Genomic DNA, 65507 nt, shown 5'->3' on the forward strand with positions numbered 1-65507 from the left:
AAAGACAACCTGTGAAGAATATACAGTAAAACCAATAATGGTTCAATTTGTGGGTTATATGATGTATTTTACTGTATTATTTTTTCCTCTGTAATGAGACAATTTCCTTTCGGGGTTATGAATTTTATACATTAATGACCACTGGTTTTAGAAAGAATTAAGAGACCACTTCAGTTTCTGAATCAGTTTCTCTGATTTTGCTATTTATAGGTTTATGTTTGAGTAAAATGAACATTGTTGTTTTATTCTATAAACTACAGACAACATTTCTTCCAAATTCCAAATAAAAATATTGTCATTTAAAGCATTTATTTACAGAAAATGAGAAATGGCTGAAATAACAAAAAAGATGCAGAGCTTTCAGACCTCAAATAATGCAAAGAAATCAGGTTCATATTCATAAAGTTCAGAAATCAATACTTGGTGGAATAACCCTGTTTTTTTTTATCTCAGTTTTCATGCATCTTGACATGTTTTTCTCCACCAATCTTACACACTGCTTTTAGATAACTTTGTCACTCCTGGTGTAAAAATTCAAGCAGTTCAGTTTGGTTTGATGGCTTGTGATCATCCATCTTCCTCTTGATTATATTCCAGAGGTTTTCAATTTGGTAAAAGAAACTTATCATTTTTAAGTGGTATCTTATTTTTTCAGAGCTGTATATCATACAAAAACAGACTAACACTACTGTTTGAGAAGTGAAATAAAGTTTCTGAGATTTACAGAAAGTTTGCAATAATTATTAAAACAAAATTAGGCATCAATATTTAGTAGATCCTCCTTTTGCAGAAATAAACTCTTCCTATAGCTTCCAATGAGACACTGGCTTCTCGCTGAAGATATTTTGGATAATTTGTTCACAAAACATCTCCAGTTGAATCAGGTTTGATGGTTTCCGAGCATGAACAGCTTGCTTTTAATCACATCACAGATTTTCTTTGAGAAAGCTTTTTGTATTCTTCCTCTAAACCATGATGTTGAATAATCATATAATAATAGTTTTCAGGTCATTTGAAAGTTGTGTTTTGAGGCTCCTATGTTGTCACTCTTCAGAGAAGATGCAAGAAGGAGGAAACCGTGCAATTGGCAACATTAACACTTTCTCGTAATTAGATTCACCTGTATATATAGTTCAAGGGTCAATGAGCTTACCGAACAAAGTTTGTGTCCTAATAATTAGTGCTAAAAATATTAAAATCAATAACACGACAAGGGTGTCCAAATTTATGCACCTGCCTAATTTAGTTTAAATAATTATTGCGCACTGTCTGTAAATCCTACAAATGTCTTTTTTGCTTCTCAAATAATATTGTATTCATCTGCTATATGATATATTTAACTGAAATTGCTGATCTGAACAACCAATGATTTATAAAGGGTAAATTATGATAATTATCAGGAGTGCACAAACTTTTTCATACCACTGTAGATGGGATAGGGGTGTGGATTTGTATGTCTATGAGAAAAAGTCAGCAGTTAGAGATGTGTGGTACTTTGCAATTTGGAATTGAATTGGTATTTAAAATAATGGTATATAATAATGTAAATAGAGAGCTTGTATTAATTTTCTAAATAAAAGAGAGCTTATGTGCTATTCTTTTTAAATCAGAATAGTGGGATCTAATAACAGAGTACAACACTGCTATCTAGTGATCGAGGTTTAAACACAATACAAAATGTCTACTGTCTGCCACCAATCATTACAATTAAACTAGTCATTACAATAGATACTGTACTTTTAAAAATCAATACAGTATTTCAAAACAAAATAAAGATATATTGTCCACACACACCACCCAAAAATATCCAGCCAGGATAGGTTAGAAACTGAACTGGGATGAAGGATTACAGGTTAAAATGTGTATCAACAGATGAGCTACAGACTTCTGGACAAACTGCGCCAGGGTAGACTCTGAGGAGCTTATAATAAAGTAGCCAGTTAGAGTCTAGTACAGTGTGTTAGTATGTACTGATCCAGTATTCCTGCAAATGCAAAATGAATTATTTTAACTAGCTTTCAATTATGAGGATGTACATGCATGCACAATATAACAAAAAAAACATATAGACTTATAGACTAGATTTGCAGTTAGAAATTTTTGAGATTTGTCCAGACCAATTTATTTTCTAAAATGAACACATACAAACAAATAAATGTACAATATAATCAATCTGTTAAAAAAAAGACAGATCAAATACAGCGAAAGTGTCCAACAGTAAATAGTCTGCCACAAAATACCCATTCTAGCTGCTTCAAACTGTAGGATATGTAGGGTTTGCTACAGAAAGTTCCAGATGATCGGAGTTTCTTCTCTTCCTCTGAGCTGCTCTGACCTGCATGTCCTTCGGAGCCAGCACTGGGAACTCCGGAGCCGTGCGGTCCACATGCATGCCCCTGTCACTGAAATATGACTGAAGAGCACTGAGGAACTGAAGAGAATACAAGAACACAAATAAAAACAAAATAAAATAAAATACATATGAAATATAATGGAGTACAAACAAACAGAATAAATAATATAGAACATAAAAGAATGAAAGAAATGGAATAGACAATAAATTAATATTTGTGCTTTTTGAGGGTTTAGTGTGTAAATTTGATTACTTTCTAAAAGCACTAAAAGTTCATTATGAATTACTACTACTGAGTTTTGCAAATATATATATATAAAAACACTATATTTGAGTTTAAAAGTCGCCTCACCAGGTCCCGGTTCTCTGCATTTTCTAGTGTCCAGATATTCCTAAAAAGAGGGTTGCCCAAGACCCCCACTGGAAATGAGACCACCCACAGCATGAACACAGCATGCACAGCGTTCTTCATCCTGAGGTTTTTGGGATTACTGTGAACGAAAAAAACAAAAAAACAATTAATTAATGTTCATGTAAATAAATTATATTACAGAAAAAAATAATCTGTAATAATCTAATGCAGTATTTACAATGCATTTCATCTCAAATTTGATTATATATTTTATAAGTTTTATAAGTTGAAATCACTTGGAGTCTTAACGAAATTAAATAAAATGCATACAGAGATCATAGAGATTACAGCCTACCTGATTCCTGCTGCCTCGAGCTCTACTGTATGTGAGGAAGCAGACAGGGCTTTTATAGAGCCTAGCAGGTGATGAGCAGTGAGCAGTGCTGAAGATGAGCTGTAGAATAAGAAGAGAACACACACACACACACACACACACACGTTTTTACACAACGTACAGTAAAATCCTACATTTATTTTCATACTGATACTATAGTCTGTTAGATGCACAACAGGATGCTCACGTCTTCCATATAAAAAATTTTGTGGGCAGTTTTCGAAACAGGGAAGCTAGTTTTGAACATAAAATAATTTTAAATGGAAAAGAATTTTAATTGGAATGTAATCATAGTCTACAACTAAGTGTAATCGCTGAAACTGTCCTTTGTTATTTTCCCCAAAATCCTCAATCTTTAGTCTTTATTCATCTTTAAAACAGCAAAATCTTTTAAATGTAAAGCAATAGTGCTCCTGAGTGGGGGGAGGGCAAACATTATAATAAATAAGTCATAATTGTGTATATACAGTGGTGTAAACAAGTGTTTGCCCCCTTCATGATTTCTTATTTTTTTTGCATGTTTGTCACTCAAATGTTTCATATCATTAAACAAAGTAATTCTTAGTCAGAGACAACACAGGTAAACACAAGATTTTAAATTAAGTTTTTTATTATTAAGTGAGAAAAAATTTCAAACTCACATGGCCCTAAGTGTTTGCCACTCCCAGTTAAAACATAACTGTGGTTTATCACACCTGAGTTTAATTTTTCTAGCCATACCCAGACCTGATTACTGCCACATCTGTTCTCAATCAAGAAATCACTCAAAGCTAGATATTATGCCAATATCTAAAGAAATTCAGGAACAAATGAGAAAGAAAGCCATTAAGATCTATCAAACTGGAAAAGGTTATTAAAAAAGTTCTGGTTTATAACCTGCCCTGTATTGCAGACATTCTGGTCCAAATTTTTTTATTGGCTTTCCAAGGTTTTTGAAATAAAACTGGACTTGGATCTGGTAATCATAACGTGTGGATGCTCTGCATTATTATTTACCTTACCTTATGCAGTACAACAAACGGTGATGTCTGATATGATTGTGGCTAAGAAGCTGCTCCTTTTAAATCGGAAATCGCCATCAGCTCCCTTGTTTAAACATTGGCTAGCTGAGATGCTCAATTTTGCTTCTATAGAGCGTTTGCGCAGTCGTGAACCAAGTAACTGTGGTGCTGCTAATAGCACTGATGCACGAGCTACTGCAAACATGGTGATATCAAAGCAACTTAGTCTTCATCTGTTCATTCACTTATCATCTAACTAAAGAAACACATAATTAGAAATGATGAGCTGGTGATATAAGGGTGAACACAAGAGATTCATCCACTCTGAAAAGTTACTGCCAGTGCTTAAAACTGACAGTGCTTAACAGATGACAGGGCCACTTCAGGGGGGTAATCAGATTTCATCTGGGGCTAATGCGCCTGTCACTCTGCCCTTAGAACTGCCTTAAAATGTGTATTTTGTGCTTTCTACAACATCCATGAATCCAACTGCAGAGAATATCTATTTTCCCTAGATTACATAATAACAACTCTAACAGAAAACTGCAGAAATTATAAAAACAATTCTAACAAAGCGTGTGTCCTGCTATGGAAGCCCATTTCCGCCACCTGAAGAAAAAAAAACGTCCTCAACTAAGTCATAATTATGAGATAGTAAGTCATAATTATGAGATAGTAAGTCATATTTATGAGATAAAAAGTCATAATTATGAGATACTAAGTCATAGTTATGAGATAGAAAGTCATAATTATGAGATACTAAGTCATAATTATGAGATAGAAAGTCATAATTATGAGATAGAAAGTCATAATTATGAGATGACTTTTTATCTCATAAATATGACTTACTATCTCATAATTATGACTTTTTTATCTCATAATTATGACTTACTATCTCATAATTATGACTTACTATCTCATAATTATGACTTACTATCCCATAATTATGACTTTTCTATCTCATAATTATGATTTAGTAGAGGACGTTTTTTTTTCTTCAGGTGGCGGAAATGGGCTTCCATAGTCCTGCACTCATTAATGCATAATATGTTTTCTAGTTTATATCATGTTATACATATCAGTCAAAAGCTTGAACCCCTTTTCAATGTTTTCTATATTTATTTGTTTAATTGATTTTGTTTACATTGTAGATTAATAATAAAGACATGAAAACCATTAAGCGAAACATATGAAATTACCTCCTCGGAAATTCCTACTTAGGAGGTTTGAAAAAAAAAAAAAAAAGTTTTTTTTCTCCAGTGAAGCCCACCATACATAACACACAGCACAGTCTGAAATAGAAGTCCAGTGTGTTATTAAATTAATCTCTTCTTTTTTTTGATATTGTGTGATTCCTCTAAAAGCACCAGTATTTCATGATTTGTGAATCCACGTCTGAAGTAGTTCTCAATACTTGTTTCCATTTGTCGTACCTGCTTCTGTCTCTGTACACTCTGTCTCAAAATAATGAGTATCTCAAAATAATGACTTACTCAATTTAAAAATATTGAGTTAGTATCTTAAAATAATGACTTACTTTCTCAAAATAATGAGATAGCAGTTTAATTAATAATAATAAAAAATATGCTGGATTATTTTTTTTTAGGTGGTGGGAATGGGCTTCCATATAATTACAACTTGACCTGTTCAAGTGTTTTTAGGAGTATCATTTTGTTTATACTTTTGGTCTATTATCATCTATCGTCTATTATGAAACTCGGGGCTTTTATCTAGTAAAAGTAAAAATCACTGGTAAATACGAGTTTGTGGTGGCGTTCATGTGCTCTCATCTCGTAAATAAGATATTTAAGACACGACTTGAAGGCAGCAAAAGTCTATACTACGTTTGTACTACAATTCCCAGAATTCCGTGGTCACGTTTCGCGTTTATCGTCCAATGAACAGCCGGCTTGCCTGTCACGTGACTGTTTTTCAGACTCAGTCAAAGGATCACGAGAGTGTTGTGCGGGAAGAAGTGAACTGACAGCGAGCGGAGCGGAGATACGCGTGGAAATGGTGAAACACCGGGGCTAGTTTACCGTTCAGAGCGCTTTACCGGGGAGAGGCGGCTGTACAGGCGGAGCGGAGCGGCGGCCGGGTAGGTCCTGGTCCTGGTCCTGACTGAGCTGAACGCAGCGGTGCAGGGGCAGCACTCGCTGCTCTGGAGGCTCGTTCTGCTGTATAGCGATTTTATAGCCCCTCACAGCTTCTCCAAACTCCTCCATTTTACACTAACAGAAAGGTCAACACCTCCACCCAGCTAAACCTGCTCGGCCATAACCTATAACCTACCTACTGCTACTAGTGCTGGAGTTCAGCGTGCTGCTGCTGCTGTAAACTTAGCCAGCAGGCTAGCTAACCTATAACTAACTAACCCAACTGAGCTTTGGCTGGACTTATCCAGGGATATGAGTCTTATTACCATCAGAAAAATCACCAACAGAACAGAATTAAAATAAACATTGAATTAATGTGAATTACTGGAACAGGTCAAAGTCTCATACAGACACATAATGGCAGTTTTATTTAGCTAGCATGTAGCTTTTCAATGTCACCTTAATTAAACTAGTTCTGTTCTCCTCAATATAGGAAAAACTCACATTAGCAATGACTTCATTACTTCTCTTTACCTGTCAGACCTCTAATTCTCTAACTCACCTTACTACTGAAACTGAGACTTCATGCTAAAGGTGGGTCAGCCAAACCTCTTCCTGTACAAGTTTTCCCCAGATTACTTACTGCTCTCTGGCTTCATTTGTAATTTCTCTACAGAAAAGACTTAATAGTTACAGAGTTATTGAAGTTTCTGTGTCGTTTTCTAGTTATTATTAGGACTGCAACTAATGATTATTTTGGTAGTCAACTAATCTGATGATGCTTTTTTCGATTAGTGAACGTTTATTTCTGCCATGTCCTCCATTTCTAAAAACAACAGAAAAACAGATAAACATGAGATTTAAATGGCATTTAAATGTCTGTATGTTGTTTAAACGTGGAATTTACTATTATTTAGTGAGTTTATTTGTAATCTGTTGAGTTTGAGCACTTTTGGAGACAGACTAAATTGAGTGTAAACTGTGTGAGTGAGACATAGACCCATCTCCCATTGCACTTCCGTCCCCAGCACTTTGTGCAATGCATTACTGTTACAAATTAACGATTAGTCGACAATTAAATTTGTAGTCGACATATTGAAATAATCAACGTTGTCGATTAAATCGACTAATTGTTGCAGCTTTAGTGATTATGATGAAAGTGTGAATGTACTGTGTGTAAGTGTGTAAATGCTGCAGTAGAGTGCAGTAACACAATCAGTTCCAGCAATACTGTATTACAGATAAATACTTTGTAAATTGACATTTTTTAAAACTGTTTCCAAAGCTCAGTTTATTTCCATTGCTATCGGCCAGTTGTAATCTGTTAAACAATGAATTGTTTGCTAAAACACCCCCTCTTTTTTTCTATTTCAAAACTTAAACTATTTTTAGTAGACACTGAACCCCCTGATTTTATCTGGCTCCACTCTCAGCTCAAATTTGAAAAAGGTAAAAAAAAAAAAAAAAAGGGAAGGATTAGTTGGGAGGGGCACTGGTTGATGTATGGGTTTAGAGGCAGGGCAGGAGGGAGAGCTGATTGGCTGAGCTGCCGCAGCAGCAGTGCGCCTCTGATAGCAGTGAGAGGGTTGGGTGTTAGCAGGGGGACGGTATTATTGATAGACTGATCTGCATATAGTGATGTGTCTGTTTACCAAAATACACAGACACATCATTCGTTCCAATAGGAGAGCTGAACCTGAGAGGGCGCTGCAGAAATTACCACAATAAAAGCATTTTTTAAAGGTTAGGAAATGTTTATAAAATTTAACATGACTGGTATGTTGACTGAACACAAAGAGCTTAAATTTTGGAAGAACTTAAATTAAACTTAAATCATATTTAATAGGTGGGTTATTGGTCTAGCTAAATTGGAGAGAAAATTGGGATTAAAAAAAATACTTATTCTGCTAAAAGTTGTGATAAAAATGGAATGGCTACAACATATGTCTGATCATAAAAGAACTGCTGAGGTAAATTTATGGCTTAAATTGCACTACTGAGGTACATTTATGAACTAAAATGGCATTGCTTTGGTAAATGTTTTATTTGAATGGCACCACTAAAGAAAAATCCTGATTAGAATAGCACTAATAAAGTACATTCCTAATTAGAATAGCCTAGCTGGTTTTTTTTTATTATATCTGCTGGGGTGTTGAAAACTAACTAGAGATATTTAATTTATTCAGTGCTGAAACACATGACAAAATGAATGAAACCCTGATCAGGATTAATCTCTTTTCTTTTTCTTTTTTTTTTAGCTTACCTGAGGAAAGGCGTGGTGGACAGCTGTTCAGGATGTCGATGTTCAGCACCGGTGTCCTGGTCCTCACGTCTCCTTTACACATCCTCCCTTTACGCCTTGCTCCTGTCCTGAGTTCTGCTGCCCAGATTGTTGAACGCACCCTTTATGTCCACCTCCACCCTGGCCTCAACCTGGGAACAGGCACACCGGCCCGGCCTGTCTTCATCCCTCCTGTGGTGGACCTACCCACCATCATCTCCCGCCTCTACAGTAATGCTGCCGATGTGTGCGGCCACCTGGATGTCAGGGTGCTGCTGACGCATTTCAGGGCGCAGCCAGGAATGCCTCAGACAGGGTCGTGTGCAGCCTCCAATCCCTTTCCCTCCCCGCAGATCCTGACCCACTCCCCAGAAGTGGTTTTGACAGATTTCGCTGTTCAGGACCCTGGCCAGTCCTCGCTGGTGAGTCAGTGCTTGCAGAAATACGCAGGCCACTGCTACGTCTGCACACCTGGCCTGTCTTCAGTCATCCTGCATCCACAGCTTGAGGAGGTGAAAAGTGAGGATGAGAAGCAGAAAGATACAGTCAGAGAAGAGCCTATAGAGACATATGGGGACGTTGTAGTGGGGGGAACCTTCGACCGGCTGCATGGTGCCCACAGGACCCTGTTGAATATTTGCAGTCTGCTGGCCAACAGGCGCTTTATGGTTGGGGTGTGTGACCAGGAACTCCTTAAAAGTAAGCTGAGAGCACTTACCTTTTTGATTTGATTGTTGATGGGGATGTCCTGATTCAATTCAGAATTGAAATATTGGATCAAAAATTCAGTTTTGATCCCAGTCCATTTATTTCCAAGTCCATTCTTTGTTGTATCCACGGCATTCAGTGTAGAGATGCACAGATCCAATATTGGGATCAGTAATCTGTCCCATTAATATAATAATATAATATATATATATATAATATATATAATATAATATAATAATTTGCTGGGTCAGGTATTGGATTACAGGGTTAATCCATGGAAATCATCCATTTACCGAAATTTTACCCAAAAACTGCTACATGGCAGTGTCCTAGGTTTCATATTGCAAGTTCAAAGTAGCCTACAGACATACACCATACACATCATTACAAACCCAAATCCTACCCTGTCACAGCCATTATGATGCCATCACCCTGTCAATAACTATCAGAGAGTAATCCAGTTCAGAAAAAAACATTGCAACTGAACTTCTCAGTTTAGGATTATTCTACAGATATTATACATGCATCATATCAAATAGACTTACCCTTTGTAACTAAGACACTATTGATATGTCATCAAATACCAGTTAGTAATGCAGCCCAGAACAAAACAATTTGAAATTCCATAGAAGCCTTCAAGTGACTGTACACTAATCTAAACATATTTCGTCCAGTCACCAGAGAGGAGAGTTCTCAGAAGGAAACTCGGTGTGTAACATTTACAATATAAAACTGCAGAAAAAGTATTATTTATACAAACATCTGATTAATATTGGCAGATATTCATTATGATTGAATGTGGGTCAAAAATACCTGATAAGGACATCCCTAATTCTTCAGGTTTTGTTTTTGTCCAAGGGCTTTATTTTTTTCATCTTTCTCTCTTTCCCACTGTGTAGATAAAGTGTTGAAGGAGCTGATTGAACCATACGGTCAGCGTGTGCAGAGGCTGCAGGAGTTTCTTAATGATGTCAAGCCCTCTCTCCAATATGAGATTGTTCCTCTGTCTGATCCCTTTGGCCCATCGGTCAGTGACCCTCAGCTGCAGTGCATTGTGGTCAGTGAGGAGACTAGAAGAGGTGGCGAGGCTGTTAACAGGAAACGAGTGGAAAATGTAAGCCTTAGGTTTTCAGTTTACTGTTGTTTTTTTGGTGCTGTTAGACATACAGATTTATCACTATATCATGTGTCTTTGCTAATGGCAAGTTTCTGCAAGCTTATTTAAAAATAAATAACAAAAAAAGAGAGAGAGCAAGGCACATGTACCCAGAGTTCTTGTATGTGATGCAATGGGAGCATAAAATAACACCTTGATACAGTGATACAACTGTGTATACTTCTGAAGAGGCTGTACCTTCAAATGTTTTAAATTTGAAAACAGATTTTAACAGGTTTTAAATCAGGAGAAATCAGTTTTCTTTAATGTTTTTTTTTAAATATTTGTATCATCTGCTGAATAAATCTATTTATTATATTTATAAGATATTTATTGTTAAGGAATAATACAATTCTTTAAGATTTTTATAGTAACTGTAGTTTTAATTCTTGTAGTTTTAATTCTTAATTGTTGATTTTAATTTGCCATAAATAGACTAAAGCAAAGTATTCCAAGTTTTTAGTTAACAGACGTGTCTAATGTGCACTTTTCTCCATCTGTAAATCTTCATTCAGTTTGTCTCTCTCGATAAACAGAAACTACCAAACTTATCCCATATCACATGGTATCTGTCACCTAACAGTTCAAGGCCATGGCATTAGGATAAATCTATTACTGTGCATACATCAAATAATACACATTTAAAATAAAGCATTTAAATAAAAAATTATATATATCTGGCCTTGCCTAAAGCTATTGGGAGGCATTTGACTCCTGCATTAAATATTGTACCCACTTTTTATGTTGTTTTTAAATTTAAGATCCAAATAAATTAGTTATTTTCTTGTAATGATGTAACAAAATAAAAGATAAAAGATGATAAACCCTGCACCTAACAGCTGAGCTGAATAAAGCTAGCGTTTGGCTAAAATGAGCTTTTGCCCTTTATGGTAATATGGACAGATTTTTTTCAGAATTTAAATTAAGTCTAAAATGCTTTCTTTTTGTACTCTTCTGGAGAGTCTGTGTGTGTAATGTTTTTAGTTAAAACACTGTTGCAGGCAGTTACAATGTTGCCCAAGCCGAGCTGCCTGGTACATGTAGGTTATGCAAACTTTTATTCTAAAAGTAAACAGCATGTGTGCATAAATGTGATAAGAACCTACTAAGTAGGAAGCTCAAACTACTTTTTGAAATGGGATAAAAGACCTTGCAGTGTGTGGGGAATTTATATGCTGAAACTGGCTGAGGATAAATAATTTTATAAATACAAAAACATCTGATATTGAACTATCATACAGTTATTACTTTGGTCATGCCATTACTTAACATTGAGGTTGGCTATTAGCTTTGGAATTTGTGTATTCCTGTTATTTCATTTATTTATTTATTATTAATAAATTATTATTTTAGTATTAAATAAAAATATATATTTTTCTTCAGGGTCTTCCAGAGTTGGTCCTGTATGAGATCCCACTGATTAAGGACATTCATCACACAGAGATAGAGGAGGAAAAAATCAGTTCCTCCAGCCTGCGCTCACGACTTCTGGGCACACTCCTCGTTCCTCCTACGGTACCGTCAGACCATTCTTTTCTTCATGCATCCATTGCTTACTCCCAGGTGGGGGAGGGGGGAGGCTCGGTAGGCTCCTCTGTGTGTAGTAAAGACCTGGTCCAATATGTTGTTTCCCCTGGTTGGAAAACAACGTGTTTAAAAAGTCCAGAAAACACACTCTTTGGGTCTGCATGGTTGAAATCTCCAGCCAGAATGAGAAAAGCTTCTGGGTGTGCTGTCTGCTGCTCACTGATGTACTGATACAGTTCATTCAGTGCTTCACTCCTCACGCTGTTGTTGGAGGTCGGAGGGATGTAAACAGCAGCGATCAGCACGGCGGAGAAATCTCTCGGTAGATAGAACGGACGGCAACATTATGGCTTTAAATTAAGGCTTTAATTACTGTTGGGTTTACTTTCCCCACAAAACTACAAAACATATGAAGTAATCAGATTTTATTAGCATAGGCTATAGTTACAGCTTATCTTGTATCATCATCACATTTAGGGAGTTTTATTGGCTTGTCCCAGTGTGCTTCTTTGGCGGTGCAGTTCTACACGGCGTTCCCCAGCGCCTTTAGTGGTGTGGCACTATGAGAAAAATGCATACCGGTTCTAAATTCCCCTACGGTATACCGTATGAACCGTTATAATGCCCAGCACTAGTATTAAATCATGACCTCTGTATCATGATGTGTATCGTGTCATCAAGTTCTTGCCAGTACATAGTCCTAATGATCATGGGTTTATATTCATCAAAACTATTAGCTGACTACATGAACAAAAGAATTTTGGAAGAAAGTTTGGTATCATGAGTTATGGTGAACCAAATTTATGGTAGACCAAAGTGTATTTGAAGCAGTTAAAGTGGGTCAAGAGCTCTTTAGTGACCCCCAAACACATTAAAGGTGGTTGTGGAAAGCATAAAATTTTCAACTTAGGTGCATCTCCACTGTGAGACATAATAAAAACAAAATCCGGAATTTAACTCTGTGTTACTGCTGCAAATAAGTATTTGAACACCTGTGAAAATCAGTGTTAGTATTTGGTACAGTAGCCTTTGTTTGTGATTACAGAGGTTAAATGTTTGCAGGTTTGCACACAGATCTTCTTCAGAACAGCCAGGTTTCTGGGCTGTCACTGAGAAACACAGAGTTTGAGCTCCCTCCAAAGATTTTCTATAGGGTTTAGGTCTGGAGACTGGCTAGGCCAGCCAAAAAGTTCTATTTTGGTCTCATCCATAGACTGTATAGCTGGACAGAGCATCGTCTCTCAAAAGTGAAGCCACCACAGGTCGGGCGCCCCCTGCTGTTCGGTTTCATAAAGCTGCGTAACCCCTCCCATCACTATAGGTTTCAATGGCAAAACAGACAACTTTCAATCACGTTTTTTTACCAATATACTGTAATTCTACCTCCCTTACTTAAATGCAGCAGCTAGTGTAACCTCTGCTTATATTGTCACATTTTTATATCCCCACAGAATTCGTTTTTAAAAACGTTATTCAGTTCTATTCAAAAAAGGTGTGGTTATTGTAAAAGGGCTGGTTATGGCGGGACCAATAACAGACCGTCAGCTCCTCTCCGCTCCACTCTGCAGTCTGTGACCGCGAGGCAGCCCTCAGGGGCGGGGTTATTTAAATGAGTAGGCTGTCTCTCCACAGTCTTTCTCCCTCCTCTGGTCTCTACTGCGCAGACTCGGGTATCAGGATCGGCAACATGGCGGAAGATTTTGGCTTCATTTTCATTGAATGAATGGAAACAGCAACACAGCGTCCATCTTTTTTACAGTCTCTGGTCTCATCTGACCACAGAACTTTCTCCCATGACTCCTCTGGATCATCCAAATGGTCAAGGGCAAACTTACAAGTTTGTACAAGCTGTACAAGTCCTCCCTTCAGGAGGTCAGCTCCTGCCTTACACGGAAAGCCCTCCGCCTGGTGGGAGATTCCACCCACCCACTACACAGCTTCTTTAGCCTGCTACCATTAGGGAGGAGACTGCGGAGCCTCGGGGCAAGGACCAGCAGACTGAGGGACAGCTCCATCCATCAGGCTGTGAGGATGCTGAACTCTCTTCCTGCTCTACCCCCCCCCCCCATCACAATCCTGCCCCCAGCACACACTCACTCACCATCCTGACCCCCCCCCCCCCCCCGCCACTACTGTTTATGCAGGTTCTGTTTATACTTGTACTGTCATCCCATCTTAATCACCCACCATCACTTGCACTATTGTCTTCTGACTTAAGTATGTATATTTGTGTATTGTACATATAGTGTCTCTCATTCTTTTTATTATATATATTATTTTCACCCCCCATCATTATTGCACTATTGTCTTCTGTCCCACATATGTCTATGTCTACTGTGTCCTTTTTGTATTGTACATATAGTGTCTCACATTCTTTTATATTACATATCTATTTCTGTACTTGCTGTAAAATTTGGGAAGGAAAGTAACGTAATATCAATTCTCTGTATGTCCTGTACATATGCAGTATTGACAAAACTTTATTTGACTTGACTTAAGATGGACCTGGACCTGTGCTGATTTAAGCAGGAGAACCTTCCGCGCCATGCATAACTTTAAACTGTTCAAAAACTTATTTGCAGCAATAACCCAGGGTGGTTAAATGCTTATTTTCCTCACTGTAATAGCTGTTGATCATACAGTACAAGTATTTTGTTTCTGTGTTAATTTTAAAATTGTTACAAATTTTAACCGTTCATTGTTAATGCCAAATCCTCATGTTCATGTCCAACAATTTGGTTTCTACTTGTAGAACCTAAAGCTGCATGTTTTTTTACTGGCATTTCAGACCTGTTAGTGTTCTCGTTCGATCTACTTCCTTCCATTTGCATAATTGCACTTCTCCGAACAAGGCTGGTTGTTGAAGATTGCAGGCTATTTTAAAAGTATTAAATTGGACACTTAAAGAACGTCCAGCTGCTGAACCGAGAGGACTGGTAATAATTGCAAGAGTAGCTTGCATCTATTTTTACGTGACAAAGAAGTGCAGAAGCTTTGTTAGTAGCATGACCCAAGGCTGCAGTTTGGAACACTATGCTATGAAGAGTGGGTTTAGAAGAGTGTCCTTCAGATGTTTTATCAGTATAAGTAGCGGTTCAACTGAATTCATGTAGGAAAAAGAAGCTCATTGTTACATTTCCATTTCATAGAATGTTTCATATCATTTAGCTGATCAAAATGGGATTGGAACCTGCAATTTGATTTGCTTTATGCGGTTTGTTATGCAAGATCTCAGCTATTCCTTTTGTGGTATATAATGGTTATAGGTTTTGTGTACTGTGTATTCTAAGAGAATGCTTGTTTAAAAAGCATGTCAGAAGCACTTCACACAGTTCTGAGTAAGAATGTAACGTCAGGTGATGTGCTGTTTTCCTCTTTCCAGCCTCGGCCTGGCCTCTCTCAGGTCCCATATGTGATTGGACTGACAGGGGGCAGTGGGAGTGGGAAGAGCTCTGTAGCACGAAGGATGGAAGCGCTGGGAGCTGTACGGATTGATGCAGATCAACTGGGCCATGAGACTTACCTACCCGGCCGTGCTGCCTACCACAAAATACTACAGCAATTTGGTACAGGTGAGGGGGAGCCTGGGAGGCCTGGAATAGAAAACAATAATATATAATACAATATTATATACCAAAATATATATACAAACATACATAACACTAAAGAGATGTCAGATATCAGTAAGTAAATAGTTTTAGTTTTTCTTAAATCCATTTAATTCAAAATGCCAAGTAGGCACTCCACAGAAGCACAAAGTTTATTTTTTCCTAAAAAACTTAAAGCATGCATCTTCTAACTCAAACAGCCTATCTTTCCAGTACCACAAACAGCATAGAAACACGGGTACTTTCAGGCTAAATGATCATTGAAGGAGATATTTGGTGTGAAATGGAGTTGGAATGTAGCAATGAGTAGCAATTTTTGCGGAATCACATTTCCATTCCCCCAGCATTTTAACATACAGGGCCATTAGCTGATGCTCCCCAACAGGCTTACAATGCTAGTGATATAGGGGCATTATGTTGCCCATGCAAAAAATAGCTATTTGTACATTGTTAACAAGCTTAAAGTAGCTCCACACTTGTAGAATTCAGAGGTTCCTGTCATTTAAAATGAGGCACTGATAACTTTTAAAGTGCAGGTAATTAAAAAAAAACAATGTTCATACACACAGTACCTTTAGGTAGACCTCCGGGCACCATCAACTTAAAATGAAATCAGTAAAGTCGACTGATGTGCACAAACGTATAATTAGGATGGGGGAATAGATTGCAAAATGTATTCATTAGAAATGCTTGAGTATTGATCTGTAGCCTGCTGCATTAGCATTAGCTGCTAACCGCACTAAGAACTAGCACTTTTGCCGCTCAGAGGTGAGTGTTATCAGCCTGTAGCCTGCTAGCACTTGCTGGAGCTGCATTAGCCGGTATCTCTTTTGCCGTTCGGAGGCTAGCATTTGTACTACACCCTGCTTGTTTACCACATTAAAACAAGCTACGTGGGACAAACCGTTAGCCGATAGCACTCTGGCTTACCCGAACATTTAGGGTTCCTCAGTGTAGCTCTGTCGCTAAGCGCTGCTAACCACGCAAAACATTTTTCAGCTGAGAAATCTGTGTAAATTAACATTCAGAGCTTTCTTTGAATGTTTTTTTTTCTTATAAAAATAAAGAATTACAGTTTTGTTTACTTAGGTGCCCCCAGCGAAGAGATCTGCTGAATTAAACATGGCGACGACCCTTACTAGTGCCGCATTGGCTTACAAACCAGTGAGACTTATGTATGAAAAAAGACCAGAAAATAGACGTTCCTTGATAGTGAGCCTTATAGTCTGTAAAACACGGTATTATTAAAATATTTTCAGCCACATTTGGAATTTATGCATTTCCATGCAATTTATATTGCAATCTGTTACCCTGTCCTACCTATTCATTCATTTTTTTACTCTTTTCACCCATTGATTAGGTCTGCTTTCTGGTGCTGGTAAAGTGTGGAAGAAAAAATTAGCTGCTTTAATAAGCCATACAGATTTGCTGAATTTATAAATTTTTGTTCATCTTTTTTTTAGGTGTGTGACTTAAATACACATAGTAAGAAAATGTCACTCTCGTGTGTTGTGTCTTGCGTGTTAGATATTTTGAATGAGGATGAGACCATTAACAGACGGGCTCTGGGGAGAAAAGTGTTTGGAAACAAGGTAATAAAACTTGCATTTAAAATACTGAAAAGAATTGTATGCTAGGTAGTTCTGATCATACTTAACGAGTATGTGTGTGTTTGTGTGTGTTTGTATGTATGTTTCCAGGAAAGATTAAAAGCCCTGACAGATATAGTGTGGCCTGAGATCGCTCTTCTGGTCAAAGAAAGAGTGCAGTGTGCTAAAGAAGAAGGTAAGAAATGCACTGTCTAATCTTGTTGAATAATATTTAATATTCTTCTCTGACTCTCACTCTCTTTCTCTCTAGGTAAAAGTGTGTGTGTGCTGGATGCAGCAGTTTTGTTAGAGGCTGAATGGACAGACATGGTACATGAGGTCTGGGTGGCCATTATACCAGAAGAAGAGGTAATGTAGCCATGCTTTCTTTTTTTTTTGCACTGAAGGTCACAAAAAAGCCCAATGTATATTAGACAGCACATTTAAATTAATAACACTGAACATTTTGTTGAACTTTTTTTTTTTTACAACACATTATATTTATTTAGAAAGCTACATTTGAGATTTGGGCTTGGTGCTGATCTGTGGTGGGTGATGGGGAAGGGCTGACGTTCAGAAACTTCCATCAGGGCATGGGACATGAGAGCCTGAGGGTCCAGCATCCCTCGGTATCGGGTCAGATAGGTGGGCAGTCAGTAACTCGGAGAAAAGCAGAGAGATGGAATTAGTTTTGACTGGATTTATTAAGAACAGACAAAATGCAACACTATCACAGCATGGCTAATGACTTCTGCAGATCTGAATAAAACAGCCTAACTAAAGGGAGAGAGCCAGAAGGTAACATAGACACGGAGGCTCCCTGAAACACTGGCATCCACCCACTCCACCGTCCACAAACCTGAGTGATTGTGTGCAGTGGGAGAACAACAGCACCAGTATCTCAGTTTCAATTCCCTGTATCCATGAACCACTGGATCTGTAGCCTTATCTAAAGGTAAAAACATTAATTACCAAAAGCTAAACTAAACAAGTACATTTTTAGTCTAGAGTCCTGAACATATTCAGGAAGATTATTCCAGAGTTATAAGAAGTGACACCTCTATACACAGAGCAAACTTCTTTAGGTAATCATGTGATACTTGAGGCTGATGAGTGTTTAAAAGAAAATAAAAAGCCAGCATTTTAAAATATGTAGACATAACTTGCTCATGATCACAAGCACTAATCTACAGCTCATACAATATAAAGTCATCCACAGAACTCACTACACTGGACAAAAGATGTGTAAAATGAGATTTACCAATTGTGAAAACTGCTCACACTGTACCCAGAACACCACAAATAATAACATCCACACTACCAATATCAGCTTATTAAATACATGCTTGAATATCACTATCCCTCTATCCCTGGAATTCTGTATACTGGGAGACATAACAGAAATCAGTACAACAAAACCAACGACCACTGCTCTACTCACAGGTCTAACCATCGCCAAGAAAACTATCCTCATCAACTCTAGAAATACCATCGCTCCGATCAATGGAAACATTTATTAACCGATGTGTATACATGGAAAAAAGATCTGCTTCTACCAAAAGTAAAATCACTGAATACAATTCAATCCGGACCCCTCATTAACTTCCTCCAACAGTAATCACCCCACAAAATCAACCTCACCATTAAAACAGATAAAGATCCAATACCCAACTCAACACAACAAATTATCTCCCTCTAAATGCGCACACACTCAAACTCACCAATACCTACAAAAAATAACACATCAAAGCAACATTTGGTTTTCTCTGTATTTATTAGTTCTCTCTACCATCATTTTTTTCTTTCTTCTATTAATTATTAAATTATCTCTACCAACATCTCTACTGTCATTTTTTTTTCCATTTTTTATTTTCTTGTTTCATCTCTAGTTTATTGTTTGTGTATGCCTTTTTTCCTCCCTAAATGAATAAGTAATAAAAATAGTCTTAAACACTGGGCTGGTTGTGGGCACTGGGCTTAAACATGGGGGCTGGTGGTCCAAGAAAATTGCAAAAAAAAAAAATATTTCTCAAACTATTATTAATTATGAGGTCACTGCTATTTAAAAATAACTTTGTGACTGGATTAGTATGCTAATGTTTTATTAACATATCAGAGTGGCATTAAATAGTTCTAAAATTACAATAATTTTACTCATCACAGAAACACTAAATTCTGCATTGAGAACCTACATGACGTGTTATTGTTTTTCTCTCCCTCAGGCTGTAAGGCGTATAGTGGAGCGTGATGGTACGAGTAAGGAGGATGCGGTAAAGAGGTTGCAGAGCCAGTGGTCTAATGCTAAGATGGTGGAGCAGGCTAATGTAGTTCTGTGTACACTGTGGGAGCCAGATATTACCCAGAGACAGGTACTCACCTGAACACTCAAACACTGCTCTCTGTTTGCAGATAATGAGATTTATGTTTTAATACAATGTATTGTGTGTGTGTGTGTTCTTCTACAGGTAGTAAAGGCGTGGAATTTTCTACAAGCGCGCATTCAACAGAAAAAAGAGGAATCTACACTGCCATCATGAGATAGCAGTTTTACACAGAAGCATACGCACACGCTGTACCGGTTAACCTTTGAAGCCTAACAGGCGATGTCTCAAGACTCCTGAGAATAATTTACAGGGTGTATCCCTGTGTTTTCGTTCACTTTAAAAAAGAACCTGTAGCCAAACGTATACGGCACTGACTGAGGGGGGTCTCTGTTTGGACAAGCAGAGTGGAAGGTTGTGTTCTACTAAACAAACTCAGCCAACTGTATTTAACGCAGGATTTTGACTGCATGGTTAAATTTTATTTTCTAGGCTGTGACTTGGTGTTGCTCAATGTAACACTAATTAAGAACTGCTAGGTTGAGGGTCTTGTACTAACACATTATTTGCAGAGGTAAACATATTGCCACATATTAAGTGCAGTACAGTGGCTGTGGGTGAACGTGTATATGGTTGCTTTATAGCCAGTCTGTCTGATTTCTAGTTTAACCCATACGAGCCCAGACCTTTTTCAGCATATTGATGCCAAATTCAAAATCGAATTAGATAAATTCAAGCAGCAGCTCATTAATATTTTTTTTTCTTATTGTGGCCACATGGCTTATATAACAACAGTATAATAACTTGTATTTTAACACTTCGTTCAGAACTACTTATATGACTCTTAAAACAGTTTAATTAAAGTGCTTGAATTGGTAAAATTGTTGAAATAGATCAGTAAAAGGAAATAATACACTTTTAAAAGGAGCTACTTTTAAATCTCCAGCACTAAACCAGCACCTTTACATAAATAAGGTCAGATGAACCATAACGTTCACAAACTGTTCTGTAATGATGCTCTCAGTATGTTTAATATGTGTCATTTCTGTACTGTAAGACACGTTATACAGCTTTTAAAGGTCTGTGACACATACGTCACTATGGGCTCTTTTGGGTTTCGCTTAGAACCAACATACACAATGGATACGTGTTTGACAATCTGTGGCATTGTCTGAGTTCAGAACTATTTTATTTTATTCATTTTTAAAGGTTCAGCTTTGAATTTCACTAAAAATGTGGGCCAGTTACTCATAACATTTAAGGAACTACACGTTGGTTCTTAGTTTTAAATCTTGATGTTACTCTACAGCCTTCAAATGCATTCATAAGAAATATGAACAAGAGACTAAAGACAAGGACTGATATCATTTGTCTATCATATCAAGTGTTTAAGATTATGGGCCTTACAGACTATTATTATTAGTATATGATTAAAAGATTTGCCCACTGAAAGACCTGTCATTTTCTTAGCAGCTTTGAATGTATTGCAAAGATATGGAGCAGATGCTTTTGTATATTAAAAGAAAATAGGTTATTTCAGACATCCCTTTTCCAATAACACAATATATAATACAAATATTCAGAAAAAAATAAAACATATGCTGTTTCAGAGCTTCTGTATATTTCATATAATTAACAGGAATTGATGGAAAAAACTTTATGCTATAATTTTTTTTTTACATGCTACAGTAATATTAAAATTCAACAAACTTTTTTCTGTAGAGAATGCGTCATTTCTTCGGTTAGTAAGTAATCTGACCAGGGGTGCCTAAACTTTTGCACATTCCGTGATCTGTGCAAGACGTGTTGCCTCGTGGCAGGACTACCAACTGGCATTTTTCCAACAGGGTAATGCTCACATACACACCACAAGGGTTTTCCAGGAATGCCCCATCCCTCCAGACTACTACACTTTCTTGATCTGCCCAGTCGCCAGCTTTATCACTAATCTAGCATTTATGGGAGCAGCTTGGATGCCAAATGTGCAGGACCTGCAGCCTCAACTGCAACAGCTTAAGGCAGATGTGTCACTGTGTCACAGGATTCCGTGTAGAACTTGTTTGACTTCTTACCCCCAACCAAATCTCATTTGCTAGAGTTGCTCAGCAGAGTCCTCGAGCCTCCTGGCTATTCTACAGTTCCCCCCTATAAACCAGTCCTCTAATGTTGAAATCACATTACATTCACACATATAAATGGTAAACTGATTTTGAGATATATATATATATATATATATATATATATATATATAAAATATTGTTAATATGTTTGTGTATTTAATTGTTTTAAAGCAAACTAATACTGAATACTGAATTTTTTTATATTTTATTATGGATTGACAGAATGTCGACTTGGTGCCATCTACAGGGCATAGTGGGCAGTGGGCATACTTTTTCCCAGCGCCCACTATGCCCAGTAGATGGCACCAAGTCGACATTCTGACAGTCCATAATAAAAGAATAAAGTATTAGTTTGCTTTAAAAACAGCATGTTTACCACAAAACAGGCACAACATGAAATTATAGTAAAACCAAAACACAGTATTAGTAAAAGCTTTTACAAGCTTTTTTTTTTTTTTTTTTTTTTTTTTTTACAAGCTTTTACAAGCCCCAGCCAATATACTGCAAGCTAAGCTTACAAAACCTGGGTCAGATACAATATATGTAAATTCTACCTCACTATAACCATCGTATATATCCACAAACACAACTGTAAAACAACAAAACCTGGACTTCAACTTTTTAAAGTAACATTATGAATATGAAGCTGCTAGACTATCTAAGCAAAACACCAGAGCAACAAAATAAGATGTTACTTACTTGTCCAACAAGAAGTCGGACAGATTAACATCATTTCTTTTTTTAGCTGTTTAGCGTCTCTTAGCTCACACCAACCAGTAAAAGAGCTTACTATATTTATTCCTGTCTGGTCTCTAGGCCGATTAGTAGTCTCTCTCTCTCTTTTGCTTTCTGGCTTTTAAAGACATCTTCGGTCTCTTTCCATCTTCTGCTATAGTGTCTGTATGTAGTTATAGCATCTGTAAAGAATTAACTGACCGGGTTTTTGTAGTCCTTGTAGAACTATTAAAACTACAGGTTGGAAAGCAGGTCGCAGTTCTGGAAAGTGGTGCGGTTCTCACGAGCATTGGCCGTGACTGCCTAGGAAAACTTACAGAGTCTGGTTTGAGCTCAGAGGAGCTCCGGCACAGACAGGAGAGAACCGCTATTCCTCCTATTACACCTCAATGCAGCGCTGCAGTGAGTTTGAAACTGTAATTTTACTACTTTAAAAAGTTCCTACCTTGTGTGCCTTTCACACTGAAAACACGCAGACTATAATCTGATATACTCACCTCTGAATGGCAAAAGAGCTAGTGCTTAGCGTGACTAGTAGTTAATGCTAATACTGCTGGAGAACTAAACTGAAACTCCTGTATAAAGCTGTACTTCAGCAGAGTGGCTTTACCGCTCCTTACAACCTGACTGTTAAAATTCATATGTAAGGTGCACTTATGCAAGCCACTTTAAATAGCCAAATACTCTGCTCAATGATTTGTAGTTTAGAGCAGGGTTATCCAGACTTTTTTTTTTTTTTTTAAGATTTTTCAAATTGATATTTCACTTCGTAATGTCTCTTAATATTATACTCCTTAATTACGCCAACTTATTCCTGACAAATTGAACACACTTCCCTCTGAAAAAAAAAAAAAATCCCAATGTGCCTAAAATTTTCTGCATTTGCTGTCCATTTTTCGTTTCTTTGGAGTTGCCATGTTTTCCCAAGAGCTAAGAAACATTAAAGTGGCAGTCTGTATTATTTTGTTTCTAAGTTGAAATCAGGAGCATTTCTGAGTTAAGAAGGAATAAAATAATGTGTTTAATGGTCCCAGTGTGCTGGAACGACCATCCCTGCTAAGCATAATATATTCATTTTAAAAACTAGGGTGTCTGGTTGCTTTTCGCGGGAGTTCTTATGGTCACATCTTTATGTACTTACGTCACATGTACAACCTCTGAAAGAGGATCCTGCTGTTTTGCTGCGAGCACTCTCGCTGCTTTTAGACTCTTTGGCCCATTTTCTGCACTACAACTGCACACTCTTGCTGCTTTTAGACACAGTTTCCTACAGTCTGTAGTTATAGAACTATGAAGTGCCCCTCTATGATCAGTTTGCATAATTTTTAGACAGTCATGACATATGGATATAAAATAAATGTTTAAATGGCAAGTATACACAGATTCACAGGTAACTCAATTGAGAGAAACATATTAAACTTTATTTATTTAAAATTGTACATAGTAATAATCTTACATAAACACAAAATCTGAAATGTTCACTTTAGTTTAGAGACTGATTTAGTTTAAATCAGTATGATATGAAAAATCTGTCTACAAAGTTCTGTGTAAAAAGAGGGAGCATCATACTTTATTTTAATTGATACACCACTGCTTCAGAAACATTCCATCTGTCCTCCAGTCTAATCTACCTGGCCACACTGAGTCTGGCGGAACACAGAGCCTGCCCCAGGTAGTTGGAAGCACGACACTCGTATATTCCAGAGTCCTCGGGCTGGATGTGAGCCAGTGTGAGGGTGCACAGGCCATCCTCCTTGTACTGTATCTGAACTCGCTCAGTTTCTTCCACTGGCTCGTCGTCTAGCAGCCACACTACCTCCGGGTCAGGGTAACCTGCAGGAAGAACAAGCATTTATTGCAGTCATATCACAGGTGCAAAAAAGTTTAAATGTAAATTATATTATATTATAGTCTGACATACTCTCAGTTGGGAGTCTCAGGTTTATGACTACTTAACTGTGTTAAGACCAAACACTACGTCTGCTTTTTTCAGGTATACTGTATATTGTATATAGCAAGCCAAAGCCCTGAGAGAGCACAATTGGCCTTGCTCTCTCTGGGTGGGTAGATGACACTTTTTCCTCACATCACTCTCCAAAGGGTGATGTCGAATCAGCACAAGGCATCTGTGAGCTGATGTATCAGATGCGGAGGAGGCATGTACTAGTCTTCACCCTCCTGGTGTTGGAGCAGCACTTGCAATGAGAGAGTCCTAATTAGAGATGGATCAGTGTTTTTGGGGCCGATTCCGATCGCCGATATTGGGCGGGGCCAAATGCCACATTAATGCCACATAGGTGCCAGGCAAACCTGGTAGAGATTCCCCTAATTACATCCACACCTAAGCAAACACTGGTAATTTATGCTGATAGTAAATAAACATGAGTGTTACTGACCAAAATAAACGCTTTTTAGGAGAGATATAAGTTGTGTGTAAATATTTATAAGACAATACCTGACAAAATCTGTTTTAATGACGTTAATAAACATCACTGTGACAGTCACAGTTTCACCGCAGCAAAGGACGAGGACGTGAATCCCTTATCTAACCAGCCTTTACTGATTTCTTCCCCCAATAACCTCCAATAGCATTCAATAGTCTTCAGTAGCCTTTAACTTGAAGCCACGGTGTGTCCTAAACTCCGTAGTTATAAACATCATGAGGTTAGCAGCGCGCTAACTGACCTGTTTATAATGTAATCCCAGCAGTGACTCTGCTCTAAACTGCTGCTGTTAGCTGCTTGGGCTGAAAGATAAACTGTAGAGAGCTGTATCATCCAGTTAGTGGGGTTAAAACCTTAATTTCCTACACAGATGAACTTAAAAAACTGTAAAAAACAAAAACAAAAAAAAAAAAAACGCTCCAGACTGGCTGAGCTGAGCCCTGTAGCCCGTGGCTGGGCTGTAGCTCTGACTGAGTAAAGACCATAGACTGTGTATAGCTGGACAGAGCATCGTCTCTCAAATGTAAAGCCACCTCAGGTCGGGCGCCCCCTGCTGTTCGGTTTCAGAAAGCTGTATAACCCCACCCATCCCCATAGGTTTCAATGGCAAAACAGACAACTTTCAATCACGTTTTTTTCCAATATACTGTAATTCTACTTCCTTTATTTAAATGCAGCAGCTAGTGTAACCTCTGCTTATATTGTCACATTTTTATATCCCCACAGAATTCGTTTTTTAAAACGTTCTTCAGCTCTATTCAAAAAAGCCGTGGTTATTGTAAAAGGGCTGCTTATGGGCGGGACCAATAACAGACCGTCAGCTCCGCTCTGCAGTCTGTGACCGCGAGGCAGCCCTCAGGGGCGGGGTTATTTAAATGAGTAGGCTGTCTCTCCACAGTCTTTCTCCCTCCTCTGGTCTCTACTGCGCAGACTCGGGTTTCAGGGTCGCCAACATGGCGGAAGATTTTGACTTCATTTTCACTGAATGAATGGGAATGGAGACACGACGTCCATCTTTTTTTACAGTCTCTGGTAAAGACAGCGGGGCTTGTGCTGCTGCTCCGACTAGTGGTTGGATGAGGAACTGCAGCTTCCTGTAACCAAGCAGTTTCACCAGTTTCATCCACACTCAGCTCTGATAAACTGCTTAACCCTAAACTCCTGAATCAGATCGGCTAAAATCAGAAGAATATCTGCCGATCGCCGATACCGTATTTTGGCTGAAAATCAGCCGATACCGATAAACTGCAGATCGATCGTTCCATCTCTAGTTATTTGGTTTATGTGTGTGTTTCAAGAATGAGGGCCCCTTGTTTATATTTTGCCTAGGGCCCCAAAATGGCTAGATCTGCCCCTGTATTAGAGTAGTTGTTGTATATTTGGCTCACTGTTGTACTACTGGTATATAGTGGTACCTACCTTCTATAGTGCAGGCCATATATACAGTGGCCCCACAGGGCTCTGTAAGGTCATGTAGAGTCTGGGGGAAACTGGGCTGACTCTTCAGCTGCTGCTCCAGAGATGCAACAGCCAACTCCGCCTCTTTTCCCAGAGCTGTGTCTGAAAAGAGAGGGCGGCGGGGGAGAGGGAGGGTATGACAGTACTAGTTAGGAAGATATAAAATATGGTGAAAACCACACATTACATATAGTGTAGTTATTCAGCTCAGTGTGTCCATCTGTCTGTTTTACCGTTCACAGAGCTGGTAGGACACTCCGAAGCGTCTGATCTGTGTGAGAGATGAGCCATCCTCTTCAGTGCCAGCACAGCTTTACCCGTTTTCTACAACATAAAAGAGAGGAATGCTGCATTAACCAAATTCAGTCTTCTGCTTCTTTCACGATAAACGTCTTGCACTCAATTAATACTTAAGATTAATACTTGCTAATTATTCATTATCTCTTAATAATGAATTTAACTTAATGAGTTTAGCATATATAAAAAAAGACTGCACATTTTTCACAAATCAAAAAATAAGCATATTACTAAATGTATTTACAATGTGACTAATAAACTATTCTCTATTTAAGATGCACTGCCTGGCCAATAATGAAATAAAAAAAAAGTTAAACACTGTTATATTTCATTCACTTTCACCGGTTTTGATGCTATTCTGCAATGTCACAAGATTTATTTCAATCCAGTGTTGCATTCATTTTTCACCAAGATCTTTCATTGATGATGGTAGAGTCTGACCACTGCACAAAGTCTTCTCCAGCACATCCCAAAGATTCTCAATGAGGTTAAGGTCTGGACTCTGTGGTGAACTCTCTCAATTCATGTGTGGAAATGATGATCTGATGCTCCCTGAATAACCCTTTCACAATTCCAGCCCCATGAATCCTGACATTACCATCTTGGAATATGATCGTGCCATCAGGGAAGAAAAATCCATGTATGGAATAATCTGATCTATATTCAGTATATTCAGGTAGTCAGCTGACTACATTCTTTCAGCACATACTGTTGCTGAACCTAGACCTGACCAACTGCAGCATCAACCCCACATCATTTACTTACTTAAATCCAGGTGGAGACTTTTTTGGCCAGAAAGTGTATTAATTGAACTGAACATAGTCAGGTCCAGAATGTCATTTCAATATTAAGCAGCACCGGACCCCCACAGATCTAGTTTATCTGAATGGCACACAGAATGCTCTTGAACACTGAAAAGTTCAGAACATGACAGTTTATATTTAGATGGGAAGTTTAACCAAGAACAAATAATGTACAAAAAAGTACCTGCCATCTCTGCCTGGCCAGGAAACGCTTTATCTTGTCCTTGTTCAGACTTTTTGTGACATGTCTAGTGGAAGCAGATGATGCCATCCATGCATGAGCCAAAGCCTGCTCACAGGACATCCTGGCTCTGTGTTCAAAAACAAAACAGATCCATTCATATGTGAATCTACTGATCCAGTATGTAATGGCATTCTGGAAAATTCTGAAATACTACAAGCATGACAGTGAAATATTTTTTTATTAATAATTAATATTGTTATTATTAACTTTTGAACTTCGTAGGACATACAAATAAAAAACAGCCTCTGTTTCAAAAGATTAAATATATTTATGCAAGTCACATTCTTTCCTTTACAACATGGGATGTCTTTTACAAGCCGAGTGTGACTGTAAATACTCTAAACCAGCAATAAGCAAATGCAAATGAATAAATAATAATAAAAAAACTGTGCAAAATCGTTGTTTGATGTAGAGTTTTAAGTATCTCCCAAAATGAGAGCCTAACTCTAGAAAATAACATTTCACCACTATTTAGTGATAACAAGGAGATTAAGGAACAGTAAACATCTTACAGATATTTGATTGGTTCCTGAGTTTTGAGCTTTCTGGGAAACTGTCTTTTATTTGATTTCTTACCCAGAATAAAAAAAACAGTAGTGTAGTGTTCAGTGAAGGCTTTATTACGTACCAGGCAGATGTTTGCTTCTTAATATTTCCATTCCACCTTAAATAGTGCTGTGGTAATGGATATGTACTAGCAATAGAGTGAAGCTGCTGGATAATTTAAGGTGGAATGTAATATTTTAATAAGAAACTGCCTAACAAGAAGCTTCAGCTTTGTACAGTGGTACTGTAAAAACAACATTTGAGCACAAAAAGTAAAACATCACAGTAGATAAAATAAGACTGCTTCGCATCTTGGCTTGACTGTGATGCCAAACTATGCCAGACAAACCTTTTCTCCTTTTTCAGCAACTTTTTAATAAAGTCTTTCGCTTCTTCTGTGATGTCATCAAACTCTGGAACAAACTCCCAGGATGCATCAGTGACGAGCGCCAGAGTCTCTGTATCATTATTGCCCTGAAACGGTGACTCCCCACTTAGTCTGAGAGAAAGAGACAGACAGACAGACAGCAACAAAGGGAGAGAGATAAGAGATACAAAGAGAGAGAGACAGATTGCAAAAAAAAGAGAAAGAGAGAGAGAGAGAGAAATTCAATGACAAGGCTATGCTACCTTGAAGTATTGTTATATGAAATAAAATAATGAGTAAAAAAATAAATTTTCCAATGACCAGTTTAAAAAGCGTGCCAAGGACAGCTGATAAATAACCTGAAAAAAAAATCATCCCAGGCTCAACGCAGTACTTACAGGATGTAGCAGATTACCCCAATACTCCACATGTCGGTTGCCAGATCCACAGCCTCGTAATTGATCACTTCTGGAGCCACAAACTCTGGTGTCCCATGCATCACCTTAAGAGGCTTTCCTGGTTCTGTGGAAATCACAAACTTTTAAGCTACAGAACCAGTGCACCTTACATAACTAAGTATATTGGACAGTGGTCTGCATGTTTGCCATGTGAAAACAAGCTATGTGGAATGAACCACAAGATATCGCCCTGACTTACCAGAACAATCAGGGTTCCTCAGTGTAGCTGCTAACCACGCTAAAATGTTGGAAATCTAAGCTTATTGCAAATAAACTGAAGTGCTTTACTCACCCAAGTACAGTTTTTTTTTTTTTTTTTAAAGAATGACTGAGTTTTGTGTACTTAGGCGACACCCTTGTTCCTTACTATTGTCGCTTAAAATGCACCTTATAATCTGGTGCCCCTTATAATTAGAACTTACACATATTTTAACATTTTATTTAGGTAGATCAGATTTTCAGTGCAGTGTCACTAAAAGCAATTACATTGTCATGGCACACAAGTTCAACTGTTACTCCTTAATGTGGGGCAGTAAGCCAATCAAAGCCATGGCAGTAAAGCACCATTAAGCTGGATGCATGTTGGAGCCATGTTGGAAGGAGATTCATGGTAAGTTCATAGTAAGTTAATTCTATTTTTATCTTTCAATGTTACTAAAGCCTGCTAGACTAGTTTAACAAGATGTCTCATATGACGTCACATCAATGTTAAAAGTCGGGGACGCAAAAATACCTGGTGAAAAAAATTAATCAGCGTGTTTGTGTCTGTAAATTAACTTCTTGTGAGCGCAAATGTGAAGCTCATGAGCAAAAAACGGGGAATTGTGTGCGCGCTGAACAGAATATCGCTCTCGAGCGCAATTTTTCTTCTCTCGGGTGTTTATTTTCCGCACAAAATTACAGTTCTCCTCGCGCACCATGCAAATGATCTGCAGCTTTTGTTTTTGCTCGAGCGAGGCTTTGGCACTCGAGTTTTGAAAGGGGTGGTTTTGACAGTTTGGGAGCGTGGTCAGGATCACCTCCCTCAGCGAATGCTAGACAAATGAAGGCCCAGCCCTTTCCTGTTTACAGGAAACCCGGAGATCTGAATCAGGTCCTTTTAATCTACACGGATGACCTAACTGAATTCATACAAAAAAAAAAATTCATTCAACTACCATTAACATTTTAAAATTGAAGCAGATGTAACATTGAAACTGTAGATGTGCACCAGCTCTGAAACTATGTCTGCACCAGCTAACAGCCTAAACAAGCCCTGAATAAGCCCTCCTATTATACAGCTGAAAAGCTTCCACACTCAACAGTTACTCACCCAGTTTTCTGGCCAGCCCAAAGTCAATGATCTTGATAAGAGTGCCTGTTGAGTTGATGCAGACTATGTTCTCTGGTTTGAGATCAAGGTGGACGATGTTTTTGCGATGAACGTACTGAACCCCTTCCAGAATCTGCCGCATGTACTGCATGCTGTTGGGCTCCGTATGCTCAAAGTTTTCATCCACGATGCGCTCGAACAGCTCACCACCAGCAACACTGCAGCACAGAGCATAACATGGTGTCAGCTGCAGTCATTCATCCTATGGCATTACATTTGGCAGACGCTTTTGTCCAAAGCGACTTACAATAGCCAAGTACAAAAGTAATAGAAGTTAAGATAAAACATTTTTTAGATAGGGCTTAAAGGAGGTCAAAAGGAAAAAAGGGATAGAGAAGTGAAGAGCTCTTTAGAGGTGTTAAGTGCTCTTTGAAGAGCTCTGTCTTCAGGAGTTTCTTAAAGATAGTGAGAGATTCTTCTGATCTGGTAGTGGAAGGTAGTTTGTTCCACCATTGGGGAACTCTGTATGAGAACAGTCTGGATTGCTTTGTGTGAATGTTTGTTTGGCAAAACGATTCGATGTTCATTGGAGGAGCGCAGCGGCCGGGAGGTAGCGTAAGCCTTCAGGAGCGAGTGCAGGTAGGAAGGAGCTGTTCTGTCATCACCTTGTAGGCGATTGTAAGAGCTTTGAATTTGATGCGAGCATCAACTGATAGCCAGTGGAGCTCAATGAGCAGCGGGGTGACATGTGCCCGTTTTGGTTGGTTGAAGACCAGACGTGCTGCTGCATTCTGGATCATTTGGAGTGGTTTTACTACACAGGCCGGGAGGCCAGTTAGCAGGGCATTGCAGTAGTCGAGGCGTGAGATGACGACTGCTTGTACCAGGAGTTGGGTGGCCTGTTGCATCAGAAACGGTCAAATTTTTCTGATGTTATAAAGCGCGAAGCGGCAGGATCGAGCAACTGAGGCTACATGGTGCGTGAAGGAGAGCTGGTCATCAACCATAACACCCAGGTTCCTAGCAACCTTTGTCGGTGAGAGAGAGAGAGAGAGAGAGTCGATGCTTATAGAGAGGTTGTGTTGAAAAGATGGTTTTGCTGGTATAACCAGAAGTTCAGTCTTTGAGAGATTTAATTGAAGGTTATGCTCCTTCATCCATGAGGATATGTCAGAGAGACACTGTGATATCCGTGCAGAAATTGAGTGATCTTCAGGTGAGAATGACAGGTATAGCTGGGTGTCATCAGCAAAGCAATGGTAGGAAAAGCCATGTGAGCGGATAACCTGACCAAGAGAGGCAGTGTATATTGAGAAGAGGAGGGGACCCAGTACCGAACCCTGGGGAACCCCAGTGGATAAGGAGTGGGCTGAGGACAGCTGTCTTTGCCACGACACCTTGAACAAGCGCCCAGTGAAGTATGATCTGAACCATGACAGCACATTGTCTGAGATCCCCATGTTTGAGAGTATAGTTAGGAGGAAGTCGTGGTTGACTGTGAAGGTGGCCGAGAGGTCCAGTAGAATGAGCACTGAGGACTGGTCTGCCAGTTTACACTAAAGTGATGGAGTTTTTTTTATCTCAAACTTCTGTGCCTATAGCTCTATTCTGATAGGATTAGTTTTACATAGGAGTGAAATATTACCCATTTGCAAACAATAAGAAACTCATAAAAAAATAAATGACTGAAATGGGAGCGACTACTCAATATATACTTTTACAAAATTGTGTTACATCTTACACGTGCATTATGAACATTTAGCTGTTAAGTTACACAAGGACATGCATCTGAACAGTCCTTTAGTTCATGTTCTGGATTTATGTGTTGTGTATAATAACACCTGAGGTCTGCTGCAGACCTGAGTGACCTGAGTTATGTGTGCAATACATGATGAAGCTACATAAAGTCCCAATCGATTATTATAAACTGAGGATAATTTTCCATAAAATTGAGTTATCCCGCCTAAATAGGGCTTAGGAAAACAAAACAGTAGTGAATCCAAACTCACCCTCATAAGTCTTGAAACATACAAAAAACAGCTAAATTCTAAGGGGTGAACAGAAGTTTAAAAAAAAAATCATAATTGATTTAAAAAAAGACAAACCACAAATATCAAAAAATGATTGATGAAAAGCAAGAAAAAAAATGTAGGTACTGGAAGCTACAAAAAGTAAGCTATATCACAGAATAACTATGCATCTGTCATTACAAGACGGCAGAAAATGTTTTTTCTTTTTGAAGTGAAGAAAAAAGGCAAAGGAAGTCCAATCATAACAGCAGCCTCTTCCTGCTTAGTGCTGTTGCTCTGCTACGTTTCTCCTCTCTCCTCTCTTTCACTTTAAAAACATTTAGCATAAATGCAAGAATAAAAATACAAACTCAACTCTTTTGGTTTTGCATCCATTTTTTATGAGCTGAATTCAAAGATCTTTTCATATGCACACTTTCTTAAATTTTGTTCACAATTGGGATAAATCCATGTTAGTGAGCATTTCTCCTTTGCTAAGATAAAATATCCACCAGTCACAGGTGTGCCATATCAATATGCTGATTAGACATAGTAATTATTACACAGGTGTATCTTGGGCTGGTCACAAGAAAAGGCCACTTTAAAATGTGCAGTTTTACAGTATTGTAAGATTCTGGGTGGTTCAGAAAACCAGTCAGTGTCTGGTGTGACCACCATTAGTCTCTCGCAGTGCAACACATCTTCACATAGAGTTGATCAGGTTGTTGATTGTGTCCTGTGGCATGTTGGTCCACTCCTCTTCATCGGCTGTGTGAAGCTGCTGGATACTGGCAGGAACTGGAACCCGTGGTCGTATTCATCGATCCAGAGCATCCCAAACCTGCTCAATGGGTGACATGTCCGGTGAGTATACTGGCCACGCAAGATCTAGGATGTTTTCAGCTTCCAGGAACTGGGTACAGATGCTTGCAGCATGGGGCAGTGCATCGTCATGCTGCAACATGAGGTTATAGTCATGGATAAATGACAACAGTGATCCTCAGGATCTCATCACAGTGTCTCTGTGTGTTAAAAAATCCATCTAAAAAGCTGTTCGTTGTCCATAACACACGCCTGCCCAGACCATTACACCACCTCCACCACGGGCCACTCCATTCACAACACTGACCTCAGCAAACTGCTCACCCACAAGAAAAAACGGGATTCCTCTGTATGGAAAACATCTCTCCATTGTGCTCACTCAAGTTGGTTACCAAGACAATCAGCACTCAGGTGGAGCCCCCAATGAGGACGGCTCATCTGTTCCTGACAGTTTCAGGCAGAAATTCTGTGGTTATGAAAGCAGATGTCTGGGTGGCTGGTCTTAGATGATCTTGGAGGTGATGATGCTGGATGTATAGGTCTTGAGCTGGCTTGGTTACACGTGGTCTGAGGCCGGTTGGTATATACTGCCAAATTTGGTTAGTGGTGGAGAAATGAACATTCAATTCACGGGCAACAGCTCTGGTGAACATTCCTGCAGTCAGCACGCCAATCATGCTCCCTCAAAACTTTCAAAATCTGTGCCATTGTGCTTTGTGACAAAACTGCACATTTTAGAGTGGACTTTTTTGTCACCAGCCCAAGATACACCTGTGTAATAATCACTGTGTCTAATCAGCATCTTAACACAGATTTAGACCCAATTGTGAACAAAATGTGTACATATGAAAAGTGTTGGAGTTCAGCTCATGAAAAATTTCAGCAAAACCAAAAGTGTGTCCTTTATGTGCACACATTTTACATGTATATTTTTTCCACATGGGACAATAGATCAGATTTAGGAATACTCACTATTCCATAATCAGTGCAATCTCGGAGCGGCTGTCGTAAGCCCCCAGACACTGCACCAGTTTAGGGTGGTGTAACTGCTTTAGCAGCTCGATCTCTTTCCGTGCTGCTTCTTTGTCTTTGGACAGGATGGCACGGTAGAACTTCCCAGCACACACTTTTCCAGTGTCTTTATGGGTCAGTCTGAACACCTGCCCAAACTTCCCTCTGTGTGTGGAGCAGACCAGAGATCAGCAGAGATTATTTTACCATCAAATTCAACCATCATACCTCCCACCTCTTCCCAGTATTAACACCATATATCATTAACATTGTGAAGAGACATTAAAATCAACTGACTACTATTCATTAATCATCATTAACAGTATTAGAATTTTTTCCCTTAATGTATTATGGTTCTTTGTTTCTTCAGTTCTTACTGGGCATTTTCACACCTGCATCAATTCAAAGAGTTGCCTGTCCAAGTGTTGTGCCGAATTATGCTTGCCTGCCAGAATTTAACTTCTTTCAGGTACACATGCATCATACAGCAGAACAAGTGTTACAGATTACCCTTGGATTTCTTTGATTTAATTACATTTCTGTTTATAATAAAGAGTAAACCTACAGGAGAGTTTCTAACCTTTTTACTGTGCTGATCGGTGCAAGACATATGAAATTCTGCAATTTTCAAAACAAACAAAAAAACACATAAGGGACTTACAGACTATAATAAACAAGTCTGGTCTGATGAGAAGTTTGAACTTTTAGCGATTAATTCTAAGCAGTATGTGTAGAGAAAAACAAGCACTGCTCATCACCTTCCCAATACAATACCAACAGTGAAACATGGTGGTGACAGCACCATGCTGGACATTAAACTCTTTCAGAGTGCTCTGGACTTCAGACTGTGCCAAAGTTTCAACTTCAAAGACAGTGATGAACAGAGCTAAAAAGTGGCGTCGGAAGAAATCTATGACCATTCTTGATTGATCCAGTCAGAGCCCTGACCTAAACCCAATTGAGCATCTCTAGAGAGACCGAAAAATGTCTGTCCACCAACATTCACCATCCAGCTTGACAGAACTGAAGAGAATCTTCAAGGAAATGGCAGAGGATCCCCAAACCCAGATGTAAAAAAAAAACTTGTTGCACGTTCCCAAGAACACTTATTGCTGTACTAGCTCAGAAGGGTGCTTCTACTCAATACTGAGCAGAGGGTCTAAATACTCATGACCATGTGATTTCAGATTTTCTTTAACAAATTTGCAAAAACGTATTGGAAAAAAAATTCTGTCAAGATGGGGTGTTGAGTGTATATTGATGAGAAATAAAAACACCTTTGATTTTAGCAAATAGCTGCAATGAAAGAATAAAAAGAAGTAAAGCGGTCTGAAAACATTCTGTACCCACTGTTCATTATTACCATTATCCCCTTTATTATTAAAAAATCTTTAATGTAGTACTAGACTTTGTGCTGAATAAATAGTCTGCCTGCCGAAATCAAATAAAAAAAAATTACAGTTAGGTACTCACACGCCTAATTTTTCATGAACGTTGTAGTGATCTTTGACCGTGTGTGTGGTGTCAGTGACAGCATCCACCACATATGACACAGGCTCAACAATCTCCTCTTGTGGATCTCCTGTGAAACAAATTAGATGGTAAATGAATATTTTATCACTTTGAATGATCCCTGCCAAGCCAAATTAACTCCAGTTTATGGCACAGCACATCTTCAGAGTTAATAGTTTATTAGAAACTTATCTAGCATTAAAAAAAAAAACCTTTGTCCCTACATTTTATATTCAGAAAATAAATAGAAAGTAGGGGTGTAACGGCACAGAGAACCTCGGTTCGGTACACTTTCGGTACGGTTGGTGGAAAAAATAAAGAGGCTGGTCATTCTGTATAGCCTTACCTTTATTAACTTTACAATAACAATAGAACTTATACCCATGTTTTGTTTTAAGGGATGTAATATTGTAAATGGGGCTTTTATTAAATGCTCGAAACCATGGTTCTCTCCTACTGTCAACAGCATTACTTTAACGGCATAAACTAATTTTTTTTTTTTTCCTAAGCATTTTACTGGATGTCTGAAATGCAGTTTAAGAAATGTCCCCTTCAGATTGTTAAAAATAAATTATATTACTGGTGTCGATCATTTAATCAGAGAGAGAGAGAGAGAGAGAGGGGGAGTGTGTGAGAGCACGCAAGCGAGAAAGACAGAGAGAGATTGCGAGTGAGCAAGAGAGAAAATAGAGAAAGAGAGAGAGCACGAGTAAGCAAGAGAGAGACAGACAGACAGAGAAAGGGAGAGAGAGCGCAAGTGAGCGCATGAGTAAGCAAAAAAGAGAGAAACGGAGACAGACAGACAGAGAGCGCGAGTGAGCAAGCGAGAGAGAGAGAGACAGAGAGAAAGACCGAAAGCGAGCGAGAGAGAACGAAAGACAGAGAAAGACCGCGAGCGAGAGACAAAGAGAAAGACCGCAAGCAAGCGAGAGAGAACAAAAGACAGAGAGAAAGACCGCAAGACCGAGCGAGCAGGAACGAGAGACCGAGAGAAAGACCGCAAGACCGAGCAAGAGAGAACGAGAGAGAGAGAGACAGACCGCAAGACCGAGAAAGAGAGAACAAGAGACAGAGAGAAAGACCGCAAGACAGAGCGAGAGAGAGTGAGACAGAGAGAAAGACCGCAAGACCGAGTGAACGAGAACAAGAGACAGAGAGAAAGACCGCAAGACCGAGCGAGAGAGAACGAGAGACAGAGAAAGACTGCAAGCGAGCGAAAGAGAACGAGAGACAGAGAGAAAGACCGCAAGCGAGCGAGAGAGAATGAGAGACAGAGAGAAAGACCGCAAGACCGAGCGAGAGAGAACGAGACAGAGAGAAAGACCGCAAGCGAGCAAGAGAGAACGAGAGACAGAGAGAAAGACTGCAAGCGAGCGAGAGAGACAGAGAGAAAGAGAGAAAGACCGCAAGCGAGCGAGAGAGAACGAAAGACAGAGAGAAAGACCGCGAGCGAGAGAGAATGAGAGAGAGAGAAAGACCGCAAGCGAGCGAGAGAGAACGAGAGACAGAGAGAAAGACTGCAAGCGAGCGAGAGAGACAGAGAGAAAGAGAGAAAGACCGCAAGCGAGCGAGAGAGAACGAGAGACAGAGAGAAAGACCGCGAGCGAGAGAGAATGAGAGAGAGAGAAAGACTGCAAGCGAGCGAGAGAGAACGAGAGACAGAGAGAAAGACTGCAAGCGAGCGAGAGAGACAGAGAGAAAGAGAGAAAGACCGCAAGCGAGCAAGAGAGAACGAGAGACAGAGAGAAAGACTGCAAGACCGAGCGAGAGAGAACGAAAGACAGAGAGAAAGACCGCAAGCGAGCGAGAGAGAACGAGAGACAGAGAGAAAGACCGCAAGACCGAGCGAGAGAGAACGAAAGACAGAGAGAAAGACCGCAAGCGAGCGAGAGAGAACGAGAGATAGAGAGAAAGACCGCAAGCGAGCGAGAGAGAACGAGAGACAGAGAGAAAGACCGCAAGACCGAGCGAGCAGGAATGAGAGACAGAGAGAAAGACCGCAAGACCGAGCGAGAGAGAACGATAGACAGAGAGAAAGACCGCAAGCAAGCGAGAGAGAACGATAGACAGAAAGACTGCAAGACCGAGCAAGAGAGAACGAAAGACAGAGAGAAAGACCGCAAGACTGAGTGAGCGAGAACGAGAGACAGAGAGAAAGACTGCAAGCGAGCGAGAGAGAACGAGAGACAGCACGAATGAGAGAGAGAGAGAGAGAGAGAGAGAGAGTCTGAGCACTGGTCCCTGCGTGCACTCTCTGGTGCACTGTTTTCAGTCGGCCACATGTTCAGAGCTAAACGTCAGGGCAGGCTATAGCCTGTGGGCGGGGTCAGTAGTGAGTTGCTAATATATTAAAAAGTACAAGATTTTCTTTCAGATTTGTAACAGAAGTCAATGATCCAGATCCTCATAATACTAATAATGCTCTTTATATATCATGCTGCACATGCTGTAGGTGCATCAGTTTTTGTTGATAACGTCTATTGATTTCTGCACTGACTGAAACTCCAGTGATCTCCACTGGTGCTCCATTTCTATCCTGGGATGGGATGTAGGGGCTGATATATTAGGCAGAAAAAGGCAGGAAGAAACAAAACTTTACCTGCAGTTTTCATCTTGATGCAGTCCGACTCTTCGCTGGGGTCGCTGGTCCCTATATCGTTACAGGCCCGCACACGGAACCGGTACTCACCCTGTGGGTGAAGACCTGAAGTGACCCGGTATGTGGTGTCCTTACACTTGGTGGTGAGCACTGTCCAGTCTTCTGAGTCCTTCAGGCCAAGGTTTTGCATTTCAACCGCATAGTTTGTGACAGCTGAGCCTCCATCGTAACTCGGCCCACGCCAGGAAAGCACTAAAGAACTAGGGGTCAACTGGGACACGAATGGACATGAGGCCGGACGATCAGGACGATCTGAATCCAGGGAAAAGAGGAATTGTTTTAATAAACCTGCAGAGTTGAGTTGGAAACAGGATTCACACCAGGGGTGCACAACTTCAGGACTGAAGGGCTGGACTCCAGTAAAGATTAGAGACTGGCTCCACAGTTAATTACCAAGCAGAGTAGTTGGGTTTAAGTAGGACAACGATTAAACTTTACTAGAGACTAGCACTCCAAGCCTGCAGCTGTGCACCCCTGATTTGCACTTTAATCAGAACCTATAAAAGACCAAAAATAAATAAATTAAATACAACAAAACATTGTTTCTTTATTTATTAACAAGATTGACCCAGTTAGGTTACACCAATCTACCAAGTACATGTCTATTTTACTCCACTCTCTCAGAAACCCTATATTCATTTAAGAGAAAAGCTTTGTAAACAAGTTTTGGTTATATGAAATTACAGCTATGAGGAGACTAATGATTGTCGGTTTCTCTTAAGATCTCCTTTAACCGCATGTTGTGGGTTTATATCAAAAGCTTCCAAATGCAAACACCAAATTTGGAATTAACTGCAGACCATTTACCTGTTGAACTGATGGCGAATGGCACATGGAGCCCAGGAATAGCTTTTGAGATCATTTGTCCAAATTACTTTTGATCCCCTGAAATAAGGATTCTTAAATGCTTGTAATTTCTGAATGAGTCATAGAATATTTTTGTTCAGCCCCTTTAATTAAACCTAAATTTAACTAAACCTTAATTGCATCCCATTTGTTTCATTTTAAATACATTGTGGGGGCATGCAGAGCCCAAATAATAAGCATTGTGTTACTGTCCAAATATTTATGGCCTAACTTTATTATACAAAAACACACTTTTTGTGTAATTTTCTATTTCCACTTGGGTCTTTATTTCTCCTATAAAGGACATGCAAAAGACACAGAGCTCATAGCTACAGGCAAGCCAATTCACACATGGCATGGCCAGCAACAGCTTATTTGCATAAAAGTGACATAGCCCTTAAAGGGCTCATTCTGAAAGGGACTGAAACTAACAAGAAAAGAGCTGGTGAGATCTCTTCATGCGAGAGTGTTTTTGTGCAAAGAACTTAATAAAACATGTTTAGTATATAAAAATAGAAATAACATCCAATTTAAATAAAAAGCACAAGTAATATAGTCAACACCAATCAGTGCACCTAAAAATAATGGGTTGTGATTTCTCAATATTAGCTAATTTGACATTTGGAAAGAAATGATCTGCACCTGCCTGAAAGAGTGAAAGAAGTTAGACTCGACTGTTCAGCTTGAAGATTTGACATTGGAAAGCTCACAGTTTTACACACACAGTATTTAACTACTTTGTGGCTTCAGCAACAGTGAAAGTGTGCGTTCTAAAGAGCACAACAACTGCTATCTCACCTCTGATGCTGAGAATGATTGTGTGCTGAGCTGTGCCACGTCGATTTCGCACAAACAACGAGTAACTTCCTGTATTTGCAGGAAGTACTTCGGAGATGGTCAAGCTGCTGCTGTTACTGCTGCTCTCTATTCTGGTATGTTCTCCATCCACCACAACCTGAAAAGAGAGACAAAGAGGGTGTCCAAATGAAAAGATAGTCATGCAATAGCCAATATGAACAACAGAAACAATCTAAAATGTGTCTACTTGCAGCTCAGAAATTCCAAAATCTGAGTCATGCTGCATGTACACTGCTCCACCGCTTCACCGCACAATGCATCTATCCAATCAGAGATCAGGTGTTTGCCTGATACATGTCCACAGCGCAGCGTACGAAAACATTTAAGTTGCATGAAACAAAAGCTAATCATTTTGAGTTCAGGCTTCCCTGTTCTTTATGATAATTACTGGCAATATACAGGGACTCTGATCAGCGTAAAACAGTGTGGAGAAAGATTACCGAGATTGTTGGGGTCTCTGATGGGTTTTGAAAACATTAATAAATGATTTAATTGGAAAAGTTTTCGCAATATTTTGTTAGCCAAAATGCTGCTCACTAGACAGGGTTATAAGGCTCAAAGACTCAACTGAACATTTAGATTTGTAAATAAAGATTTAACATTTTTAAGTTTATAGTAAATAAAGCTTGTATAACACTGTTTCTCATTTATTAAAACTTACTTCCTTATTTTGGAAGACGCAGGGAATGCCTTTGTAACGCCCACATGCGACTAGTTGGAGGGGGTCAGTACGTTCATGTGAGCTAAAACGTCTCACATGCTTATTCATCTATTGAACATGGAGGTCTTTTACCTCAGATCATGTGGCGACACACTTGTGCCATCTAACAACACTTATTGACCAAACATCGCAAATAACAGAACTAATACTGACCTTTTTTCTGTTGTGGATCCAACAGGAAGCTGTAGGCCCTAAACTTTTAAAAGAGCAGTGCAGTCGAGCGCATTCCCCCACATGGACCTGCACCTTCTCCACGGGATCCAGGAACTCTACCAGGGGGCCTGAGAGAACCAGAGAGACTATGGTCATTTAATGTCAAATTACTGAAGCAGGTCACCTCTGTGCACAGGTTTTGGAGCATATTCAGGTTAAAACAGTACAAAGGAAAATTTTTGAAGGAGATGCATTTAATCAGTGTTGTCTGGCCAGAGCAACATTTCAACTACAAGAATCATCTGTTTATCCATCATTTGGCTTGGCTTATCTCAGTTTACATGGTCACATCTTGGACTATCAATCTTTATCAGACTAATATTAAACCATAGTGTACCAATAAATACTACCCAGCTGGCATTTCAACGTTGAATAAACGTTAAATCAACGTTGATCAATGTAGCTGTTATGGTTGAATCAACGTTGAATCAACTGTTGATTTTGAAAAGTAAATCAACGTTGATATGGCAACGTTGTTTCAACGTCATATGTTCAACCTTTGATAAACCATAGCTCACTAAAATTAGAAAATCATATGGTTAACAAAGTGTTAACAATAAACTTACATCACTGCAGTAAAGCTGAGTATAACGAAAGTTACCCACCACTACCAATCTGATTACTGAACATCTGATCTCACAAAAACACTAAAACAGTAAACTATTAGAACATGAACCTGGTGTTAAATTAAAAAGCAGTTACTGCAAATAGAAGTAAAAGACTGTTTCATTCCTCCATTCAACTGTTTTTAGAAATTATATGGTGATGAAATGTAAAAGGCTGATTCAAAAGGCAGAAGTTTGTGGACATTATGTTGATTCCACGTAAAAATTTCAACGTTAGCACAACCATTGAACAATAAATGTTAATTCAACATTGTTTCAATGGGAATTTTAATGGGAAATATCAATTTAAAATGAGAAATGATAAAATCCCTGTCTGGGGAAACCTGAATTCACTGCTGGGCCTTGTGGAGGTGATGTGGGCCTAACTGAGAGAAACACTGATGAAGGGAGGAACTGGGCGCTGTGCATAACCCTAGATGTTAGGTGCAGGATTTATCATCTTTCTGTATTAGGTCACAATAAAATAACCTATTATTCAGTTAAAGTGCATGTGTCAAAACAGAAAAAAACAATAAAACATTCAAAACACAAAGAGAGTCTACAGACAATCTGTCATTATTCTAAAACAAAATCATATTGCTGGCTCACTATTTGCAAGACAGCAACTGTGGATTCTTTGAGATTATTTTGCATCATGCTCTTGGTAGAAATTCATGAGAAACTGTTTAATAATAAAACAGAAGCAGAAGCAGCTTTTGGCCACAGAATGCCAACATGACCCTGGTTAAGTGACCAGGGGAACACTGCTTACTGTTTGGTGCAGTGAAAGCTCATTTATTGTTTATTCACAGTATCAAATATGACACTTTTGCTTGAGGTAATGTTGAATTCAATTTACCTTGCATGTTGGATGTGGGAGCTGGAAATAACATTATTCCAGATTTGACTGTGCTCCAGTTATACATTCAGATTTTCAGGTAAGTTATTATGTAATTTCCCAGATTAGCATTATTAGCAATACCCAGTAAAAAAAAATGTACAGTATTTTGCGCCACAAACCAACTAGAAAACATGTCCACAGATAGACGCTGGACAGTTCTGCGCGTGTTCGAGTGATTTAATGAGACACCAAAAAAGAGAAGTGCTAATAAACTCAAAAACTACTGTTTTACTATTACTACTGATGGTTTACTACTACCACTTCTACTACAGCCATCATGAATTCTAATTGTAGTGTCCTGTAGGCACCAAAGTTAAAGTTAAAGGATAAACCTGGTTTGAAATTGACTAAGATTAGTAAATCCTGAGTACAAACTTTATTCAAATAGCCAACCTCCATTTGCCCCTTTGCATTCTGAAATACAGCACTTTTAGCCAGTGCTTAATGCCTCATTTTAAATGTCAGGGCCCTCAGAATTCTACCAATAAAGTTCTGAGCTCCTTAGAGTTTGTTAATGGTGTAAAAATAGCCATTTCTTTTAAAGAGCAACACTATGCCCCTTTCACTAGCATTGTAAACCTGTTGGGAGCATCGCCTAAAAGCTCTGTATTTTGGAATGCGTGGGGTGAACAGAGTTGGGCTATTTAAACAAAAGTTCATACTCATCATCATTTTTCACTACACATCAAGTCCATTTCACAAGAGTTCTCCTTTAAAAAATGTCCTACTCTGAACTAGAACATTTTGACTTCTCAGTTCAAATGGAACGCAGCATGAGATTATAAAAACTTGTATTAAAATTGAACAAAATTTTATTATAACGTCAAAATATACTCTAAAACACCGATTTTAGTAATGATATAATATAGCCAGATGTGTCAACTTCATTAAATACTTTGTTATCTTACTTAAATACTGGTTATCTCTACTTTACTGGAGTAATTATTTTTAAGATTATTTTTTTACCTCTACCTTACATTTTAAAATAGCCTCATTACTGCTTTTTTATTTTAGCTTTTTACATTCAGCTTTTCATCATTTAAAATGACCCTATCCAGATAAATCTCTCCATCCAGCTAGAGTTTATCTGATTGTGGTTTCAACACCCTATTGGTTTATATTGTGATCCATCACACCTGCACACGTCAGATCACACTCCAGCAAGAGCTATTGTAGCCTAGTATGAAGATGATCCGTGCAGAAGCTCAAGAGAACTCCAAATGTCCAACTAAGCTTCTTTAATATATTTACTATAGGACCCTGTGTCACAGCTTTTGTCCTTATGGGTATTTTTCCTACCTTACATTATTTTTTGCATCATAGTTTAAGTAGTTTAGAAAGTTTTACTTGAGTAAAAAGCATGAGTTGAAACATCTACAGAAGTATTTTAAATCCTAATATCTATACTTCTACCTTAGTAATAAATGTGAATCATTTTAACACCTTTGCATGTAGATTGCCTTTTTGAACTATGACCAAGCAGTAAAAAAAATAACAGTTGCACAACCTACAGTATGTAGTAATGTTAGTAATGTTAGAAGATCAGGGAAGTCAAGTGCAACAAATGACTTTGTGAAATACTAAAACCAAATTCTTATCAAGTATTTAAACTAAACAACAGTTTAAACAAAATAAATGTCCTTGTTGTTAACACAAGAAAAGGTTTTCTGACACGTTTTGTATCATTTAAAACTGGTAGTTTAAGATAATGAACAGAATGAGCCAAAATCAAGTTGCAGGATTAAAAGCAAAAATGCAACTGACTTCATAGTTGATATTGTTCAGCATTAGGTAGTGCATCTTCATTAACCACACCACACCACACCATGCCAGCATAGGAAACCACACAACCATGGCCTTCCCACACTCTACTGCTTCTTTGCTGCTTTATAACATGCACTCGTGTAAATATGGTGTCTTTTCTGCTAACTCATGGTCTAACACCAGCTCTGAAACACCAGAAGTGACAAACGGCTGTCAGTTTCCCCATTTACAATCTAAATTAGCATGCTAATGCCAGTAGTTTAATTAAAGAGTTAACTTCTCAGCTTTTCCTGAAATTGCTGACCCCTTGATTGCCTTAAAGCAAAACACACATAAAAATAAATAACAAACAGAGGGAAAACCAAGAAAGTATAGCAGAACTGAAGACAAAGTTATCAAGGAAAGGAGTTCATAACAAACACACTTACCTGTGCTATCATACGCTCTTCTCTTAGGAGTGGCTGCTGGAACGGGACACAAACAAACCAAACATGAGAAACAGACATGGCAGGTACATAGACAAGTGGAGGAGGGGCTAATCAGTCATGTGACCACGTAACTCAACCCTAATGGCTAATTGCTTGGGAGGCTAATTGCTGAATATAAAAGATTGGAAACACTTTACAATGTGGGTCACAAATACTCCAAAAACAGTACTTATGACAGTAATACACATTGTTGAATTGTTAAGTAATGTATCAACTTATTATTGATTGACACTAGTTAAGACATTATTAAACATTGTGATAACTATAACTATAATGAATTGAGACATAAGTTAAAAAATGTTGTATTGTTTAATAAGGTCTTAAATATTGTCAATTATTATATTTGTTTGAGACAGTCTGTCATAAGTACTGTTAATTAATGTACCCTTATTTTAAAGTGTTACCAAAAGCTGTAGTAGGCCAACATGTCTCTAAACCAGTCAATAGTGTTTTTTGCTCCAACACATTTCATTCAGCTCAAGTAGGACTTGAGTACTGCCTGATATATAAATAAAGCTCTGCATCTTTTTCGTTATTTCAGACATTTCTTATTTTCTGCTCTAAATGCCCTAAATGACAATATTTTAATTTGGAATTTGGGAGAAATACTGTCAGTAGTTTATAGAATAAAACAATAATGTTCATTTTACTTAAACATATGCATATAAATAGTTAAATCAGACTAACTGATTTAGAAACTGAATTGGTCTCTTATTTTTTTCCAGAGCTGTATATAGTTAACAATATATGTGTTGTGTTGTGGATGTGTGTAATAAGTAATACTGCCTGTTTAATCTTTTTGCCTAGGTGTTATATGTACATTTGTTCATAGTGTCATCATACAAAAAAGGGAAAAAAATGGTTGCAGAGCAGATACAGGTGTTTAACACAGAAATATTTTGCTATGAGAATTGCTCTGAATCATTAAGTGCTACTTGGATTTTGTAGGAATGCTGATACTTTTATGTGACCACTGAAATTCTTCCTTAAATATTATTGAATAAAAGCTAAATTAAGATAAAGAGATAAACCTTTGATATGCTCAGATGTATACTTATGAATAAAAGGATCTAATTTTGTAGAACACTTGTGTGTAAATCAGGCCCAGCCTCTACAAGATCATATCAGGGTTCTGTTTACGGGAGACAAATGCTACTGGATGTAAATGGAGTTTAAATAAACATCCTCTTTGCTAAGTGTCTTAGGATTCTTAAGAACTTCACATATCCTGCATTAGAGCTCCCGAATAACCAACATTCAGAAAAAAACAAAACACTTTAAATGGGGAACTGGACAATGGGCAATTAAGCTCAGAGGAAGCCAAATCTGAAATGAACAGAGAGGCAGGATTTTTACCCATAAAGTGACTTTAAATTCTGATTACTGCAAAGCATAGGAGTATAATTTACATACATTAACCCATTTTATTGGGTAATCAGATAATGGAAAAACACATGAGTCAGCATGTTTTTGTTTTACAATCAGCCAATAAACTAGAATAGAATAAAACATGATTAAAACATCATATAAACTTTACATTTTATAACACAGAGCAGCACTGTGAACAAACAATTTATCTTACCATCTCACGGGTGCTGTGTTAAACACTGCTTGCAAACGGTCTACATGAGTTTACATGAAATTACAATTAATGAGCTGAATCCAGCTCTGTCTATTAGATTTCTTTGGGTGTTTTCACATCAGAACTATTTGTTTTGTCAGGTGTGAAACCAGTATTTGGTGTGCACAACAGGGGAAACCCTACTGAGAGCCCAAGAGGAGGTGGGCTCACTCTGGTTCCAATCGAACACCACAGTGGTTTGTTTGTGGTGAGAAAATGATCCAGCCTCAATCTGGCCTAACTTGCAAATATTGTCGCTGTCCAATGAAATACAAGTATTTCCATTTTTGTTGATTTTAACTTTTCTACATAATTTGAATGCATAAACTGTATCTTACACTGTGCCAAATTTAGACCAATGGAACAATAGAAACTCTTCAAAATTAACTGAAATATACTCTTTTTACATTGACTTCCATTAAAAGTTTAGAAGGTTTTTTCTCTCTCCTTTAAAGTTGCTGTTTTGGAGATTTGTGGAAGTTTTTCATTGGACAGATACTTATACTTCTCATGTTTGATCTAAATGGCTGTTCAGGTGCAGTTTAACACATATAATTATTACAACTATTAAACAAACTCTGTCTCTGCTGCTCCACCATGCTAAGCTGTTTCACACTAAATTTGTGCAACGATTGATTGTAAGCGCAGCTGCAAATATACGTGCTAGTCCAGAACACAGGACCTTCCTGTGTTCACTTTTTGGCTCCAGAGAGCTTTGAACAATTAATGGTGATAACATGCTCAAATGTTTTTCTCTAAAACATTCTGGTTCACTTGTCATATTTGAAAGTCAGATAATTGCAGTAATCTGAATTTAAACATCTTTCTATGTTAATATTAGCAACATTGATAAGAAGTCATTTTGAGAGATAAGATTATTTTACAGTGTATGCATAATTTAATAGTCAGTAGGGAGTTATTTTACTGCTTTTCTTCTGTCATTTCCGCTGTATTATCTGTGTTTTTATTGAAATTTAGTCTTTGTCATACCTACTGTTGACTGATGTATTGTAAGACCAGTAGAAAAGCCTTTTGTTACACTGTACAATTGAGCTGAATGGAATGATGTCAGATGTTCATACATAGTGAATGCACTTTACATAGAAAGTGGTTGTATAAAATGATTTAGAATTTTAAGCCTGCAGGACCTCAAATGAGTGGCTTGCAAGATATTTTGGCAATGATGTCCAAATAAAGATCTAAATGTCAAGTGAAAAATATTAAGACATAAATTTCAGAAAATGTGCATTTGGAAACAGTCTAAATTTTAAAGAAACAATCAGCAATGAATGCAAGTATGTGGGAGAAATGGCTATAGAATCTATTTTCTAAACACTGGATAGAGATTTTGCCTCGCCTGCTCCTTCCCAGACGAGAAGCTCACACAGGTTGCCAGAATGACACACAGTGGCAAGCAACAATGAGTCTTACTCTGTTGCTTATCAGCATATATATAGAGTATGTTTGCAGTGTCCAAAATGTCTATCTGTATTACACTACGGTTAGCAACCTTTCTGAAGCTCAGAGATTACCTGTTCAGCTGAAAAACCCACAAAGATTTCCATTACGTACCAAACAGTTCTAAAACTTAGCATGTTTTCTTAATATCTGATGATACATCCTGATCATGTTATGAGTTATGTTATGTAATCAGAAAATATAATCCTTAATCAAAAAATTATGAAATAAAATGCATTAATCAAAGCAGATTTGTTGAGAAGGAGAAATTATAATTATAGTAACGGTGTTCATTGCTAAAAAAGGAAAAAGTAATCTACCTTCTGAACTCAGCAGTAGTAGTGCTGTGTATACACCGCTGTATTAAACTGCTAAAACGTCAGCAGGCTGTGTAACATAAGTGAATTATGGGCGGAGGCTGTGGCAAACTTAACGCTTAGCTTAACAGGTTAAAGTTGACAGCCCTAATTTAAAATAAGCATAGTTTGTGGTTTACTTATGATTCACACATACTTCTTATTTCTTTTTCTCTGTTATCTGTCCTCTTCTGAAGCTGCTCAGTCTGGGTTTCAGGAACTGAATGTTTATCCACATGTTTTGAATCTGGTTCAGTTGTAGTCTGGGTTTTATCTGTCAGAATAAAAAAAACAATGCTGGTGACACTTGCTGTCTGCTTTGGTGTAAACATTTTTGTGCTGGTGTACAATAAGATACTGTAGCTCATCTGCTGATGAATTTATAGTGTGTGAGAGTCATCGTCTGGCTTTTAGTAGAAATGTGGTCAGCAGCAGTGCTGTGGTGTAAAATGACTGATGATGAATAAGGAAGATGATGGGTGATAAATTTAACGTTAGAAAATGCACTATTTAATAGAATAATTGTTGGTGTTGTTTATAAGCAACATATGACCTACAGTCTGTAATCGTACACTTATAGAGTGAAATATTATGGTGATATGATGTAGTACTGGATTACAAGGTGCATTTTGCGACACTAGTAAGGACCTAGGGTGTCGCCATGTTTTCCTTCTAATTTAGCAGGTCTCGCTGCAGGGTGGTTGGTGGCAGGTTAACTACAGTAAATCTAAGCTAAGTAAACAAAACTGTATTTCTTTAAAAAAAATCAAATGAGTGCTGGATGTTAATCTACATAGAATTATTTAATGAAAACTGTTCATTTGGGTGAGTAAAGCCCTTCTGTTTATTCTCAGTAATAATACTAATTTCTACTAAGGCTGAGAGCAACAGCATTAGCACTAGCGACTAAGCACTAGCTGCGGTTAGTGCTAGTGCAAGTGCCATCTGACAGCAATACACTAAGGAACCCTGTGTGTTCCGGTAAGACAGGGTAAGTGATGTTAGTTAGCAGTTCATCCACCCTAGCTTCTTTTAACACGGTAAACGCACAGACTACAGTCCAATATTACTAACCTTTGAGCAGTGAAAGAGCTAGCCCTTAGCATGGTTAGTGGCCAATGCTAATGATGCTCCAGCAGTGCTAGCCAGGGTTAGCAACAAGCTACAGGCAGATAATACTCACTTTTGAACGGCAAAAGAGCTAGCACTTAGCGGCTAATGCTAATACTGCTTTAGTCTCAGTGCAGGAGAACTATACTGAAACTCTTGTATAATGCTGTATTTCAGCGGAGTGGCTTTACTGCTCTTACAACCTGACTGATACAAATTGTACATAAGGCACACCAGGTAATAATATGCACTGTGAGTTTTGGGAAAGTTTAAAGGAGTTTAAGTGCGCCTTATAGTGCGGAAAAAAAACTATAATTTAGGTGTTTCTAATTTAGGCTACATTCAGACTAAAGACAAATCAGAATCAAATTAGATCTACTGAGATAGATATTTGAGATGTTATTTACGTGTCTGGACAACACAAATGTGTGTGCATTGGTAGCTATGTTAACATGGTTGTTATCAGCAGAGATATATAGTAACAAAGTAGATCTACTGCACTACTGTACTATGTTGAATACTTTACTTCCTCTCAAATGTGGTGCTCAAAGAACACTTCAACTTCTACTCAAGTCACTTTTTTTGATAGAGTTGTACTTTTACTTTGGGTCTTTAGTACTTTATACATGTCTGTGCATCAGTAACTAAACTTAGGACCCTTGAGTTTAATAAGGTTGTTGTTTGTTATGTTGTGAGCATAGAGATAGAGATGCATCTGTACAAAGCTGATTGCAATTGCATTTCAAAACAATTCCAAGTTTGATTAGCAAAAAACTGAGTTCATGTGGTTTCTGGATGTTCAGACTATCAGAAATCAATCTAAATACAATTTAGATATGAATAAAATCAGATGTGGGCTGTTTTTGGCAGATTTGGCTATGTTTAGACTGAAGGTGAATCTGTTTGCTTCCTAAATCAGATCTGTTAAGATGACTGTCCTTACTGTTATTCACAAGTGATCAGAGTGATGGCAAAAGACACATTGAAATCTGGTTTAACCTAACAAGGCATCCAGATTGTAATTACATTTCAAACACCCTCTAAATGTGGTTTGGATCTGATTTGCAAAAATCATCAGATTTCATGTGGTTTCTGGCTGTATACAATCTTGATATGCAAAAAAATGAACATGAACATAGCTAAAGTATCTGCTTAATACAATACCATCATTTTCAAAGTCACGACTGATCTACACATTCTAACCAAATAAAATATGCTGGTATCACTAACAATAAAAAATAATGCATTGTGTTTACTTAGCAAAGAGATTCCATTAACATTGATGAGTTTATTTATTATAAACAGGCTGATTTCATCTTATTTACGTTTAATTTATTTGGTACATTGAAGCATTTTTATGTTAGCATTCCAATTTCTATATTATCATTTTTGGAATACAATAATTATTAATTAACAGTAAAGTTGTTTATCACAATTATTTAAAAAAAAAATTTCTTGTGACAGACAACTTAGTAGAAGCAACTGACATCAGTCAGTCTTTAAATACTACTGTATTTATTTGACTATTCTGTGTAACAAGCGATGGCTATTCAGTTCATTGTACCTCATTATATGCAATAATAGAAAATTGCCTTTTGGACTGAAATAAACTTTTTAAGGTCTATCAAATCAAAAGTTTTGAATTTTATGAAGCAATTGGGACAGACCTTTTCCTTTATCCTGATCTTTCTTGTTGTCTTTGTCCTGCCGTGGTAAAACTGTGGGCATCCCGTTCTGCATCCCCCTCGACTTGTCTGTTGCAGTGTGTGGTCCAGCTGATGACTTTAGCTCCAGGTTAATGCTGGACACATAAGTCTTCTTCTGTCCGTTTCCTTCATTAGACATCTTCAGTCAGTCCGGTAAGTTTCACGGCTTAAAAAGCTGATATTAGAAAATCTATAGCGTTCTGCCGTCGTTTCCTCCTCACAACTGTTTCATTTTCATTTTAGCATGTTTTTTAAAGCCAAGCCCTTAATGATGTGACCACATATTTCTCACACTGTTCTATACCCCAGTGCAGGAAGCAGTGACTGCTGTCAGCAGAGAGTGAGACTAACCCTGCGTTCACACTGGAACGCGACGAGTCGCTTGCGTCGCCCCGCGTTTGTCGCTTGGGGGCGTGTCAAAGCTAAACGCGCACGTGTATCACGGTCCAGCTTCCGACAAGAAAAAAGGCTCGATCAATTGTATTGCTTCCACCGCCCTAGAAAAATATTTTTAATTAAATGTGTTTGTATTAAATATGTATTTGTTAACTAAATTAAGATCACTAAAATGGTTAAAAATAAACTGATTTTAAAAAGTATATATATATATATATATATATATATATATATATATATATATATATATATATATATATATATATATATATATATATATATGTATGTATATATATATAAACTCATCATCCAGTCATTTTTATTCCCGCTTGAAAAATATTATTTTTGGAGGGAAAATAGTGTATAAATATGAGGAATCGCTTTTTCACTTTATTCTGCAGCTATGAATCCCGAGCTTGCTAGACTCTTGGCCGTTTCTCTGATTTATCTGCGCTGGAAACGCAGCCGTTCCCGCAGATCGACGTGGGTCCATCCTATTCTGGAAACACGTCGGATGCATGGGGAATTTCACCGCCTGGTGCAAGAACTGCGACTGGACAGGGAGCGTTTTCGTGCCTATTTCAGGCTCGATACCAGTCAGTTCGATTTGCTCCTTAGCAAAGTTGGACCCCAAATAGCAAGACAGAATACAAGGTGCCGACGAGCCATCAGCCCATCCGAACGCCTTGCTATTTGCCTTCGGTAAGTAATATATTTTATATATTTATAATTAATTAATATATATATATATATATATATATATATATATATATATATATATATATATATATATATATATATTTTTTTTTTTACTGTTATTTATAAGTTAATATTTTTTTATGTATTTCTCTATTTACCAGAAGCATATTGTAAGATGAAAGATTTAAGATTTATATAAACAGAGCATTCACCATTTTAAATAGTCTGAATCGGTTTTTTTATATTAAAATCCGAATTTTCTTTATTATTCACTATTTTTTTATTGCATACTTTATTGAATGTTCATAATTAATTAGGCCATCCTTTTAAAACAATAACTCAGAGACATATAAAATAATTAAATCCTTTTTATAGTTTAAAAAAATTATCTCCCTTTTTCTAGGTACCTTGCAACTGGGGACTCCTTCTGTTCTCTTGCCTTCAGTTACCGTGTTGGGGTTTCCACTGTGGCTGGCATAGTTTCCCAAGTGACACGGTCCATATGGGATTGCCTGGTCACAGAATACATGCCAGTGCCCACCAAGGAGGACTGGAGAACCATTGCGGCTGGGTTCCATGAGCGATGGAATTTCCCAAACTGCTTGGGATCCATAGATGGGAAGCACGTAGTCATCCAGGCTCCAAACAACTCTGGATCTATGTACCACAACTACAAGGGAACCTTTTCTATAGTTCTCCTGGCAGTTGTGGATGCTTCCTACTGTTTTCGGGTTGTGGATGTAGGTGCATATGGAAAAACAAGTGATGGTGGAACATTAGCAAACTCCATCTTTGGCCAGGCTCTCAGAAATGGGTCACTTGATCTTCCAGAAGACTCACTACTTCCAGGAGCAGAGCATTTGGGACCCCAACCTCATGTGTTTGTGGCAGATGAAGCTTTCCCTCTCAGGCGAAATCTTCTGCGACCTTTCCCTGGATCCAGGATTTCCCACAGAAACAGGATCTACAACTACCGGCTTTCACGGGCACGCATGGTAGTAGAGAATACCTTTGGTATTCTGGCAGCACAGTGGCGCATGTACAGGCGGGTCATTGGTACTAACCCTGACAATGCTGGAGCATGTGTGAAAGCCACATGTATCCTACACAACTTCATGCGAAGAACTGATAGGAATCCATCTACTGTTGCAGTGTCTGAGGGAGAAGTAGCATCTGCCCTACAGAATGCCCCAAGAGCCGGAAGCAACTATGCTGCTAGGGAGGCAATTCGAGTGAGGGAAAATTTTGCCAACTATTTTTCTGCAGAAGGTGCCGTTGCCTGGCAAGACCAGATGGCCTGAGTTAAAAGAAAAAACAAAAGGCTTTTATAAAAGCCATCAACAACACAACGGCTCTTTTAAGAGCCAAACAATTATTTTACAAAAGATCAAAGTTCCTTCTTGTAATGCACAAGCACAATACCTCCCTGTTCCGATATTTTACAAATAAATACCAGTAATTGACATACTTACAATTGTATTACATCTTATAATCATCATATAACCTAACACAACTGCCTAACCACAACTGTTAACATGTTTCCCAATGATTAAAGAATTTAAAAATACAATACAATCTGATTATATTAAAAAGATGACAAAATACACTATGTCAAATTCTGAAATTTTATTCACCTTACATATAAAATATTATATAAAGGGGAAAACGGATTTAAATAACCTTTCAATACCCCTACATTGACAAAAAAAACTTAAACTCAAACAGAACTATATACATATTAACAGGCCAGGATTTTTGTCAACTGTCTTCCTGACATTACAGCACTAAATCTTGAGGATTTCTATTCAAGCATTACATAAAAAGCTTTGATGTTTGCTAAGGAACATTACTAAAAAGTGTAACTGTAACTGTAATAGTAAATCTAAAAAAAAAACATAGTCAAGTAAATCTGCTAATGTCAAAATATAATGAATAAAATCATGAAATTGAAAAAAAATAATTTTAAAATCAATATTTTCCTGAATACAAATCAAACATTTAATTTCCTCCAGACCTAAAGTATGTCTATTTTCGAACCTGCAGAACTTATATAACTTATTTTAATGCAGAGAAAAATATTTTTTTATCACCTACACCACGTATACAGAACAAGGCATGTTAAAAGGTTAACACAATGTGTCTGATTATTCAAGGTGCAGCTGACAAGACTGCGAGGGAAATAAGCTTACTGACACCCCTCACAATCTTGTCAGCTGCACCCTGGTAACTAACTATTCAGAGAACTCCATTTCAAACATGATCTGATGGATCCTGAGCTTGGCTTCAGCCCTTTTTGCTAAAGGGAGCCGTTTTAGAGATGGTAAAAGACTTAATAAGAACAACTGATCTTCATCAGATGAAGATGAGCTCTGCCCTGCATTTGATGCTGTCTCTACTGCTTTAATGAGTCTTTTTTCAAACAGGCTCATCTGAGATCCTGTTGATCGTCTCTTCCCTGGCTGCACTGGACCTGGCTCTGGCTCTGGCTCTTGCTCGTGCTGCGTCTCTGCTACCAAAACCTCCCTTTCTTCTTCCACATCAAAATGTAGCTCACAGTCAATTATCTGGCTCATCTGACCCTCAGAAGACTGGCTAGATGATGGCAGAGACAAGTTGGTAGACGTCAGTCTGCTGTCCAAAAATGGATTTAAAAAAGACATGATCTGGGAGTATCGCCATGGTTTTTGGACGGCACCCCCAGAACCACTCTTGCTCCTCTCTCTCTCCCTGTTTCTCTCTCGCCTGTACTGATCCCTGAGGTTCTTCCATTTTTTCCTGCACTCCTCCTCTATGAAAATACCAAATGTAAACATTTTATTATTTAATATTTCTATGTGAATACAGCATTATGTACAGCTCTGATAAAAATTAAGAGACCATTGCAAAATGATCAGTTTCTCTGATTTGACCATTTAAAGGTTTATGTTTGAGTAAAAAGAAACATTGTTGTTTTATTCTATAAACCACTGGCAAGATTTCTTCAGAATTCTGAATAAAAATATTAATTAGCTTATTTATAATAATTGGTAAAATTAACAAAAACAATGCAGTGCTTTCAGACCTCAAATTATGCAAAGAACAATGGCAATAAGTTTATATTCTTTTAGAAACAACAATACCAAAGTGTTTTGAGTTTAGAAATCGATATTTAGTGAAATAACCCTGATTTTTAATCACATTTCAGATTCTATTCTGCAAATAAATGCCCTAAATGGCAATATTTTTATTTAGAACTTATGAGATGTTGTCAGACGTTTATAGAATAAAACAACAATGTTTATTTTACTTAAACATAAACCTATAAATAGTAAAATCAAAGAAACTGATTATTTTGAAGTGGTCTCTTATTTTTTTCCATAACTGTATATGCCAGTATTAATTGCAATAACCTAAATAAAAACAGAATACATTATGCAGCCTACACACACCCCAGTAGGTTATAATATAGTCCGTTCACATAATCCAAGCATTTCATATTTGACATCAAACTATATAAGTTACGTTTAAAAACCTACATTTGCTCCCGTGGATAGTTTTATTTCCGATTAGCATGTAATTTAGCTAGCAAGCTAGATATTAAACAAACAACCCACCAGAAGCACCAACAATCTCCGCCACTTTCTTCCAGGCATCACATTTCTTTACATTATCCCTGTATATGTGTAAAGATGCATCAAATAAAACAGGGAACGAAGAAACGGCAGTGATGAGTGTCTCATCCATGTTTTCTTTTCGATGGTGGGAACGAAATGTAAAGGGGACCAAAAATTCACAGAGCAGAAGCTTGAGGACCTCGGACCGCCTTGTATGTGATAGGTCCAAAGAAAAGCTAGAAGCCAATCGGGTTAAAATGTCGCTTTACCGCGTCATAATTCATTTGCATAGAGTTGAGAAAATTTCAGCTCCGTGTCGCTTGTCGCTCTGTCGCTCTGTCGCTTTGTCGCTTGTCGCGTGTCGCGGCGACAAATCGCGCCCTGCCATAGGAAATGAATGGTCGCCTGTCGCTTTGTCGCTTTCCAGTGTGAACGCAGGGTAAGCGAGTGAGAGCGAGAGAGAGCGCGAGAGAGGCACAGTCAAGTTCCCCAAACACACCTACCGCCCTCACTGGGCAGGAAACAGAGGCTATTGGTCCATTACCACAATGTAGAGGGTCCAGCCCACTTGCCTCACTTTAATCATGTACAATGCAGGCTATAGAACTGCTGCAGAAAGTCATAATATCCTGTATTGTGTTAGAGTGGACTGGTCTGACCGGTATTTTATAATAGCATGGGCAATTATTTCCATATTTGTGTTTGTGTTGCATTTTTTAGTAAACATCCCAACGTTTGGGATGGGCACCCAATGGCCACTTATAATGTTTGGTAGTAACTACGAGTAACTATGAGTGCAAAATCTTGTTTCATGTTTTAAAATATGTTAGTTAATTTTATTATGATATAATTTAGAGATTTTAATTTTGTACTTTGAAAGAAAGTCTTATTCTATTATCAGATCATTGCATTTCAAGATATACTTAGTCTTATCTAGTGTCTGTTTTATTTAGGATGATTTTGGTTAAGCAAAATTTATGGTTTTATGTTGGGTCATTTGTCACATTGTGAGTGACACAAAAGACATGCTGAAATCCAATTTCAACATTATAGCATGCTAAGATGCATCTGTAGTAAACTACCTTCACCTAGTTTCTGGCCGTCCAGACTATCAAAAAGTATTCAATTATAACATATTCACTCATCACCCAAATCAGTTCATTCAGCTGTTTCAATCACTTTCATGTGATTGGAACTAATACCTCTAATACGAGGTATTAGACCTCAGAAATGAGTGGGGTCATCAGTCGTTGAGGTTCATAGTGTGCAGACCTGTAATCTTCACGTGGCCTTCAAAGGAACTCTAAAGGTGTTTTCACAGCAGCACTGTTTGGTCCGTTTAAAATAGACTCTCGTTTGTTTGTACCATTAGCGTGTTTCTTTTGAGCAGGTGTGAAAACAGTAATTACACTCAAGTGTGCATCATAACTAGCTAGAGGAGGTGGTCTCGGTCTGGTCCCAAACAAACAGCTCTGACCAATCAGATCAGAGGAAATAGAGTACTTGCGTGGTTCATTGGTGCGCATTTCAGTGTGTTTAGGTTTATGCCTGTGTAAAACCAAACCAAACAGAGGGAGGAATCACTCAAATAAACAAACTCATCAACTTCAGACCATAGTAACCAACTTCAGGTGTAAAAACGCTCTTAATGCCTCAGCATGTCAAGTAAGTTTAGACAACTTTTTTTCCAACTGTTCAAAAACACTTGAATTGCTAAAAAAATGGTTTTAAGTAATGTGCCTAAAGGTGCTAAGGTGTTTAAAAACTTTGCACAGTACTGTACGTAGAAATAAAGTCCACTATGCTGATTTAGAAAAATATTAGGAAAGCCCACACCAGTATAAATTATAAGGTGTTATCATGTGAGTGTGGTTGAACACTGACCAGCATGGATGGGTGCCCGATGGATGGGACATTCTGAGATTGTGTAAGTACATCTGCATTCAATCCAGGAGCCCCCCCCCCCCCCACACACACACACAAATCCCACAGTCTCTGCAGCATTCTTTATCTTCCATGGGAAACCCTTGGTGTTTTAGTGTATATAGCTGTTTAATTTACTGTTCAAAACCACAAGTAAAGCTGCACATGTATTGTTGATGATGGTACAATAGTGATAAATCAAAAAAAACATAATGCTTCTTCTGAGACAGCTGTGCTTTATAACAACCTGCAACCTCTTAACAATAATTGGATGAAAAGAATTGAGAATAAAACAAATACAGCCTGTTGTTGGAAGAAGAGGGGATACTTCGCAAAGGTAGTCAATGCATTGTGCCAACTTTTTTAAAAATACATCACTGACAGTATTTTGTAAATGATTTAATATTTTTCATAAAATGTTAAAATGACTCACTTTAAACATCTATACAGTGGTATAGATAAGTCTGGTTGTTACAGTTTAGCCCATGTCTGTCTCGTTGTGTCTCCCTCTCCTGGTCTATTGTGCTCCTGCCCCTCTGTTTTCCTGTCATGTGTCCCAGCCATGTGCTATTGTTGTGTTTTTGTCCTTGTCTCCGCCCTAGCCCTGCCCTAGCCATTAGTGCTGTAACCTCTTGTCTCATTTGTAACCCCGCCCCCTTGTTAGCGCCCACAGGTGTCCCTTATGTTTGCCTGTATATAATACCCCATGTGCTCCTTGTTCTGTGTCGTGCTTTGTTTGATCTAGTCCTGTTTCTCTGTCAGGATCTTGTTTAGTTGTGTTTTTGCGCCTTTGAGCCTTTTTGTCTGCAGTGTTCTGGTTTGTTTTCTTTAGTTTATTTATTTGTTTGATTATTTTGTTTGTTTGTTTAAGTCTTTTTCTCATATCCTCATAGTTCATAGTGTTTTGTTTTAGTTACCTTTTCTTTATACTATTTCATAGGGTTTTGCGCTTTTGTTTATTTTCTTGTTTAAATGGAAAATAAAACTAACTTGCATTTGCATCCGGCCTCCTCCTCTCCGTTACATAAAGCACGACCAACCGAGGATGCAGCAAGTCGGTTTTTAGCTATGCAGGAGCAACAGGAATTTTTGGACAGCCTCATCTCCAAGCTACGAGCTGGTCAACCGCTTTTGTTACCCTCCTTGATGCCAATCCCCTGTGAGTATGATGGGGAACATGGCACCTGTGAGGGTTTCATTATGCAATGCTCCATTTACCTGGAACATATGACATGCCCTATCCCTCCAGACATTATAAAGGTACTTTTTATAAAAACTTTGTTGAGGGATAAAGCATTACAATGGGGGGACATTATTTTAGAAAGCAGACCTGAAAAGGCAAAGACTGTGGAAGGTTTTTTTGAACTGCTGAAATTAAGGTTTTCTAAACATCCAGCATCCGCTGCCCCAGCCTCAGCTCCAGCTCAAGCACCAGCAGCACCCACTGCTCCAGCCTCAACTCCAGCTCAAGCACCAGCAGCTTCCACTGCTCCAGCCTCAACTCCAGCTCAAGCACCAGCAGCACCCACTGCTCCAGCCTCAGCTCCAGCTCAAGCACCAGCAGCTTCCACTGCTCCAGCCTCAGCTCCAGCTCAAGCACCAGCAGCTTCCACTGCTCCAGCTCCAGCTCAAGCACCAGCAGCACCCACTGCTCCAGCTCAAGAATCAGCAGCTTCCGCTGCTCCAGCTCAAGCACCAGCAGCTTCCGCTGCTCCAGCCTCAGCTCCAGCTCAAGAATCAGCAGCTTCCGCTGCTCCAGCCTCAGCTTCAGCTCAAGCACCAGCAGCTTCCGCTGCTCCAGCCTCAGCTCCAGCTCAAGCTCCAGCAGCTTCTGCTGCTCCAGCCTCAGCTCCAGCTCCAGCACCTGCTGCCTCAGCCTCAGTTCCAGCACCTGCTGCCTCAGCCTCAGTTCCAGCACCTGCTGCCTCAGCCTCAGTTCCAGCACCTGCTGCCTCAGCCTCAGTTCCAGCACCTGCTGCCTCAGCCTCAGTTCCAGCACCTGCTGCCTCAGCCTCAGCTCCAGCACCTGCTGCCTCAGCCTCAGCTCCAGCACCTGCTGCCTCAGCCTCAGCTCCAGCACCTGCTGCCTCAGCCTCAGCTCCAGCACCTGCTGCCTCAGCCTCAGCTCCAGCACCTGCTGCCTCAGCCTCAGCTCCAGCACCTGCTGCCTCAGCTCCAGCTCCAGCACCTGCTGCCTCAGCTCCAGCTCCAGCACCTGCTGCCTCAGCTCCAGCTCCAGCACCTGCTGCCTCAGCTCCAGCACCTGCTGCCTCAGCTCCAGCACCTGCTGCCTCAGCTCCAGCACCTGCTGCCTCAGCTCCAGCTCCAGCACCTGCTGCCTCTGCTACAGAACTTGCTCCAGTGCAAGCAGTGCCTGCCACTCTTGTGGTACCCACTGACTCTGTGCCCGCGGCTCCGGCCGCATCTGACTCTGTGCCCGTGGCTCCGGCCACCTCTGACCCTGTGCCCGCGGCTCCGGCCGCCTCTGACCCTGTGCCCACTCCCAGAACTTTGTATGCCCCCAGGCATATCCCCAGGCCTGCTCCCAGGTCACGGGCTCCTAGGCCCGCCCCAAGGACCCCGGACCTCTGCCCAAGAACTGTGCCCAGGCTGGCCCCTCTAACTACCCCACAGACTTTAGCCAGTCCTGGGCATCCCCAAGTTTTGTTTGTTCCCATGTCTCTCCCTGTCCTGGTCCCAGTGTCTGTGTTTGTTCCCATTCCTGTCCCCGGTGGTTTTTCTGTTCCCATCCCTGTCACCGTATTTGTGTCAGTCCCAGTAAGTGTATTTGTCCCGGTTCCATCGCCCTGTCTTGTCCAGACCCAGTTTGTCCAGCCCAAGTCCTCTGTCCTGTCTAAGCCCCTAGCCCAGTCTATGTTCTCCTCCACAGTCCAGTCTCTGTCCCAGTCTAACGTCCAGCCCCCTGTCCAGTCTCAGCCCCCTGTCCAGTCTCAGCCCCCTGTCCAGTCTCCGTCCCCTGTCCCGTCTCCGTTCCAGGTCCTGTCCCCGTTTCGTGTCCAGTCTCATGTCCAGTCTCAGCCCCTGTTCGGTCGTTAGTCCCGTCTATGTTCCCTTCCTCTGTTCCCTCTCTCGGCGCCCTGGTAGTGGCGCCGTTGAAGGGGGGTTATGTTACAGTTTAGCCCATGTCTGTCTCGTTGTGTCTCCCTCTCCTGGTCTATTGTGCTCCTGCCCCTCTGTTTTCCTGTCATGTGTCCCAGCCATGTGCTATTGTTGTGTTTTTGTCCTTGTCTCCACCCTAGCCCTGCCCTAGCCATTAGTGCTGTAACCTCTTGTCTCATTTGTAACCCCGCCCCCTTGTTAGCGCCCACAGGTGTCCCTTATGTTTGCCTGTATATAATACCCCATGTGCTCCTTGTTCTGTGTCGTGCTTTGTTTGATCTAGTCCTGTTTCTCTGTCAGAATCTTGTTTAGTTGTGTTTTTGCGCCTTTGAGCCTTTTTGTCTGCAGTGTTCTGGTTTGTTTTCTTTAGTTTATTTATTTGTTTGATTATTTTGTTTGTTTAAGTCTTTTTCTCATATCCTCATAGTTCATAGTGTTTTGTTTTAGTTACCTTTTCTTTATACTATTTCATAGGGTTTTGCGCTTTTGTTTATTTTCTTGTTTAAATGGAAAATAAAACTAACTTGCATTTGCATCCGGCCTCCTCCTCTCCGTTACACTGGTAAGGTAAGTCTGGGCACCCCGATAATTTTCATGACTGTCCATTGGTTGTTTGGATCAGCAATTTCAGTTAAATATATCATGTAGCAACTGCTCCTGGCTTCCTTCTCAGCCAGCATCACGACTGCTAAAGCTGAATTTTATCACAATAAATTCAGCTCCCTCACAGACTCCCGGAAACTATTTGCTACTTTTAAATCACTACTGAACCCTCCTCCTCCTCCTCCTCCGGCTACATGCCTTACTGCTGAAACACTTGCATCATTCTTTACTGGAAAAGTGGCAGCTATCAGCAACCAGTTTACTGATGTAACATGTAGCAGTCCTACTACATGCTGTGCAGCCCGGTGTCCCTCCACCGAAGGCATTGCGCTCTCCTCGTTCACTTCTCTCACTGAGAACGAGACACTGGCTCTCCTAACACGTAGCCGGCCTACTACGTGTCCGCTTGACCCAATTCCCTCAAACTTACTACAAACCATCGCACCTGCAATCATTCCGGCTATCACTCACACCATCAATGCCTCTGTTTTTTTTGCCTCTGTGTTTTCCCAACTGCTTTCAAACAGGCACATGTGACACCACTGCTTAAAAAGCCTTCTCTCAACCCCGCCCAGGTTGTAGACCGGTCTCACTACTACCCTTTCTCTCTAAAACACTCGAGAGAGCAGTTTTAAATCAGGTCTCTGGCTTCCTCTCCCAGAATGACCTCCTGGACCAGAACCAATCTGGATTCAAAAAAGGACACTCTACCGAGAAGGCTCTGTTGTCTGTGACTGAAGCATTGAAAACTGCTAGAGCTGCAGGCCAGTCCTCAGTGCTCATTCTGCTGGACCTCTCGGCCGCCTTCGACACGGTCAACCACGACTTCCTCCTAACTATACTTTCAAACATGGGGATCTCAGACAATGTGCTGTCATGGTTTAGATCATACCTCACTGGGCGCTCGTTCAAGGTGTCGTGGCAAGGACAGCTGTCCTCAGCCCACTCCCTATCCACTGGGGTTCCCCAGGGTTCGGTACTGGGTCCCCTTCTCTTCTCAATATACACTGCCGCTCTTGGTCAGGTTATCCGCTCACATGGCTTTTCCTACCATTGCTTTGCTGATGGCACCCAGCTATACCTGTCATTCTCACCTGAAGATAACTCTCCCTCTGACATATCCTCTTGGATGAAGGAGCATCACCTTCAATTAAATCTCTCAAAGACTTCTGGTCATACCAGCAAAACCAGCTTTTCAACACAACCTCTCTATAAGCATCGACTCTCTCTCTCTCACCGACAAAGGTTGCTAGGAACCTGGGTGTTATGGTTGATGACCAGCTCTCCTTCACGCACCATGTGTCCTTGGTTGCTCGATCCTGCCGCTTCGCGCTTTATAACATCAGGAAAATTAGACAGTTTCTGACGCAACAGGCCACCCAACTCCTGGTACAAGCAGTCGTCATCTCACGCCTCGACTACTGCAATGCCCTGCTAACTGGCCTCCCGGCCTGCGTAGTAAAACCACTCCAAATGATCCAGAATGCAGCAGCACGTCTGGTCTTCAACCAGCCAAAACGGGCACATGTCACCCCGCTGCTCATTGAGCTCCACTGGCTACCAGTTGATGCTCACATCAAATTCAAAACTCTTACAATCGCCTACAAGGTGATGACAGAACAGGCTCCTTCCCACCTGCACTCGCTCCTGAAGGCTTACGCTACCTCCCGGCCGCTGCGCTCCTCCAATGAACGTCGCCTCGCTTTGCCAAACACTCACACAAAGCAATCCAGACTGTTCTCATACAGAGTTCCCAATGGTGGAACAAACTACCTTCCACTACCAGATCAGGAGAATCTCTCGCTATCTTTAAGAGACTCCTGAAGACAGAGCTCTTCAAAGAGCACTTACTCTCCTAACACCTCTAACACACTAACTACTTCTAACCTCATTTCCTTCTTCCCCTCCTTCACTTCTCTATCCCTTTATTTCCCTTCGACCTCCTTTAAGCCCTATCTAAAAATGGGTTATCTAAATTCCTATTACTTTTGTACTTCATTATTGTAAGTCGCTTTGGACAAAAGCGTCTGCCAAATGAAATGTAATGTAATGTAATGTAATGAACACAGTGACATTTGAGAAGTGAAATGAAGTTTATAGGATTTACAGCAAGTATGAAATAATTTCTTTAAACTAAATTAGGCAGGTGCTTAATCAGAAACAACAGCCTCTAAACTCTTCCTATAGCTTCCAATGAGAGTCTGGCTTCTGGTTGGAGGTATTTTGGATCATTCTTCTTTACAAAACATCTCCAGTTCAGCCAGGTTGGATAGTTTCTGATCAAGAACAGCTCGCTTTAAATCTCACCACAGATTTTCATTAATATATATTCAGGTGTGAGGACTTAGATGATCATTTCGTTGTCTTGATGAAGTATCCAGCCCCGGCAGAACTTCAACTTTCTCACTGATTCTTAAACATTGTTCTCAAGAATCTGCTGATATTGACTAAAATCCCTGAGACCCTCAATTTTAACAAGATTCCCAGTACCTGCACTGATCACACAGCCCCACAGCATGATGGAACCACCACTACATTTTACTGTGAGGAGCAGTAAATTATTTGTCTTGAAATGCTGTTATTTTTCCACCATGCATACCACCCTCCAAATAATTCAATTTTTGTTTCATCAGTCCACACACAGCACCTTATTCCAAAATTAAGCTGGATTGTCCAGGGATATTCAAAGCTCCATAATTCCAAATTGTTCCATAATTATTAGCCGTCGCCCATTTTTGCATTCTGTTTTATTAGCATTTTTCCTACTGTCCAATTTTTCCTGATAAAAGGTTCTATTTGTTGTCTTTTTAAGCTGGTCTATTGTTTTTGTTGTTTCCCACAAGTCTTTTCAACATGTGGGAAAGCACAGTCTAATGATTACTAATGATGGGTGGGAAATTACACACACATGGCAGCCTAACTGTCACACAAATAATGCCTACAGCTAAAACTATCCTAACCAGAGGCAGAAAAGTAGTTTTCCTGGTGAGTTTTTCTCAGCATTGTGATGTAATCTTTTCCTGTGATCATTGAGAAAATTAGCTCCCACAAAGTGCTGCACATACATAACACACACACATACACACACATACACACACATACACACACATACACACACACACACACACACACACACACACACACACACACACACACACACACACACACACACACACACATACACACACACACATACACACACACACATACACACACACACATACACACACACACATACACACACATAATACATATGTGCATGTACATGTATACACTTCTGAGGAATGTGGAGCAGGAATTCGGGTGTGATGTGTTCATTCCTTACTGGCATTGCAGTTAATTGTCCAACATCCTGTTCCCACTGATTACATGTCACAAAGGCACACTGACTTTTCTCAAGGAGGAGAAGACAGAAAATAAGTATTTTCATAAAATGTAGAAAAAATAAAACACAAGAGAAGTATAATTATTTTTTTATGATTGATCACTTACGTAAATTAACACAATGCTATACAAATAATAAGCTTTGGGCAAGACTCCATCTCATTACACAGAAAATGTTTTCAGAAGATTTTTTTTGTGTTCATGCAGGGGATTCATCTAAAAGTTCAACACATTTTTATGCAAATTAATCATTTTCCCATAATTGACTCTTTTTACAGATTATCCATGGGTTGATGATTTTGGTTTCCATTGACTGCTGTTTCATTTTGTTCTCAACTAATTACACAATTTGTGTCTGGTGATGAATGGTAAACACAGCTTTGCTAATGTTTACTGCTTCTGCTTATTTATGCTGAAATAAGAGTTAAATCTCATAACCAACTTACTCTCTGTTACCCCTCCCTTATCTTCTCTTTATTCTCTCTCTTTTTCTCTCTCACACTGTCTCTCTCAATGTCAGAAATATTTCCTTGAATCAGCACACTCTATGAAATTAGAATGAAGTTATTAAACTGTTAATCTGTAATGCAAATAAAAATTCTGTTTTCTGTTAATTTATGTTTTCAGAAAAAAACATATGTGTTTAGTAGGCAGAATGTTGTTACTATGTTATTACAATGTTATTACTTTGATGCTATCACCATGTTATTGCTGTTGTGTTATTACCATTTTGTACAATTTCATTAATGTGATGATATTATGTTTGCGTTATTGCAATATTAAGATATCACTGTTGTGTTTTACTGTTATTACCATGGCAATACAACTGTTATTATTGTCATTGTTATTGTGTTCTTACTGTGTTACTACAATTGTGTTATTACCATGTTATAACAATGTTACTGCGATGGTGATAATCACTGTGGTATTACAATGTGTTATTACTATTGTGTTAATGA

General features: G+C 39.1%; 2 protein-coding genes across 4 annotated transcripts; one reads left to right on the forward strand and one right to left on the reverse strand.

The window, feature by feature from the left end:
* Positions 1-6023: 6023 nt before the first annotated feature.
* Positions 6024-21096, forward strand: coasy (CoA synthase). The gene is made up of 10 exons (XM_007236345.4): positions 6024-6198; positions 8455-9176; positions 10085-10299; positions 11725-11856; positions 15251-15440; positions 17004-17068; positions 17177-17261; positions 17337-17434; positions 19288-19434; positions 19531-21096. Exons 2-10 carry the CDS (start codon positions 8492-8494, stop codon positions 19600-19602), a joined length of 1689 nt encoding a protein of 562 aa, XP_007236407.3. The 5' UTR covers positions 6024-6198; positions 8455-8491; the 3' UTR covers positions 19603-21096.
* A 2586-nt stretch (positions 21097-23682) lies between these two features.
* On the reverse strand, positions 23683-51195 carry LOC103022402 (myosin light chain kinase, smooth muscle). 3 transcript variants are annotated; one of them, XM_022673942.2, is made up of 15 exons: positions 50792-51195; positions 48172-48288; positions 44520-44552; positions 40762-40889; positions 39828-39984; positions 38124-38435; positions 35486-35594; positions 33974-34177; positions 30171-30388; positions 28799-28922; positions 28383-28532; positions 27428-27554; positions 26377-26467; positions 26105-26245; positions 23683-24074 (listed from the first exon to the last, which is right to left on the reverse strand). In XM_022673942.2, the coding sequence occupies exons 1-15, from the start codon at positions 50967-50969 to the stop codon at positions 23869-23871; spliced, it is 2295 nt and encodes a 764-aa protein (XP_022529663.2). In that variant the 5' UTR covers positions 50970-51195; the 3' UTR covers positions 23683-23868. The 3 variants fall into 3 exon arrangements, with proteins under 3 accessions (XP_022529663.2, XP_022529662.2, XP_022529664.2); XM_022673941.2 differs by having other exon boundaries at positions 44520-44555; positions 50792-51194; XM_022673943.2 differs by lacking the exon at positions 48172-48288 and having other exon boundaries at positions 44520-44555; positions 50792-51194.
* Between the last annotated feature and the right edge of the window lie 14312 nt (positions 51196-65507).

The sequence above is a fragment of the Astyanax mexicanus genome, chromosome 6 (genome assembly GCF_023375975.1).
Source record: "Astyanax mexicanus isolate ESR-SI-001 chromosome 6, AstMex3_surface, whole genome shotgun sequence".
Classification (NCBI taxonomy): Eukaryota; Metazoa; Chordata; class Actinopteri; order Characiformes; family Acestrorhamphidae; genus Astyanax; species Astyanax mexicanus.

Coding starts and splice junctions, on each gene's coding strand:
- coasy (XM_007236345.4), top strand. CDS start 8,492: ATGTCGATGTTCAGCACCGGTGTCCTGGTCCTCACGTCTCCTTTACAC. Junction 15,441..17,003: donor ACTACAGCAATTTGGTACAG/GTGAGGGGGAGC, acceptor CTTGCGTGTTAG/ATATTTTGAATGAGGATGAG. Junction 19,435..19,530: donor CAGATATTACCCAGAGACAG/GTACTCACCTGA, acceptor GTTCTTCTACAG/GTAGTAAAGGCGTGGAATTT.
- LOC103022402 (XM_022673941.2), bottom strand. CDS start 50,969: ATGTCTAATGAAGGAAACGGACAGAAGAAGACTTATGTGTCCAGCATT. Junction 48,289..50,791: donor AGATCAGGATAAAGGAAAAG/GTCTGTCCCAAT, acceptor TTATTCTGACAG/ATAAAACCCAGACTACAACT. Junction 38,436..39,827: donor AATCATTCTCAGCATCAGAG/GTGAGATAGCAG, acceptor CCCTGGATTCAG/ATCGTCCTGATCGTCCGGCC.